We start from the raw sequence: 72089 nt of genomic DNA, 5'->3' as shown, positions 1-72089 counted from the left end.
ATCCTAATTGCATTGGAAATATGAGTAGCACTAATGGCTACCCCTCTTTTTTCATTCGTTTCAGTGCCTAACCAAAACAAAACCTTTGGTGCGGACTAATCGTCGCACACATGGTATTTCACCACACAAGGGTGAGTGCAATTTTATGCCATCCATGCTACATATTGAAACTTTGTCATGTTTAAAAGATACTTAGCCCCTTTTTCCGCTTGCTGTTACAGGTGCCCATTGACATTGGTTTTTAACCGACGTGCACTTGGAAACATTCCCTATCCCTCCCTGATCCCGTCCTGAGGAAGACCCTAAGTTGAGGAATCAAACCACCAGGTTTATATGTGGGTCGAAACGTCGACACTTCTCCCTTTGGAGCCTGCATCTATTCGTTTTTGCCCCCCTTCCTTCCCCCTCTCCCTCCGAATCCCCTTGCCAATAGTGCAAATTAAGGACAATGGAGGCTGTGTTTGACAATTAGAAGCGAGTAAAAAGAATCAATTTTTTACAAGCGTTAGTTAGGGCAGGCTCATTATTGTATATATAGTAAATCCTACACTTTGTTTTCCTGATCTCTTCGATCAATCACTTGAGCACGAATCTTTATCTTTCTCTGTGCACGTTCATCTTTTTATACTAAAAAAGATTTTTGTTGATTATAAATTTAAATATTGGTATTCTTTTTTCAAAATTATATATTAAATCAGAGAATCCAGCTGGATTCAATTGAATTCTTGAGTGTCGGGGTAACTTTTTATGTATAAGCTTGTCATTTTGGGCTAATGTATCTATTCTACCAACTATATAGATTTAATCTAGAGCTGACTAAAAAACTATTGAACTAGAATTTATAAATTTTGTTATATGTTGAATCTTTGTCAAGGACCACTTGTTCACTATAATACTTGCTACCCAGGTCCTTTGACTAAATTGGGTCACCCCCTGTTTTATAACAATTGCCTTGGGAACCCGTCCTGGTTTTTCCCGGTGAGATAGCCCCTACAGGGCATCCCCAAGGTGAAAGCCAGGCATCCCGCCACAGGGGGGGGGGGGGTGGGTGGCGTTGTGGAGATTAAACAAGCTTAATGCCCAGAGTTGCAGAGTGTGAACCCATGATTAGGACAGGCACCGAAGCGAGAATTATCGAGTCCATGGACATTTGAGCTCAAGACCCTGCCGCGTCGGGAATTGAACCCTGGTCCCGGGTCTGACCTCTGCTTCAGGGTCTGCCTGCTCTAACCAGTGAGCCACACTACTCCATTATTTATATGTCTCACACTCTATCTGTTTGAGTAGATTTGAAGCTCATCCAGCAGGTGGCCTCCCATAATAGTTGTTGATAACTACTTACTAAAGTCTATTGTTGGGTTTCAGTCATGGATGTTGTTTGGGCATGTTCTTCTGAATTTGACTTTCTCTACCCCAATTCTCGTTATGGACCTAGGAGAACACATCTTCAATGATCTTACTACCTGATAACTACATCAATGTTTTCTATTGATTAGTCTGTGAATGCGCCTTCTCAGACTACATGTGTTAGTCATTACCCTGACCTTTTTATCACTGGACTCTTGGACAATTGAAGGGGCTACATTGTGATCGTGAACTAAATTTGACATTTTATGACACCAAACTGTAGGTTCACAGCATTTATTGTGCAGCAGTGAGTGCATGTGGGACAGTAGTAGTGTCAGGATCCAGGTAGTAGGAGGCTCAAGTCCAACAACAGCCAAAGATAGGCACAGAAAGATATGAGAATGGAGGATTTGGAGGTCTAGTTAGTGGCGACTGGGGCACACATTTGTAAGGGTGTCCTTCCTGGCTAAGATCACTCAGAGAAGGCCCAAGGGAAGGTGAACGTTTGCAGAACTATCAAAAACAGTGGTCAGTTGTCTTCAAACTGCTAAGTTTTATGACGGTTCAACTCGGAGTCTAGCCCCACCATTACTTCGTCTGCGCTTTTGTCATTTTCCCCTTCTCTTCTTTGTTTCCTCGTTTGCAGTGTGCACTTTTTTAGGGTCACTCGCTACTGCATCAGCAGTCTTACTGAACTAGTGGTACTCTGAAACATACCTGGCTGTGTGTTCCTTAGGTGCCTTCTCCCTTAAAATTCTGTTTGCTGGTGTCATTGCTGTTGCTCCTCGATTCATCTGCTTTCAAGTCCTCGGGCTCGTTAGGTTGATGGAGATTTACTGATATCCATGGGCCCATTACTGGCTTTTCCTTAATAAGAACCTGCTAAGTCCTAGACTAGAGTGAGGATTGTGGCTAAGGGTTATTCCCCTTTGTATTAACTATCTCCCATGTCTTTACTTGGATGGTTGGATGCAAATACACAAGTGTCGGAAGACTTACAAATACATTTGAGGATGATATAGAACAGCAGATGATTTTGTCTAACTCTTACCCCATTTCCTCCTAACCAAGAGCATGTGTTCTTAGCTTCTGTCATTCGGAATCATGTAATTCTCCAAGGGGAGCATCAGAATCCAACAATGTAACCAATTAAGTCTAGAACCTCACAGATAGACCCAGAGGCAGGGTAGGTAAAACATGATGGGGATCAACATGCCTCTTGAACCCTCTAACCTCTGAACTCAACAGGGGACCTTAGTCCATAATAAGATTATGCTTCTCATATTGACCTTTAGTCCTTGAAAGAGTATAGGTGTATGCATCACATTACTTTGTTTCTCTTTATCATCCCAGAAAGACGTATCTGTTACCCTCTGTAGGAGTGAGAGATTTGTGATATCATCTTTGCCAGTGACTCTCAACCATCAAGGAATATGACAATATAGCAGAAAACTAGAGAGGTTGCTGAGGTTACAAACTGAGTCTCTCATTAAATGCTGCCAAAAAGAGGTAAAGCCGGACTTAATACTGCAGACGTGAAGGGACACACAGCAAGACAGAGCAAACTGTGAGCTTGAGTTTACCTCCAGAGTGTCTCTGTCACTCAGTCTCAAACTTGCAGCATTGGTGTAGCCAAAGCGACAACTTGGAAGCTAGAACACAAATGTAGTGACCCACTACACACGTATCATAGTGCAATACTTACAGCAAACAGCCAACCAGGGCCATGGATACTTCTACTTTCAGTTGAATTATCAGAAGGTTGGGCATACAAACAATGTACTAAGAAAGAATGAAAAGGGGGGGCTCTTGGCCCCCCGCCCGCATGGCGGCGCGGCGACCGCCTCCCCCTTCGTGCCTCTCGGTGGTGGGGCGTGCCCTCCTGGGCGCGCCCCACCACCGATTGGTTGGTGCCCTCCCTGACCCGGATACCCTGGTAGGATGTCCGGGTCAGGGGGGGCGTGCCAGGAGGGGCTGGGGGGGGGGGCGTAGCCACCCCCACCCAGTCTCTTGTGAATAAAGTAGCGGGGAGCGCCCGGGAGACCCTCTTGTTCCCTGGACGCTCCCCCACAGCGTGTTGTGCCCCGCGCTCGGGGCTTCTTGTTTCTATTCATCATTTTGCTTTATTTTGCAGTGTTCACAAGCGGGCGAGGAACAAGGCGGTGTGCGGTGGTGGTATCCTGGGCCTTCTTGACGACGTTTCCCGTAGTCGACATCGTCCACGTGGAGGGAATTGGCAGTGGATGACCAAACATCGTCAATTTACCTCTGCCGTAGGAGAAAGGAGTCTTTTTACAGATAGCGCAGCCGGTGTGCGATTCCCGACGGCTGGCGGAGCTTGGAGGTATTTATCGGGGCGGGTGCGGGCGGTGAGGAGCTGCATCTAAGCCGTCTTTACTGCTACGGCCGCTTTAGTGGAAGCCGGTCGGCGGCCCGCGAAGTACCGGTTAGTGTGCAGGAATACTCCTTTGGGCAGAAGGCTAACAATAGGTGCAGGATATCCTGAAACCGCAAAAGTTCAGCTTTAGGCCAGTTCGAACTGCAGCAATTACCGCCGGAAGGTTATTATAAAAAGGCCGTAGGTGGATTCCACGCATAGTCCCCGCCTCCCCCGCTTCATACTCGAGCGGGCTGATCGGTTTAGTCGGCGCTTGGGAGCAGTGATCTGGTGGGGAGGCGAAGCAGGGTCATCTGAGGCAGAGCCTGGAGGGGAGACCAGATTGAGGTTGATTGTTTTTGCAATTGTTTTTTTTTTTAATTTTGCAGGTTTTTGGCAAATTCAGCTGTGGGGTTTCTTCGGGGCTTTAAAGGGGGGAAGTACATTACTGTCCAATCCTTTACTTGGGTGCTACACTGTGCCTGGGTTTCTGGGGGCCAGTAGGGGGGGCGAAATTTAAGTAGCAGTCAATTAATTTTGTTTTGCTTATTACAACTCTCTCCTGCCTCTGGGGACGGTTTTTTCCTTCCCGGAAAAGGGGGCGAGCACATTATCAAAGGCAATTTGTAAGTTTCAGGTGTTTGTGGAGCTGCGTAAGTGTGCCACCCCCCAGATATTAATACTTTTTCTATTACAGGCAATTCAACACAGTGTCTTGGCATCTGGTGCACAGTGAGCCCACAGTGGTGAACGGCGGCGTGGTCACGGACTAAGACCGGCTGTGGAGACGCGCGGATTTGATCGGTAAGAGGAGAGCGGGGGGCTAGCATTTCATTGCTTCTGGTAGCCGCCGGGTGGGTCTACGCTAGAGTTTACTCATCCCTGACAAACCGGATAAGCCGGGGCGTTGCGGTTGCCGTTGCATGGTGTTTACAGCCCCCTGTACATCCTCCATCTGGTTAAGGTACAAAGCACACGTACTCCTGAATTGTAACACTAGGAGTGAAGGGCAGTGGTTTTTTGGACATGCCAGGGCCAAGGGGTGGTAAAGGAGGGTCCAGGATGGAGGTTATGATGCAGGCCTTGATGCGTGAAATGAGCGGCATTAACAAACGATTGGGGAAAATTGATGAATTAGAGGCCCGCATCAATGAGAGGTTTGATGATCCTGAAGAACAATAAAAAACTTGAAGGTCTGGAGTTAAGCTAATTCCTCTAGGTTCTCACTGAAAAAACTACAAACTGACCATGCACTGAACCAGCCCCCAAGTGGTCGAAAGACACTAAGGATTTGATGAAAGTCCTATCAGCCCACCCTCATGGCGGAGCCTCGTCATTTAGGACGTCTAGAACCAGGCCAGTGTGTCCGTGCCCAGATGTATCGGCTAGATATCACACGGCTAAGGTTCAGAGAATGAAAGTGTCCTCGCCACTGGCGGTGCTGATACAGTGCAGTGCAGTGAAAATTAAGTAGGTGGTGTTAAAATGACGGTCAAGGCAAAAGAAAAATCCTTTTATTGGTATTCACCTGGACGTCACGTTAAAAAGGGTGGAAAACAGTGTGACAAAATCACTGTCTACTTCGCTAGGTGGTCAATAAGGCCAACATGTTTCTGCCATTGGGTGAAAGTACACCGGCATTCTTCAGGGCCACGATTATATAAGTGCTACTGCAAAGATACACTCTGATCTGTGGTGCGTAAAAAGTGAACTATAAGACTAAAACAAGTCTATCAACAGTGAATATGGTCAATTGGACCATCCTACCGTATCCTCTTGAGCTGTGTGATAATAGAGGATGCAATCCCTGCAAAAAAGAACAGAGAAACACAACAACCTGTTGATATATCAATGTACATGGTAGATTCCAGGAGGCGATCAGCCCTGGACACAACTATTGTACAGTAAAGTGAGAATCTAAAAGACTCAGCCAAGCCAGTCATACCTCTGACGGCCATTACAATGATAACGGTTGCCATGAGTATAAACCACAAAAAATCTGTTAGTAAATTAAACAAACAAATGGACTTACCCAACTATGTGTGGGAACATAGCCTCACCTCACCCGGCAACAGCTTGGAGAATGAGGCCCCGCTCTATGCAAAAAAAAAAAAAAAAAAAAATTAAATATAAAAGACACATTCAGAAACCTGATAGGTGTCCTAAACCATTGGTGTGTGTTCAAATGTGCATGAAACTTGGTTGTAAATTGCCCACAGTGATCACTCTGCCATGGAGAAGAAGGTAGGTGTAGCATCAAGTGCTAAGTAGAAGGAAATTCTTTACTGACAATCAGGATGAGTTGATGTTAAGAAAGCTCAATCCTGCATGGTGTCGCTGAGATGTCAACAAGATGGCTGCCTTATTATTCATACTGGGAGTGTTGTGTGAAGTTATCTGAAACTGAGAGAAACGAATATCTAAGTTCCCTTAGTGCTTCAGCCTATGCTGGTAACATGCTTGTACCTGCAGTAAACTTCAGGGTTGTCCCTAAGTATAACTTAAGGGGTAGCATTAACAGATAGTATTTCAAGGTGAAAAACCATATCTCGGCGTGTAAATATATAAACGCCAGCTAACCCGACTATTAGGGGCCCAAAAGCAAAACAAACAAGCGTGCAAGGCAGCCATGTAGCGCGAACACTCACCTCTCCGTCGGTACCTCTCGGCGTAGTCCTGAGCCGAAGGGGAGGCAACGAGGAGAGGCGAGAGTCGCGTTTAAATACCCACGTTCATTGGTGGGAAATGACATTAATTCGGCTCAGCTGGCGTGCTGGTGCACATCATGCCGTTCTTGATCCGAAAGCTGTAGCCAATGCGCGTGCGCGCCGGTGGGCCACTCATCGATGATTGTGGTCTCAATCCGGAGCATGCGCTGAAAAAGCGTCTCGGTTTCAGACGCTCTCAGTGTGAATGGAGGAGTGTCCCGTTAAAGAACAAATGGATATGCGCGCATCCGATACTATCACTAGTCTTAGTATAGAGCATGCGCTGAAGACACATCTCCGTTTATAGAAACTCCCCATCGCAATAGAGCTGTGGCTCTACAGTACCTGCTAGTATATGCATGCTCGCATTAGCCTGGGGTACTACAAAACTCAATCAACACGTGGTCAAATGGTTGACACACGTGTAATTACTAAGGAAACACCCGGGGAACCAAGTTTTTAAAATAGTCCATGTTTCATTAACTCTGGAAACTATGATGGTCAATACCCGATGGTAAGTGTGCTGGTCATATAGACACCCATGGAATGTTGTCATTTAACCCTGTCACATCAGTTTTTAATTTGAAAATCCAACGTTGTTCTTTAACAAAAAGAAAACGTGAAACATCAGTGATGTGTGCAGGGATAAAAGGCTGGTCAAGGACCACCCACCTTAGATCATCCGCCTTGTGTTTTTTAGCTAGAAAGTGATTAGTTAGGCAGGTAGACTGTTTATTGCAACGTATTGTGCTCTTGTGTTCACTGATGCGTAGTTTAACTTTTCTGGTGGTGTGTCCGATGTATGACCGATTACAAGGGCACGTGATCATATAGATCAATTTCTCGGAGTTGCAATTGGTATGGTTGTTCAATCTCCATGGTCTCGCTGTTCTGATATCAATTGATAAGGTCTTCTGAGTCTGGGGACATACGGTGCATCCGACGCAGGGGTAATGGCCCCGAACTGGAGAAGTGTTCCAGATGGTGTCGAGAGTAGCAGAGGTTTCTCTTCTCTGGGTCCTGGGCCTGGTGTGTACCAGACTGTCCCTGATACTTAGCCCTCTTTTATAGGCAAACAAAGGCCTAGGTATTTCTCCAGATGCTGTATTGAGGATCTTCCAGTGTTTCAGCACTGTTTTTTAACCCCATTGGATAGGGTGCTGAAAGTGTGCACCATCGTCACCCGATCTGTAGGTGTCTTACTGCGTCGGTGGTCTATGAGTGCCTCTCGATTGTTATTGAACACTCTCTTGTGCGCTCGGCGTACCAGATGATTTGGGTAGTGACGTTCTTTCAGGTGCACGGATAGCTCCTTAGCGTGTTGTTCATACAGAGTGTTGGATGGAACAGTTTCTTCGCACCCTCAGAAATTGCCCAACAGGTAGGTTGTCACGGAGTGACTGCGGGTGAAAACTCCGGTATGACAGAAGTGAATTGCGTGCCATGGGCTTCTTATAGAGTTGACTGTGTAAGCCTCCCTCTCCAGGGAAGATTAGAAGATCTAGAAATGGCAACTGCTCTTTACTATATTCCATCGTGAATTTGAGGTATTGATTCCTGGAGTTCAACCAGGTATGGAAATCAGTGACCTCGATGCACGAACCTCTCCAGATGACGATGATGTCATCAATGTATCTGCGCCACAGCAACACCTGCCCAAAGAAAGGGTTGCTGTGGTTCAGAACATGGTCTTGCTCAAACTGGTGCATGTACAAATTAGCAAGACTTGGGGCAAAAACGCTCCCCATTGATGTTCCTGAGACTTGAAGGTAGAGGTCATCTTGATATTGAAAGTAATTTTCCATCATGGCCAATCTGGCACACTCCATGATAAAAGATAATGGTGTAATTGTATCTAATTACTTTCAATATCAATATGACCTCTACCTTCAAGTCTCTGGAACATCAATGGGGAGCGTTTTTGCCCCAAGTCTTGCTAATTTGTACATGCACCAGTTTGAGCAAGACCATGTTCTGAACCACAGCAACCCTTTCTTTGGGCAGGTGTTGCTGTGGCGCAGATACATTGATGACATCATCGTCATCTGGAGAGGTTCGTGCATCGAGGTCACTGATTTCCATACCTGGTTGAACTCCAGGAATCAATACCTCAATTTCACGATGGAATATAGTAAAGAGCAGTTGCCATTTCTAGATCTTCTAATCTTCTCTGGAGAGGGAGGCTTACACAGTCAACTCTATAAGAAGCCCATGACACGCAATTCACTTGTATCATACCGGAGTTTTCACCCGCAGTCACTCCGTGACAACCTACCTGTAGGGCAATTTCTGAGGGTGCGAAGAAACTGTTCCTCCAACACTCTCTATGAACAACACGCTAAGGAGCTATCCGTGCACCTGAAAGAACGTCACTACCCAAATCATCTGGTACGCCGAGCGCACAAGAGAGCGTTCAATAACAATCGAGAGGCACTCATAGAACACCGACGCAGTAAGACACCTACAGATCGGATGACGATGGTGCACACTTTCAGCACCCTATCCAATGGGGTTAAAAAAACAGTGCTGAAACACTGGAAGATCCTCAATACAGCATCTGGAGAAATACCTAGGCCTTTGTTTGCCTATAAAAAGGGCCAAGTATCAGGGACAGTCTGGTACACACCAGGCCCAGGACCCAGAGAAGAGAAACCTCCGCTACTCTCGACACCATCTGGAACACTTCTCCAGTTTGGGGCCATTACCCCTGTGGCGGATGCACCGTATGTCCCCAGACTCAGAAGACCTTATCAATTGATATCGGAACAGCGAGACCATGGAGATTGAACAACCATACCAATTGCAACTCCGAGAAATTGATCTATATGATCACGTGCCCTTGTAATCTGTCATACATCGGACACACCACCAGAAAAGTTAAACTACGCATCAGTGAACAGAAGAGCACAATACGTTGCAATAAACAGTCTACCTGCCTCACTAATCACTTTCTAGCTAAAAAACACAAGGCGGATGATCTAAGGTGGGTGGTCCTTGACCAGCCTTTTATCCCTGCACACATCACTGATGTTTCACGTTTTCTTTTTGTTAAAGAACAACGTTGGATTTTCAAATTAAAAACTGATGTGACAGGGTTAAATGACAACATTCCATGGGTGTCTATATGACCAGCACACTTACCATCGGGTATTGACCATCATAATTTCCAGAGTTAATGAAACATGGACTATTTTAAAAACTTGGTTCCCCAGGTGTTTCCTTAGTAATTACACGTGTGTCAACCATTTCACCACGTGTTGATTGAGCTTTGTAGTACCCCAGGCTAATGCGAGCATGCATATACTAGCAGGTACTGTAGAGCCACAGCTCTATTGCGATGGGGAGTGTCTATAAACGGAGATGTGTCTTCAGCGCATGCTCTATACTAAGACTAGTGATGGTATCGGATGCGCATGCGCGCATATCCATTTGTTCTTTAACGGGACACTCCTCCATTCACACTGAGAGCGTCTGAAACCGAGACGCTTTTTCAGCGCATGCTCCGGATTGAGACCACAATCATCGATGAGTGGTCCACCGGCGCGCACGCGCATTGGCTACAGCTTTCGGATCAAGATCGGCATGACGTGCACCAGCACGCCAGCTGAGCCGAATTAATGTCATTTCCCACCAATGAACGTGGGTATTTAAACGCGACTCTCGCCTCTCCTCGTTGCCTCCCCTTCGGCTCAGGACTACGCCGAGAGGTACCAACGGAGAGGTGAGTGTTCGCGCTACACGTCTGCCTTGCACGCTTGTTTGTTTTGCTTTTGGGCCCCTACTAGTCGGGTTAGCTGGCGTTTATATATTTACACGCCGAGAATAGATATGGTTTTTCACCTTGAAATACTATCTGTTAATGCTACCCCTTATGCTATACTTAGGGACAACCCTGAAGTTTACTGCAGGTACAAGCATGTTACCAGCATAGGCTGAAGCACTAAGGGAACTTAGATATTCGTTTCTCTCAGTTTCAGATAACTTCACACAACACCCCCAGTATGAATAATAAGACAGCCATCTTGTTGACATCTCAACGACACCGTGCAGGATTGAGCTTTCTTAACATCAACTCATCCTGATTGTCAGTAAAGAATTTCCTTCTACTTAGCACTTGATGCTACACGTACCTTCTTCTCCATGGCAGAGTGATCACTGTGGGCAATTTACAACCAAGTTTCATGCACATTTGAACACACACCAATGGTTTAGGACACCTATCAGGTTTCTGAATGTGTCTTTTATATTTAATTTTTTTTTGTGCATAGAGTGGGGCCTCATTCTCCGAGCTGTTGCCGGGTGAGGTGAGGCTATATTCCCACACATAGTTGGGTAAGTCTATTTGTTTGTTTAATTTACTAACAGATTTTTTGTGGTTTACCCTCATGGCAACCGTTTTCATTGTAATGGCCGTCAGAGGTATTACTGGCTTGGCTGAGTCTTTTAGATTCTCACTTTACTGTACAATAGTTGTGTCCAGGGCTGATCGCCTCCTGGAATCTATCATGTACATTGATATATCAACAAGTTGTTGTGTTTCTCTGTTCTTTTTTGCAGGGATTGCATCCTCTATTATCACACAGCTCAAGGGGATACGGTAGGATGGTCCAATTGACCATATTCACAGTTGATAGACTTGTTTTAGTCTTATAGTTCACTTTTTATGCACCACAGATCAGAGTGTATCTTTGCAGTAGCACTTATATAATCGTGGCCCTGAAGAATGCCGGTGTACTTTCACCCAATGGCAGAAACATGTTGGCCTTATTGACCACCTAGCAAAGTAGACAGTGATTTTGTCACACTGTTTTCCACCCTTTTTAACGTGACGTCCAGGTGAATACCAATAAAAGGATTTTTCTTTTGCCTTGACCGTCATTTTAACACCACCTACTTAATTTTCACTGCACTGCACTGTATCAGCACCGCCAGTAGCGAGGACACTTTCATTCTCTGAACCTTAGCCGTGTGATATCTAGCCGATACATCTGGGCACGGATACACTAGCCTGGTTCTAGACGTTCTAAATGATGAGGCTCCGCCATGAGGTTGGGCTGATAGGACTTTCATCAAATCCTTAGTGTCTTTCGACCACTTGGGGGCTGGTTCAGTGCATGGTCAGTTTGTAGTTTTTTCAGTGAGAACCTAGAGGATTTGGCTTAACTCCAGACCTTCACGTTTTTTATTGTTCTTCATAGTCTCAGCAGGGGTTCTAACTTGGATGGTCTATAAACACACTCCCTTTGACCCTCCTCTGAAAGTTGTTTTTCAGGTTTGATGATCCCCCTGGCCCATCTGGTAGGCCCGTTCGCCAGAGGTCGGCCCCCTTGCCAAGGGGGGATTTTGCTACCCTGCCTAAGAGGACTAAGGCCAAGAAGCCCAGGTACATTGCCCCCGCCCCTGAGCCGGTAGTTCCGGTACCTATTACACCTGTACCTGCGGTTCCGGCCCCTCTTACACCTATGCCTCTAGTCCCAGCTCCCGCGGCACCGGCTCCTGCCATTACGTCGGGGCTCCCTCATGCGGGGCCTGCCCCCTCACCTGTGTTACCGATCCCAGTCACGGGCCTGCCGCCACCGGCTGCCCCTTGCCTCCTACACCTGTGCCACTGGGTATGCCCCCAGTGGCGCCTGCAGTCCCAGCAGGTAACCTAGACTCAGTCCCTCCTGAACTGGTATCTCAGATAACGGCCTTGATGCCGTGGCTGCAGAAGGGGGGGGGGTGTTATCGGCTTCTTCAGATCATGCAGCAGAGGCGGCAAAGTTGGTGGAAAGGATTAAATCGGCAGCAGTGGCCGACAGTGCTGCAGTGCCCTCATCTTCTTCCCTCGCAGGTTGCAGTCCCGCCCAACCGAACAGAGATAGTGGGAAGCCGGCCCAGGTGCCCGGAAATGGTAAGGAGGTGGCGCTGCCTCTCTTGGGAGATGGTTCTATACCCTACAGGAGTGAGAATTTAGCACAACATGTGTCGCAGACTGTGAAGGAGATGATTTGGGCTGATAAATATTTGTACATTTTTTCATTGTTGCTAGATAATAGGGAAATGGAGCATGCAAAGACACTAAAGGAGTGGGTGCATCCAAGTGAATGGAGGGCACAGTGTTCTAGATTTAGGGTGGAGGAAACTCTGCTTAACTGGATCAGGGCTTTTGCGGTATTCACGGCTATCAAGGCCGAACGACCCCCTAATGTGCAGGCGCCATTGGCGTGCTACCAGAGCAGGATTGTGGGGTGGAGTGAACAGTACTCTGGGGATGCGTGGAAAGGGTATGATGTCAATTTCAGGAAAGCCTTGGAATTTAACCCATCACTGACATGGGACAGAGTTGACTCTATGTCATGGCATCAGCAGTTCTCAGAGAGCTCGCCCCCCCCCCCCCCCCCTCAGTCCACCAGTGCGGTCAGGGTGTTCTCCGCCAGACCTCAACAGCCCTTTCGGTCACCCCAAGCAAGTGAGGTCCCGGGTAAGAATAGGGGCGGCGGGTCAGAGAAAAAAGGGGTGTGCTGGGACTTTAATGAGCGCACCTGCACAAGGGCGCCGGGCACCTGTAGATTTAGACATGCATGCGGGGTCTGTGGTCACCCCTCACACCCAGAATCATCTTGCAGGTCCAAGCACGGCAACCATGGTCAGAGGGTAAGAGGGAAGCCAGTGTAGTACAAACAAGTTGGGTACCCCCACGCCTGTAGATGTCTTAGCAATGATCCCATGGTTAAATAGATATCCGGACCACACAGCAGCCACTCTACTTCAGGAAGGTTTCTCCCAAGGCTTTAGGATCCCGGCGGGGGGTACACAGGTAGCGCCCATTGCAAGAATCAACTGTCAGTAAAACACAACCCTACAGTGGTGGCGGCTAAAATTAGCAAAGTACTGTCTCTGGGCAGGATATCTGGCCCTTTTTCGTGAGGGTGCCTGTCCCCAATTTTGTGTGTTCACCACTAGGAGTAGTTCCCAAAAAAGAGAAGGGCCAGTTTAGACTGATCCACAACCTGTTGGCGCCCAGAGGAGCATCTTTGAATGATGCCATTGATGAGGGGATTTGTAGTGTAAAGTATGCCTCATTTGACCAGGCGGTGGACTTGTTGCGTGCCCTGGGGCCAGGGGCACTGATGGCAAAGTCAGACATAGAATCTGCTTTCCGTCTCCTCCCAGTCCATCCGGCTGATCATCATCTCCCAGGTTTCACTTTTGAGGACAAGTTTTACATGGATAAATGCATGCCCATGGGCTGTTCCATATCATGTGCATACTTCGAGACGTTTAGTTCATTTCTAGAATGGGTCATGAGACAGGCGACGGGCCACCAGCAGGTCATGCATTACCTGGACTATTTTCTCTTCTTTGGTGCGGCGGGCTTTCAGGAGTGTGCCTGGGCATTGCAGGAATTTTGCGTGCTCATGCGGGCTTTTGGGGTCCCGCTAGCGCCAGGGAAGACGTTTGGCCCATCCACCTGCTTGGAATTTCTTGGTATCGAAATTGACTCAGTGGAGGGATGCTTCAGGTTGCCCAGGGACAAAGTGTCTAGGTTTAGAGCAGCGCTACGTCAATGCCTACGCAAAGACAAGGTTTCCTTGCAACAACTACAGGAGGTGGTGGGGCAACTAAACTTCGCACTGCGGGTCATCCCTATGGCACGCCCTTTCTCACGCTCCATTGCCCAAGCGAGGAAAGGACTACGGGAGAAACATCACCACACGAGGTTGTCGTCTGAGGTTCGCCAGGATATGCTTATATGGATGGCGTTCCTGGAGGATTTCAATGGCAGGGTAGTGTGGCCCGGTCCTCCCGCCACATCAGCAGAGTTGGGTTTATGGACAGACGCTGCTGGTAGTGTGGGCTTTGGCGCTATCCTGGGGAACAAGTGGGTCGCCCAGCGATGGCCGGAAGAATGGAGAACATGGGGTCTGACCACCAATATTGGCTTCCTGGAACTCTTCCCAATCTGGGTGGCATTGGAGGTCTGGCCCGAACAATTATGTAATCAATCAGTGGTGTTCTGGTCGGACAACATGACAGTTGTGGAATGTATAAACCAACAGGGGGCACGCTGTCCTTTCATACTGCGCCTGATAAAGGAGATTGTGTTGCAGTGCTTAAAATGGAATGTGGTTTTCAAAGCCAAGCATGTCCCTGGCATTCTCAATAATGCAGCTGACTCCCTCTCTTGCTTTAAAATGCAGGTTTTCAGGGAACATCTTCCTGCAGCAGACCCCTCTCCAGCGCACTTCCCGGCAGTACTTTGGCAGATTCGTGCCCCAGATTACAGGACCTCGTGGTTGCTAGCTTAGCCCCCAGGACCAAGACAGCTTACGAAGGGGCGTTTTTGTCTTACCGTACTTTCTTGGGGCAGGAATGGGAGGTTAGGTGGGCACAGGAGGACAGCTTTGCGGCCTACTTAGAATGGATGCACAGGGAAGGGCGCTCCATAGCGGCTGCGAGCAGGCATAGGGCGGCGGTCTCCTTCTTTGCGCAGGCTAAGGGCATGCGAGACCCCACTAACACCTTTATGGTGCGCAAGGCCTTGAGGGGTTGGCGCCGTTTACAGGGTCACCCTGCAGATAAAAGAAGGCCCATCGTGCTAGCACGGCTGACAGCTTTATTGGTGGCACTTCACAGTGTCTGTAGCTCGGAGTGGGAGGTACTTCTGTTCAAAGCTGCATTTTCCCTGGCTTTCTATGGGGCTCTGAGAATTGGCGAGTTGGTGGCAGCGTCCAAAAATGATCAGCAGGGCGGCCTACAAGGGGCCTGTGTAAAGATCAGGGAGGATACCATGTGTGTGACGATTCAGAAATCCAAAACTGACCAGGAGTCACGGGGTCACACCATAGTGCTCCACCGGGCCCGTGCCAATCCTTGCTGCCCGGTTGCGCATGTGGAAATCTTCCATAAGCAGCGAGGGGGCACGGCGGGAGGTGCACTGTTGTGTCACGCCGACGGTACGCCTTTGACCAGGTACCAGTTTAGAAGAGTCTTGGAGCTGACGGTCAAACAGGCAGGTCTTGATCCCAAGGAATTTGGCACTCACTCATTTAGGATTGGGGCAGCAACTGAGGCAGTGGCAAGGGGCCTCCCGGTTGAGAATGTGAAGGAAATTGGGAGATGGTCCTCTGAATGTTACAAACGATATGTGCGAATTGACATGTTGTGACAGGATGGTGCTCACGCCTGGTTTGTTTCTGTTTTTTTGCAGTTTCTCAAACCTGTGACGCAGGGGAGGAACTCGCCACCGGGCGTCAACGATCTACACCATCATGGAACAAGCGTCGGGATCAACACAAGAAAATGGTTTGGATTGTGGGTCACTCTTATGTGAGGCGTGCTGAATGTGTTTTTCTTTCAGGAGACCGTAGAAAAAGGGCCGCGCAAAAGGGGTTTGAAATCTCGTTCTTCGAGAGAACGGGTTTATGTCTCAACCAGTTTAGGGACTTCTTCCAGGGACTCTTAACTCAGCAGCCCGCCTCCCCGTCAGTGGTGATACTTCACCTGGGGGAGAATGATTTGGCCAAGTTGGGGAGACGCATCCTTATTGAGGAGATCATCTCCACTGCGGGGTGGGTGGCCAGGACTTGCCCGGGTTGCACGGTAGTATGGTCGCAACTTATCCCTCGGTGGCAGTGGCGAGGGGGGACTCGGTTAGGGCGTTGAATCACTCGGTAAAGAGGATCAACACACAGTTGGACAAACTATTTCGAGCCCCCCGGTTGCAGACGATTCCACATGGGTGTATCTGGGGCGAACAGGACTACCTGGAGGATGGAGTACACTTGACTGAGGCGGGGAATGTTTTGTGGTCTAACAATCTCCGGGCCTGGTTAGAGGGATTTGCTAAGCAAGCTCGCCCCTGATTTGGGTCTAGGTAGGGGGAGGTCAGATCGTCGGTTAACAATGCTGGCCTGTGGCGGTAAGGTCATGACCGGTGAGCAGCTATTTTAAGGTCTGAGGGGGCGGGCATCATCCTATGGAGGTTCCCGCCCAGGGGGAGGGGCAATTGGCCACTCCTAGAACTTCAGGGGCAAGGTAACTGGTGCTTCAAAGGGGCGCGAGTTGGAGTAGTCACGCTTTCCTTAGGCTAGTAGCCAACCCGCGCGCGCATACTTATGACGTCACCGGATGGCGCAGAGTAAGGGCCCTCCTTTAGTGGGTAAATGGAGTTCACGGCGTGGACCGGGTAATTACCAGGCCCGGCTGCGCATGCGCACATCTCTAGGTGAGGCGCAGCTAGTAGGACCTGACACGGGTTAGCGACCTTGCCATATGGCCAGAAATGTAGTATACAAAAATCAAGATGAGGATGTTAGATTCGGTTAGGAAACAATCTGTATTAGAGTTTCTGTTAAGGTTAGTCTCTCAAACTTGTTGACAATATTGTATCTAATGTCCTGCTGATTTTTGTATAAATTGCTGACCATGCAATTAAAACCTTTTTTAATTTCATATCTTAATAAATACGGCCGGGGGGTCTTGCGACCTCCCGCCTTCCAAAGATAACCAGGTCTCATGTTCATGTGTCAGGGGGTTGGTGTGGTCAGATGGGGGGGGGGCAGCAGCCAGTCGCTGACCATGTGAAAAGAGGGGGCTCTTGGCCCCCCCGCCCGCATGGCGGCGCGGCGACCGCCTCCCCCTTCGTGCCTCTCGGTGGTGGGGCGTGCCCTCCTGGGCGCGCCCCACCACCGATTGGTTGGTGCCCTCCCTGACCTGGATACCATGGTAGGATGTCCGGGTCAGGGGGGGGCGTGCCAGGAGGGGCTGGGTGGGGGGCGTAGCCACCCCCACCCAGTCCCTTGTGAATAAAGAAGCGGGGAGCGCCCGGGAGACCCTCTTGTTCCCTGGACGCTCCCCCACAGCGTGTTGTGCCCCGCGCTCGGGCCTTCTTGTTTCCCCACCCACCATCCCTGGAACTAAATGGTTGATGCTGTATTAGTCTGGTTTTGGTGTAATTTGTTAGGTGATTGTTGCCATCCTTGCCATGCATAAGTGATCTGTGTCTGGTTTGTATATTATGCTGATGATGCTTTCTTTAGGAATTTTTTCCCCCTGTAGTGAACTGTGCTGAAATATGTTATGATGTTGCAATTGTGTTTAGGACTTTTTTTCCCTTTGTAGCTTTACATTGATGTTTTGATGTGTTAGCTAGAGTAGTTGGTCATTAGAATTTTTTCCCATAGGTCATCGTATTTATTAGGTATGGGGCATGCGGTAAGGTCATGACCGGTGAGCAGCTATTTTAAGGTCTGAGGGGGCGGGCATCATCCTATGGAGGTTCCCGCCCAGGGGTCGGGGCCATTGGCCACTCCTAGAACTTCAGGGGCAAGGTAACTGGTGCTTCAAAGGGGCGCGGGTTGGAGTAGTCACGCTTTCCTTAGGCTGGTAGCCACCCCGCGCGCGCATACTTATGACGTCACCGGATGGCGCAGAGTAAGGGCCCTCCTTTAGTGGGTAAATGGAGTTCACGGCGTGGACCGGGTAATTACCAGGCCCGGCTGCGCATGCGCACATCTCTAGGTGAGGCGCAGCTAGTAGGACCTGACACCGGTTAGCGACCTTCCCATATGGCCAGAAATGTAGTATACAAAAATCAAGATGAGGATGTTAGATTCGGTTAGGAAACAATCTGTATTAGAGTTTCTGTTAAGGTTAGTCTCTCAAACTTGTTGACAATATTGTATCTAATGTCTTGCTGATTTTTGTATAAATTGTTGACCATGCAATTAAAACCTTTTTTAATTTCATATCTTAATAAATATGGCCGGGGGGGTCTTGCGACCTCCCGCCTTCCAAAGATAACCAGGTGTCATGTTCATGTGTCAGGGGGTTGGTGTGGTCAGATGAGGGGGGGGGGGGCGGCAGCCAGTCGCTGACCATGCAACATAACACAAAGTAGCCACAATGAATTAACCAAGTAAAAAAAATCAGCAAAACAAGCTAAGTTTTTATCATTGAAACAAAGTGAAATGAATTTATGCAAAAAAACGACCAGTTTTTTTGGGGGGTGGCAGGGTTCTTTGCATAACAGTAGGGTTGGAAAGGTCGATTGTTTAATTTCATATTTGGAATGTATTTGGCTGGTGTTGGGAATGACTCACCTGGCTAGTTTGTACATTTATAGACGGGCTCTCTGTGGTCTAGCTTTGGACGAGTAGCAATACATTTCCAGCTTTCAGCATTCAGCATTCAGGAGGCAGCTACACCGACTTGCAACAGAGAAACTTATTTTGTACAGAGCTGTTTGTCTCACTCATTGGGTCTTTTAACAGCTTGCTGGAAGCCATTTTCAGGCTAAATGTCAACATTACACTCTTCACAGTCTACTAAAACCAACATCCACTGATAGATACTGCTAGACTAATCACCTTCATTATAAGAGAGAAAGAGCCGGAGGTCCGTAATTTCGTGTGCAAGAAGCTAGCCACTGAAATGCACTTCCCTTTTGCCTCAGACAAAACGATAATCATCTCAGTTTGGGAAATCGTAGGGAACTTTGCTTTATAAAGAAAAAAATAGGCTGGGACACAGTAACAATCCCTGTTATCTCTGATTGCCAATGAAAGGACTCCCACTGTGTGTGGTTTTCTTGTTGCATTATACTATTTATTAGTGTGTTTTATTGTTATTGCTATGTATTTTATTGGGTGCTGTAAGTAGTTGTGCTGTTTGTGTTTTGTTATTAGCTCCATTCTCTTGTTGGTGTTGGATTGTGTTGTTCTGTGTATTGGTTTGCCATTGTCATTTTGTTGTTTTTGCTTTGTGTTGTATGATGTTAAGTAGTTGTGTGTTGTCTGGTGTTGTCATGTTTAGAAGTCTTGTTGGTATGTTGTTCCTGTTAAGAGTTGTTGAACCTTTTTTCTGCTCTATTGTTCTTGTGCTGTGTTGCATATGTTTTACATTACTATGCTCAGCTGAGCTGTATTTTTATTTTAATGTTGTATGATAGGTAAGTACCTCAATGTACTCCAAGTGGGAGGAGCTGGGGTTAGGTTCCCAGCATTCCCCTGGTCTTTTTCTCTGTCCGGGGATGATTATCTCCACTTTGTAATGAATAGGAGGAAGGCAGGAGAGACCTGGGAATAAGGAGGCACACCTGCACACGTGACTCATGGTCTGGTCCCAGTCAGTCTTAAAAAAGAACTCTCATCCTGACTTTCCCTCTAGGCATGCATGGGGACTCTTGAGCCAATCTAAATACTGCTCACTTGCTGTAAACGGCATGAGAGCAGCGCAAGGATTGGCTGGTTCAGGGGCTGCCAATGGTCCTATGGAGAGCTGGGGGCTGTGGATTTGAAATTTCTGTTCATTGCTTGCCATTTTATGACATTTAAATAGACAAAATGTTCCAAAACAAGTTTGGTCGGCTTTAGTATAAATGTTGCAGTTCCGGAGAAATCTATTTACTTGAATAGTTGGTCACTCGCTGTTTTAAAGAATTTGGAAATGTATCGCCATAAAAAATCACGGGAAATCCAGCAGCGGTGAAGGTTGCCCTCTAAATGCCACTGGCAATTAGAACAAGCATTTGCAATGCAATAGGTCTCGCCCTTGTGAGAGTTTGAGCTATTGGCGTTGTAAATGACAATGCCTTTTATTTGTGTTTTAAAATCCAAAACGTAAATGACAATGCCTTTTATTTGTGTTTTAAAATCCAAAACGTAAATAAAAGGTATTGTTATTTACAATGTCAATAGCTTAAAGTCACGTAAATGAGAGACCAATTGCATTTCAAATGCTTGTTATCGTTCCAGCATTTTCTGAACCCCAAACCTTTTTTTTGAGATGCTGCAGCTTCCCTACTTCCTTTGCCCATACCTAGTGTACGTAGCTTAAGCCTGCTCTGGAGGTGCCCCCTTCACAGTTACACGCAGCAGGCACCTCTCTTTGCTGTCACGTTAGAGTGTTACAAGGGTCCTCTGCTCTCTCTTCCTTAAGGCTAATTCACTCCGTCTCCTGCTCTGATACATAATTACTTTGCTTTCCTGCCTCAGTGCCGTGACGGTCACTGTCTGAAAACCATTTAGCTCGGCGGCATGCTCTACTGTGTTCTTCAGCACTCACAGGCACGCACACTGCTCTCGTCTCGTTGGTGCAGCACTCGCATTCTATTCCATGAGCCTCACTTTCCTGGCCCTTGGCTGTTGCGCCAGCTCCTCTCTGTGACTGGGACCCCACGGGGAGCTTCTGCTGATGCGCTAATCGCATGCCGCAAAGATGCTGCTTGAAATGTTCCAACCATTGAAAAGTAAAGAGTGGTAGATTGAAGAGTCAATAGTGTTAAATGTGCAATATAGAAAGGTGGTCAATATATCAAATTGCAAAATTCAAAGCAAATTAATGAAAAATAACTGATTAGATTGAACGTCCACCCTATTTTCTTCTTCCCGCCACCTCTCCTGCCCCCAAACCATGGCCTGTGCACCCGTGCCTGTACTGCAAACTTCTCTTTTGCAAGCTCAGCTTTTTATTTTATAGATCATAACGTGCCACTTTCCCCACAGCTGCATCACTAGCGATTGCTACTGAAACAACCTAAGTAAACGTCATTGTTTGCGGCCAAAACACTTTTCACATTGTGGGCCGAGCCGAGTTCCAGCCGAAAAATCTGGGTGCCCTTACAAGACACACTCGCAGAGGATGGATTGGCCATTTATATCAGCAGGCATTTCCCGGCTGGTGGGGTGTGAGTGGGGTGGAGTCTGGGTCACTGTAGGCCAGTTTTTGGAGGCCGACGACCGGTGCCTCTGTCCACAGCTCCCCGGGGTATAGGGCAGCCGGCAAAAAAAGAAGGCGCAGTAAAGAAACAGGAAGAGAGAAAAAGACAGGAACAGAGAGAGTAAAAGACAGGAACAGAGAGAGTAAAAGACAGGAACAGAGAGAGTAAAAGACAGGAACAGAGAGAGAAAAAGACGGTAACAGAGAAAGACGGTAACAGAGAAAGACGGTAACAGAGAAAGACGGTAACAGAGAGAGAAAAAGACGGTAACGGAGAGAGAAAAAGACGGGAACAGAGAGAGAAAGATGGTAACAGAGAGAGAAAAAGACGGTAACAGAGAGAAAAAGACGGTAACAGAGAGAAAAAGACGGTAACAGAGAGAAAAAGACGGTAACAGAGAGAAAAAGACGGGAATAGTGAGGGAGAAAGGCAGGAGCGGAGGGAGAAAGGCAGGAGCGGAGAGAGAGAGAAAGGCAGGAGCGGAGAGAGAGAGAAAGGCAGGAGCGGAGGGAGACAGAGAAAGGCAGGAGCGGCGAGAGAGAGAGAAAGGCAGGAGCGGAGAGAGAGAGAAAAAGGCAGGAGCGGAGAGAGAGAGAGAAAGGCAGGAGCGGAGAGAGAGAGAAAGGCAGGAGCGGAGGGAGAGAGAGAAAGGCAGGAGCGGAGAGAGGGAGAGAAAGGCAGGAGCGGAGAGAGAGAGAGAAAGGCAGGAACGGAGAGAGGGAGAGAAAGGCAGGAACGGAGAGAGAAATGCAGGGAAAGAGACAGGAAGGCAGCGTCGCAGAGCTGTAGTGCCAAGTGTTTGAAATTCGGAAGACACTGTTGGAAAACAGACTCTTATTGTGAGTGTCCACACACGAGCGTGGCACTACAGAGCTGTAACAGGAGCAGAGAGTGAGGGCCCACGGAAATGAATTCCCACATATTTAAAAGACATGCTTGTGATCACTGCAGGAGCGCGCACCACAGAAACAAACAATACCTGATTCTGAAAATGTCTAAGGAGGAAGAGCAACGCTCTGAAAAAACACATTCCCGCATTGGACCCCAAAACTCCTGAATGTTCTAACGGAGGAAATAACACTCAACAATAACTCACTGCCATGCAGGACACACTTGAAGGCAAGGCACTCATCTTAGGCAGATATTGCCAAGACAGGTGAATAAATATGACGAATACACGGTAACCCTTCTCCCCAATGCTGAGAATATCAGACACTAACCAAACAGTCACAGTGTAATGCACTGTGCTCGTTATCCCACCTTACCAGGCTGTAACCCGCCCGAAGCCCATGTGGTGCGGCCTGAGGAACAGCAATGCATTTAATATATGAATACATTTAAAAAAAAGATTGTGTGCGGGGACTCATCACAACTCAGATGGGCAAGCGTGGCATCATTATCGGCGCTCTCTTGGGAGCACCATCTGGGCTCGCTCGGTGCAACATGGGGAATAAAAATATATAAAGCTATAATCAAAGGTTCAGAAACTTTGCTGATTGTAAATGACTGCTAAATCATATACAATGCTACAGTGACACTCACTTGGTCTGACCTCCGCTGGGAAATCTCTTTTCTGGTTTTCATCCTTGTTTTTCAGTGTCGAATGTGCAAGTGGTTCGGAGATGAAGAGATATAGAACAGAGCAACAAAGCTCCTTAAAACTGCACAGAATGGAAAAAAGCCCCTCACCAAGACCTTGCATTTAACGATCCTTAGAGCGAATCATTTTTTGGTATCGGACTCTAATCTTTGTAGAAAATCAGATTTAGCTGAACAGGAATCGCTCATGCTCGGCGGAAAGACGTTAGTGTTAAGAGCGAACTCGCAACTCTCCTTCTTAGACTCCGAGGCGAGACACTGGTCTTTGTGGCATGCTTGCACTTCCAATCTTCTGCGCAGGAGCTAGCTCAGAGACTCCTTTTACTGCAGTATCTTTCTAAGAAGAGTTTCTTCGTCTTCTCTGCTTTATCGTACACATTCAATCTGTATTGAAATCAGTGTTGTGATCAAAGCAAGGTCGAAGCAAAAAAAAGATAAACAAGTTCCCGCTGGGCCGCCGCGCTGCCTGCGACGACCCGGAAGCGGTTGGGCAGCCGGCCAATCGCAGCGCGGCCCCAACCGGAAGTCCCGCCCCCATCGCGGTGCAAAGAGAAGAGACTGTTCGAGGAGCCCCGAGGGCTCCTGATCGAGTCCCGGTCCCGAGATGGGGGACCGGGTGAAGAGCGGCCGGGCGCATGAAGAAGGCGGGTCTCTCATGTGGTGAGAGTGCCCCGCAAAGCGCAACCGTCGCCCGAGAGGCACGCCGAGCACCGCCAGAACAGGTGAGTGTGTTGCGGAGGAGGAGAGGTGAGTGGGGGTGGGGTGTGCGCGTGTGTCTGTTGTAGTGTGTCTGTGCGTGCGTGTGTCTGTCTGCGCGTGTGTCTGTTAAAGGGGGGTGCGTGTGTGTGTATGCAGTGTGTGTATGTGCGCATGCGTGCGGGAGCCTTTGTGTGAATGCGAATAGCAGGCAGGGCGACGCGACGTGCGCGCTCACGAGCTGCAATCTCCAGGAGGACAGGCTCGTCACAGTCTGGGGGGTGCGTGTGTGTGTATGCAGTGTGTGTATGTGCGCATGCGTGCGGGAGCCTTTGTGTGAATGCGAATAGCAGGCAGGGCGACGCGACGTGCGCGCTCACGAGCTGCAATCTCCAGGAGGACAGGCTCGTCACAGTCTGATGTCCACAATATTCCCAGAAAAGCGGCAACATAAGTTGTCTCGCATAGACAGCAAAAGCTTCGCTTTTGCTTTCGTCTAGGCGAGACCTAAAAAGTGTCTGTAGTCGTGTCAATGAGGCTTTTAAAACAATGATTATCGTTTTTATATCCTTTATTTTCGAAATGAATTAGCAGAAAATTAATGCATTTTCCAAGATAAAGAAATGTTAGGGGGAAGATAGTTACTTTATTCAGAAATGTTTTTTTTTTAATTTGTTGGTTTTCTGTTTACGATTTTATGTGATGCTCATGCAAATCGCCACATATAAACGAAAGCCTCGTTTTGTATGCAAATGTTTATGAGGAATCGTTAAAATGCTCAATTTAAGTTGATATTTATTTCACATAATGACAAAATGAATGGCATTTTGTTGTAAAGATATTCGAAGTAAAATGTGGAAGTTTATGCTCCTTGAGAAAGATGCACTCTCTTGGAATGCTTACAACAAAAGAGAATGAGCGTTGGCGAAGACAAAAGGAACTGGCTTTTTGTTAGTATGGATACCAAACACATAGGCCCAGATTACGAGTTAGGCAGTAGTAGGATAAAAGCATATTCACAAACAAATTTACGGTTATTGTATGTAAATAACCCCCCCGTACCGTTCAATTCTGAGTTAAGCCTAATAGAATGCACAATTTTTCTGTAAATCTGGCTTTTCTAGTTGCTTAACCACACGAAATTCCCAATTTGTCGGGGTGCAGTCATACATTTCGCACATGCTTCAAGCAGGTGGTACTTGTAGGGAGTAGCGTAGGTAATGGCACTACAGTTCTTACAGGAGGAGGCATTGTCTGCTCCCCCGCCAAAAACACAAATCAGAGCAAGAGGTTTGGCCACTGCTGCAGCCAGAGCCTTCCAGTTCTCCAATACCAGGAAAAAACAGGTGTGGGAAAATCATACCACTCTGAGTCAGGTGGAGCAGAATTCGATTATTTATTCTGCTTCTGTTAATTCAGAATCAAGACAATAGTGTCTCCCACACTTCCTTTGTTTTACACATAACACTGCCAAACACACAATGGTCTAGCGCCCACAAAAATACAAGAATGTTGTGGTGATGGTATTACTGGTGGTAATGGGTCTGATAGCAGGAGTGGTAATAATGGAGGTAGCAGTGGGTGATATGATTGTAGTAGTAGTGAAGTTGTTGGTGATGGAGGTGATAGTGCTTGTTGGTGCGATAGTGTTAGTAGGTAAGCTACTAGCAGGACTGCTTATGAGATGATGACTGGTGAAAATAGTGGTAGCAGTGGTGGTGTTGAGAGTGGTGATTGTGGTTATTTTGCTGATTGTGGTGGTGATGGTTGTGCTGATTGTGGTAGTGGTGGGGGAAATCGTAGTATCAGTGTTATTGAGGGTGATGACTGAAGTTATTATTCAATTGATAGTTTGCCTGTGATCGCTGTGATGCTGGAGGCTGAAGTGGTGATGATGGTGCTGATAATGATGGCACTGTCAAAATCAGTAATGGTGGTGTTACTAGGGGTAGCGGTATTTATAGTGACAGTGAATTTGATAGTGGCAATGAGGACTGTGGTAGTGACAGTGTTGATAATTGTGATAGCGGTGATAGTGGTAAAGGTGATGGTAATTTTAATAGTTGTAAATTGTAATGGTAGTGTTGGCACAGTTTGTAATGTTGATGGTGGTGCTGGAAATGTTGATGGTAAAGTGGCATTGGCGGGAGTGATGGTAAAGGAGATAATGGTATTAGTAACAGAGGTGATGTTTATAGTACTGCTTGTGGTAATGGTGGTGGTGCCTGTTGTAATGATGAGGGTAGTTTTAGTACGCGCCTAAAGATCCGCAAGTGGGGCTGTCCCAAATGTCATTTGTATCCATGCTCCTTCTCATGCAACTAATCGAAGACAGAGGCAATACTTGTAGTAAGCTAATGATACCCCTTAAATAGTAAACCGGAGAGGTGAGCTGTTAGAAACGGAGATTCCCGGCAGGCTAGTTGCACCAGAGCCAGGTAGAAACCCCCGGTCTAGTCAGGGCGAGGGAAGTACACCCTGAGGATAACCCCTGCTCACCTCCTTGGTAGCTTGGAACGAGCAGTCAGGCCTATCCCAGAGGCAATGTGTAAAGCGTTTGCGCAACACACACACAGCGGCGACACACTAGGCACTCTACAAAAGAGACTCCACACAAGGTTATATAAACATCGCTCTGGTATTATAAAAACACATTAGAATCACAGACATATATACTGTGCCTACAGGCACCAGGACATCATTTACAGGGGATTATGTACAGGGCAGCGCCAATCGGGTCTGTGCCAGAACCATCACACAAGTACATGTAGTAAGTATAACACAACCAGTAATAACTACCCATAGCTACTGGCCAAATAATGAATGTAGCATCCTTGTATTGAGCATAAACCACATTAGATCACACATGACCCTAATGACCTGAGGTCAGGCATCCCTCTAGCATAAATGCAACATTGTCAGGCATAAGCAAATACATCATGCAATAACCATAGGGCCTAAATCACATTCACCTGAGGCATCATCCTAAAACATCCTAGCATGACATTAGGCATAGAAACATTATGCACCTCCTTAGCCGTAAAAGCATTAGGCATAAACCTTAGGCCTAGAAACACGTTGTACATCATATCAGCATACTTCACCTAGGGTATAAACACATGAAAATGAAGACATCAGTCACAAAATCAACCATGCAAACCATAGGTTAAAGCTGAATAAATGTTATGTGTTCCCAATGTTGCAGATTAGCTTTTGGGTGCCACTGTGCCTGGGGAGCCCCACTCTTGGACTCTCTAAAAAGTAATGCCCACGAGGCAGCTGCCTGCTCCTGCGGTGCAGCTGAGGCAATAAAAACAATACGGTTCGAGTTGGAGCTCTCGTTTAATAAGTAAACGGTGCCCACAAAGGTAAAAGCATCTCTGGCGCCACTGTCTGCACTGGAACCCCACTCCGGGGCTCTGAAGTGAAAGAAGGCCCAACATTGCAGCTGCCTGCTCATGCGGTACAGCTGTGACCCAGTTGAGCCCACCATCTGGGACTCAAAAAGTATGTAGCACTCACAGGGTGAAGTTGGAGCCCCTCTCTGGGACTCTGATACGAAGATGATGCCCACCAGAAGAGAAAACGTTGCAGTGGCCCGCAACTGCTGCGCCACTGAATAGTCCACCAGGTCAGAGCACTCTCTGTGCGCTCAGGGCAGCTCCCACGCCTGGCTCCTTCATCCAAGTACTGACCCCAATGTTGGAGCGGCTTGCCGTCCTGCGGGGCTGCTCCAGCAACCAGGCACCGGCAGTGTGCCTTACTCTCGCTCCACCGGTCAGCCCCACTCACCGGCAGTACTTGGATCCCCTCCGGCCTCCAGCACACACAGGGGAAGCGTGGTGGCATCTCTCTCTGCTTCCTCACAATTTCAGTGCCGCTTCAGCTCGTGTGGATCACCCCAGGCACCCGGGAGCCCTGCAACACAACAGGCCGCCTCCAGTCCTCTCTACTTCACCCGGGTCCCTCCGGGGACCCAGGACTTCGGTGGGGAACCCGCGAGACTCCAGACGGCTTCCCCCAAGGCAGGGGGAGGCAGAAATGGACCCCATGAGGTTCTGTCCCAGCAGGCCCCACCCACAACCAGGCGCAGGCACCCACTTCTGTCCCCGGTGTTCTCGGGCCGCGGGGTGATTCTGGAGGCATCGGCGGTGCAAGGCGGGGTGGGCTCCCGCTTAAAGTGAATTAGTTGAAAAGGGTGTGACACAAATGTGGGGTGGGCACCCGCGAGAGGCTGCCAAATGCAGGGTGGGTACCCGTTCCCAAAAATAGCATAAAGCGGGGTGGGCACCCACGTCAGGCACCAAATATGCGGGGTAGGCTCCTGCAGTGTTTAAAAAGGCAAAAGTGTGCATAAATGTGGGGTGGGCACCCACTGGCCTCAGGAGCGCAGGGGGGAATACCACGCGTCGGGGTCCCCTCCCAGCATGGCGGCAGTACAGCGCTGCCGGGTCAATGCTCATTTTTGTCCTGGTTAAAATATAGCGCTCACGAGGCACTAGGGAAACAAGCAGGGTTGGGCAAAGTTCACCAGCCTACATGGCAGCTCTTCCCCAGCAGAGTAGCAATCCCTTGGGACAGTCAAGCGCAGCGAGGATGGCAATCCTGAAGGGCAGCAGCCCTGGCTCCAGGGCAGCTCCTTCCCTGTCCAGTAGAAGGTAGAGGGGCAAAGTGGGGCACAGGGGCCAGCATGCAGTGTCCCACGGCGGTTCCTCCTGGCATAGTGTCCCCTCCAAGTAAGCACAAGCACAATACCCACTTGGGCTCACATCCCCTGTATTTATACACCTCGCTGCCTTGCGTCAGGAAGAGGGTAGAAGTTTCTGGAAGGGTACGGGGGTAGGGGATTCTGGAAGGGTCTTGGAAGTTCCAGTCCCAACTGGCACTGGGAGGGATGTTACTAGGGGGCGGAGCTAGCCTGGTACAGGGCAGGCACTGACCTAGTCAGGGACAGGGGATTCCTCCACCCACTACTTTAGTTACAGACCTCCCACTCAGCCTGACCCTGCCTCCAGGGAGCCACCCACTCCTCACCAGGTCGGGTCACGTCTAGAAACAGACATGCAGGCAGGCACACAGCACACAGAAATACCAACTTCTAAAAGTGGCATTCCTAAAATAGTAAAAGAAAATCTGTGCACACCATTGCACAGCATTTATCATTTCCATTCCACACATACCAAACATGCCATACTTATTTTGTTTTATTTAAGAATTATCCCATAAGGGGGGAGTTCCCAATATTAGCCTATGGAGGGCAGAGAACGCACACACTCTGCACTGCTAACCAGTGCTAAAGTGCCCAGAGTCCTAAAACCACCAACACTATGTCAGCAAAAAGGGTAGGATGAAGGCAAAAAGTTTAGGGATGGCCCTGCAAAAAGGGTCAAGTCCAACATGAGCCTAGTGACAAATGCCAGCCTAGCTTACTACCTAAGAATAACAAAATGCTGGATTCACACACAAATGTCTTCTATTTTTAGCAGCTGCCAGAAGGATTTATTTTCTTCTAACCTATGTTCAACTGTTATAAATTGGGTTATTAGTTGCACAGAATGTTAAGGCTGTGCAAGTAGTAGGTCCACAACTTCCCCAACTGGGAACCAAGTGCCCAATTTTAGCAACTTGACTCTCTCATGGTAGCAAAGCAGAGCAGTCCAATGCCTACTCAGAGGAGGTGGTGGTGGTGTGGGCTAATAATCACAATTTACTGGCTCACAATAACACTCAATAAAGGAAAGGGAAAGGATAATTTATTACACATATGTTAGATTTGGGGGTCTCCAATTGGCACAGGTAGGCACTTGTGACAAATAGGGACCCTTGCCTCTAGTCAGGGTAAGGGGGTACACTCCTAAAATAACCCCTGCTCACCCCCTTGGTACCTTGGCACGAGCAGACAGGCTTATCTCAAAGGCAGTGTGTAAAGCATTTGTGACCACATACAGTAACCCAGTGACAACGCTACAAATGGACACCACACAAGGTTTATATAAAAAATAAGTATTCTTTATCTAGACTTAACACAAGTCCATTTATCGACAAAAATCCACAATACTATACTTAAGATGGTAGTTTTAGCTTAGTTCAGTTCAGTTTTAAGAAGCAACACTTTGCGTCAATGTACCTTACGATGCGTTGCGCTTCCACAACAAGCAATGTTGCAGCGATGGAAATGCAGCAAAGTTCCGGTGCACAGAAATAAAGATGTGAAGATCTTCCAGATGCGGCACGCTTCTCCGAGGATGCGAGAAGTCTCGGTTCGATGCGTCAGCTGCAGCGGTGACCCCCTTGCTCAGCGTTACAACAGCAACAACTTCAGCTGCGACACTCATCTCCGAAGTTAGCGAGAAGTTTCCGCACAACGCGACAACTACAGTGGGAAAATCCTTGTTCAGAAATGCGACGGCAGCAACTTCGATGGTAGCACGCTTCTCCGGGGATGCAAGGCGATTTCCTCAATGTGGTGCAATGCGGCAGCTACAGCGGCGACACCCTTGTTCAGAAATGCGATGGCAGCAGCAGCGACGGCGACAGGCTACTTCCTCATTGCGAGGCACTTCTCTCGATGCAGTGCAAAACGACAGCTCTCGCGGCGAAACCGTTGTTCACAAGTGCTACGGTAGCAGCAGCGACGGCGACACGCTTCTGCTTTGTTGCGAGATGCTTTTCTCGATGCAGCACAATACGACCGCTCCAGCGGCGACACCCTTGTTCAGAGATACGACAGCAGCAGCAGTGATGGCGACACGCTTCTTCCTCGTTGAGTCGCGCTTCCAGCTCCTTGCGACACGCAGTCCCTCAGAAGGCCCAAAACAGCAGCAGGCACTTCCAAAGAACTCCGGGGAGCTGGGGGGTGAAGTCTGTTGTCCCTGAGACCTCAGCAGGAGGCAAGCTCTTTTCCAAGCCCTTGGAGATCCTTCACAAGTTGAAAGTTACGCACACAAAGTTCTTTCTCCTCTCTTTGGCAGTCAGGCAACCACTGCATGCCATTCCCCTAAGGAGTACTTCAGCTAAGGAATAGTCTTTCCTCAGTTTCTTCAGGTTCCTCTCCTCAGCAGAGGTTTCTTCTTGTAGTCCAAAAGTGATTGAATTTCTTGGAATCAGGATCCCAATATTTATACCTCGAAACCTTGTTTCTCTGAGGGAAGAGGGTCCATTGCTCAGTCCAAAGCAGGTCTGAAGCACTCTGTTTACAGGACTCCTTCTTTCCTTTCACAGAGCAGGGCAGAAACTTCAGGTGCCCCACAGGAGGTGGAGCCAGCATTGTGAAGGGAAAGCACAGCCCTGGAGCACTTTTGTGTGTTAAATACAATATTTCTTCTTTTGTGTATTTGATGTTTACTTGTTTCTGTTTTTTTTTGAAGATCAAATCGTGGAAATTGCATAAGGGGTGTCCTGTGTTTCCTGCAGTGTCTCATTCAGGGTCCATAGAAGTCAAAATGCAGAGAAAAACTGATGTTGATGTTAATTTACAAAGTAAAAACTGACAATAGTGGCTACTAAGAACTGTTTTTAATACTGCAATTTAAGCTCCCAGGACTACACTAAAAACGAAAGATGTGATATCTAGAAATGAAATCCAAGGTAAAGCAATTGGATTAGGTACATTTATGTAATCCTGTCTACTGCTTTTAGAGTAATCAGTTATCGAATGCTGAATAAATCAAGAAGAGTACTCTTTCTGTAACTGCAGCTGGGTAAAATAATCCAAATAATCTTCTGTAATCCACTAAAAAGAGTAAATGTGTTTTTATGTATTTGACCTTATGTATAAAATGCAAACCTAACTAAGAAGCAATGGAATGCTGAACAGGGCAAAGTCCTTGAAACGAAAAAATAAATGTGTTTTAGAATCTGAAGCAGAGTAACCTAATCTGCAAACCATTAATGTAAAATAAGACTGTTCTGTTCTTTTGACTCGTAGTCAAAGTAATCGATAATCTAATGCAAGGTACAGTAACTCAATTAATCATCTTCAATGTGGTGTAAACCAATCCATTAAAAGGGTAAAAGTATTAGATTCATTTTCAGCAGTCCTTATGTGGTAACTGCAGAGTAAAATAAGGAGAGTAACCTACAATTACTGGGGCAAGTAATCAAAGTAATTTTCAGCAATCCATCATGGGGCAAATTAATACTAGAAACCTCAAATTCAATACAGGATAAAATCACCTCTGATGTAGTGAAGGAAAAGAGAGCATTATTTTGTTATCTAATGCAGGGGAAAATAATGGTTTTCAAGGTTAAAGTATTCATGTCAAATATTAAAGTATATAAGAACTCGGTAACAATGAAGGGTAACATTATTGTAACTTTTAGAAAACACAGTCATGGTGTAATCTCTAATGCAATGCAAGTTATGTAATAAGTAATTCTCTGCTATCTGAAGCAGTTTAAAGGAACAATTTGTATCACAATCCTTTGCCTTGGTTCCTTCGTAGTTATCATCTGGTTGGCGTTCGACCTGAGTAATTCACCTTTGTCAAAACCATCACCAACTCCTGTACCATGATGTACTCTAAACTGCTTGGGGGACCCTTAACGCTTGAATTTTTTTTTCTTTTAGAATTTTATTTGGAGAGCAATATAGTTAGTAGGTATTGTTTTGTTGGGCTCCCCGGAACCTATAAGGCATCTCTTTTGATACTGTTGATGCCTAGGCATCACTTGGGGAATTTGACTATCCGAGGCTCTAATTCTCCACTAATGCTCTTGTAATTATGAATAGGTGTGTCCTTTTTTGTTTTACAGGCCTGTTTGGTGCCCCGTTGCTTTACATACTCAAAGGGTTAGCAGTTCAGAAACTGTTGCTCCAACATTAACATGATTGCCATGTGTCTATGTGTGTGGGATTCAGAGTATGACCTCAAGTCACAAAATGGAGACAATGCTAAAGATTGTAGAAAACACATCATCATCACAGTCATCTTGCCTCACCCCTTAATCATCATCTTTAATCAAATGCTGGCCAAGTAATTAGCGCAAACATTTCCTGTAATATAATGCAAAGTCAATTCTTGTAATCCTCTAAAGGCAAAGTAATGTTATTCAGGGTCATCTATGAACTTTCTGTTAAACTAATGCAGAGTAATGTAATCTTAAGCGATCTTTGTTTTCACTAGACAGATCCGTAGAGTATTGTAGAGTCATTTGCAGAGACTGCTTCTGTTGAAATACCAATGAGATCTGGAGAAAAAAAAATTGAAACAAGACTCCTGGTTATGAGGCACTTCAGAAAATAAAAGAAATTAACAATTTCCTAGGGTACATGCAGAATTGTTATTTCTAAACAAGATAGGCTTTGTGGATTTACTGTTTTCTGACCTTTCTTAGCATTTTTGTCCAGGCCGATAACTGCACATTTGCTGTAGAAATCCAAATATGATAGATCGGCATGCTTACTGGATTCCACTTATCTATAACACTTAGAGAGTGGCAAGTCAAACTATCTGCAGGGTTAATGATTTCACTGGACTAAAGTGCCAAGAACATTACTGTCCTCCTCATTATCATCTGCGGTTTCTGCCATGGTCGAGGGAAATGGTTTAGGCCTTGGCTTTGATTTGTAGATCACATATCCACACTTACTGTTTCACTGCCAATTGCTGCTTCGATCTATATTCTCAAAAACAACTTTTGCCTCTCATCCTACACACAGAGAACTTTGGTGATGGCAGTTGTCAACTCCAGCATCGACTACTATATACATGCCGGCTTCCCGCCTATTGAATTAATCACTTCCAGACACTACTGACCTGTGTTGCTAAAATAATTTTCAGAATAGGTGTGCTGCCATCTTCCTTATATCAAAGTCACAAAGCATACTGTCTCAGATTGACAGACAACCATTTCCACTGAAATGGCCACTAAATTTGCACAATCATGTAGTGTCTTGATGTTTTGATCCTATCAAAAATTGTTGTTTCCATTGCACTTCCTAATTACAAAAGAGGGTTTCAGTTCTGTATTCCTAACGGAAATATTTGTACAGTTCATTTACAGATACTTACATTTTGTTGTGTAAAAGAAAAAGTTGACGCACTGCAGCCTATCTTTTCACTGTAACCCAGCAAGATTGTCACATTGTTGGGTTTAGAAAAACCTCTTCTCTTACCTGCATCTTTTTTGCTCATTTACCTTGAGAACCTTAGCATGGATTTTTGGAGGTCGGTACAGCATTCCTGCACGCCTGCCTCCAGCGCCTATACTGCTCATGGTCAGGTCTCAAACCAAAGCAGGACAAATCACCCAGGCTCAATTCACTTTGCACTGGGTGTGTCGGATCACATTCTCTTTAAATTAGGCAAACGCATCTTCAAGTGTATTCATGGATTTGAGGCCAAGTATGTGTCTTAGAAAATGTTTACCTCTCATTCAAAACATTATCTAAGGAGGCAAGGCCAAAAATCACGTTCCCGTGATTGCCTAATTGATCACCTGTTTTGTGTTTAAACGTAGGTTTTTACTTGCCCCTGTTTTCATTTATCCTGTTGAAGTGTGGGATTTGCAGTCCAAAATCTGTAGTTTTTTTCCTTCTCATTCCCTGTGACAGTTTGTCCCTCCTAATTTCTTCCTGGCTCTATGGTCAGACCTGTATGTGAAGCAGACCACTCCCAGCTACCATTTTGTGTTAGTGAGTGAAAACAGACCCCCACCCTTTGTCCCTGGTAAGGAGGTAGACTAGTGTTGTCTCTTCCCCAAAACAAGTTTTTAAAAAACGATTTTCCCTTTCTGTGATTTCTGTCTTTGCCTGTGGATGTTACAGTTTAAAAATTTTAGTTTTAACCTGCGTGTGATTGGATATTTTATCACCTGTTTTGTGTTTTAAACTTGTGTTTTTCCCTGCCCATGATTGCTTCCATTTAACGTGTTGAATTGTGGGATTTGCAGTCCCAACTCTGTACTTTTTCCCTGTCATTGCTGATGACTTTCAGTTTTCCCTCCAAATTTCTCCTTTGCTCTGTGCTAAGACCTGTATGTTAAAACAATTCACCCCCCTGCCACCATTTTGTGTTCACAAGCCAGTGAAACCAGACCCCCCTGCCCCCCCCCACCCCCGCCCCAGCAACAGGGATATTCTACATCAGAGGGTGCTTCAGTGGGCTGTCTAAACTGTGCTTACTAGGGATTGTGCACTTCGTTTTTTGGCCAGTAGAGGGAGTAAAAATGTATTCAAACAGTATTGTTAGATTTCAGGTTAGTGAGGCCTTTACCTGCAAAAGTCCAAAGTGTGGATTGAGCCTGTCTGTCTCCTAGGAGATTCTGAACAGGAAAAGCAGCTTCCAACTCCCTGGCCAGCAAACCTTGTCTGAGGTCGCTGGGACCTTATATGGTCTGATATTGTTTGTTACATGTGTACAACGATTGGTGGTTGTATCTGATGTTTCTAATGGATTAGGGTTAGTGTCCTCATTGGTTCGGTATTTGAGTGTGATGATTGGTTTCTGGGTTTGTGATTCAATCAATGTAGGATTGGGACTAGGGCTAGGGTTAGGATTTCTATTGGAAGTAGGGACTAGGGTTTCCTGTGTTATTGGTTGTTGGGACTAGGGTGGGACTAGGGCTAGGGTTAGACTTTTATTTGGAAGTAGCAATTAAGGCTTCTAGTGTGATTGGTTGCTGGACTGGTTGTGGCACTAAGAGTAGGGTTAGGCTTTCTATTGAAAGTAGGGACAAGGGCTTCCTGAGCCATTGGTTGCTTGGACTTGAGGTGGAACTACTGGCAGGGTTTGGGCCTCTATTGTACGTAGAGATTAGGGTTTTTGAACTGATAGGGTTCTTGGACTAGGGCTAAGATTGGCTGTAAGGTCCTGGTCTCCTATTGGTTCTTGATTTTTAGAGCTAGTGTTGTGATTGGATAGTGTTAGGGCTGCGGTTCCCATTGGCTGAAGGGGTCACCTGATTACTAGGGCTATAAAAGGCCAGGCTTAGGGCTGCCAAGGGCAGAGTACAAGGGCGGATAGGACAAGGGTGGAGAGGACAAGGACAGTTGCCTGTTTGAGCCTGTTAAGGGCGGAGAGGACAAGGGCAGTTGCCTGTTTGAGCCTGTTCGAGACTGGTCGGGTCCAGGGCCAGAAATGCTGCCCAACATACATACCTCCATTATGCATCTATATACTTTCAATGTACTTATGGATCTATATATGTATCACTTTTTTCTAATTTAGCATTTCCAATGTACTTCCCTATTTCTCAGCCCATACATCGTCCAATATATCCTCTACATCCACTCTCTCATTTAACCCCAAACCCAATACCAATACTATGATCCCCAAAATAACCCTTTCTAAACGCTTCTCTCTTTTCTATCCCTCCCCAACCCTTCTCAATCCAAATAACTGACTAACATATCCACCACTAAAATTCCTTTCATGTTTCACCATACTAATTCAATACTAATCCTGATGAGTTCCAGAGTAGCATGCTACTTGCGGTTCAAAACCCCACCAGAAGTAGCAAGCGCTATATAAATACAAACCTCTTTACCTTCACTATCCCGCCACCTACCCTCCCTACCCAAATAACTGAATGACATATCCACTACTCAAATTACTTCATATTTTACTATACTAATTCTCAACACTAATCCTTTATGAGTTCCGGAGTAGCTTACTACTCGCCAGAAAAGCGCTTTAACATCCATCAGGGGTAACAAGTGCCATATAAATGCAAACTTTTCTTCCCCTTTTATCCCTCCGCTATCCTTCTCACTCCAAATAACTGACTAATATCAACCACTGAAATTACTTTCATATTTCACCATATTAATTCATCACTAATTCTTTATGGGCTTCCTGAATAGCATGTTTTAACACCCCATGAGGGGTAACAAGCGCTATATAAATACAAACCTTTTTTCCTCTTCTATCCTTCTGCTATCATTCTAAATCCAAATAACTGACTAACCTATCCACCACTTAAAAAGTACTTGCATGTTTCACTATACTAATTCAACACTAATCCTCTATGGATCCCGGAGTAGCGTGCTACCCGCCGAAAAAGTGCTTTGACGCCTCGTCAGGGGTAGCAAAAGCTATATAAATGCAATTACAATATAATACAATAAAATAATCTAACTGCCCATTTTGGCCTATGGAGGACAGGTAACCTTGCAATAGTGAAAAACAAAAATGACTGTAATTCACTATTAGGACAGACCACACACATCAGGGCTTGTCCTACTTTATACTTACAATGCACCCTGCCCTTGGGCCTGCCATAGGGATGTTTGATATGAAGCAAAGGAAAGGTTTAGGGATTGGCAAGTGGGTGCACTTGCCCAGTCAGCATGACAGTCCCAGACTGCACACAGGCTCTGCAATGGCAGGCCTTAGACACATTTTACAGGCCTGCTTCTGTGGGCAGCACAATCAGTGCTGCAAGCCCACGGACAGTATTTGGATTTACAAGCCCTGGGAACTCTCAGTGCACTGTACTAGGGTCTGACAAGTAAAGCAAACCAGCCAATCATAGAATCATTAATCCATACATCAATTTACAGTTGGGAGCACTTGGACTGTGGCACTGGACAGCAGTGGCACAGTGCTCAAAGCATCTAACACCAGCCAATACACATGAGGCAACAGCAAAAATGGAAGGGAGACTCACGCCAATGGTGCCAGGTCTAACAACATACATTACTAAACACTATTACATAGAGATACAATATACACATCAGGCAGAAATACCTTAGTGACACTCTGACGTCTTATTTAACCCCTAAAGAGCCATGTCCCCTAAACTCACAGTACCCTGCCACCTACCCCAGATACAACATCACAATATAAGGAGGAATAACTTTGAGTAGGGCAGGCCTCTTGGTTTTGTCAAAGGTTCCACATCAAAATACAAGTCAAGCCTATTGGTTTTATCAGGATTCGCCACATTAAAAAGACCAATAATACACATTAAAAATCCCTTCATTGTAACAAAATAATAAAATAACAATGGTTAAATGCAATCATTATTATCAATAAAGCATTTCAATATTTTTCAATAATCACAGTCAGCCATATATATTGTTAATAAAACATTGGAAAAAAAGATACCAGGTGCCTTTGTCTTTCATATAAACCTTTAGGCCAAATAACACATAGCCATAAAAACAACCACTAGAGGTTGCTACACTCCCTGGCTACAGGAAGTGCTGTAGGAAGTGCTCAAAATAGGGAAGGAAAAGTCAGGGTCAGTTTTCAAAAAGGTAAGCAAGGGGGGCTGCTGCCCTCCTGCAGCCCCCAATCACCTTTGGATATATGTTGGTGGTGCCTCCGCTAATTTTGGGGCATCCACAATGCAAGAAAAGTGTGTGCAAAATATGGGATGCTCCCAGTGAGGCCCCCTCATATTTTATAAGTGGCTCCAGTCACTGCTTTCCTTTGTATGTGTGGCTTTCGCCCAGCATCATTTTCCATTATGTTGGAGATGACAGGTCCCACTTGGTTACTCTGTCATGTGTTCTTGTTGGGGCAGTGCAGGGAGAGCACACTGCCCAGCTGGATTCTCTGCCCAAGTGACTTACTTCACTGACTGCACAGGAGCCGGCAACTTAATTCTTCCCCGCCCACTCCATGCAGGCAGGATGCTGAGATGGCAGTGGGCGTCCAGCTACCTCCTAGACATGGGCACAGGGAGCAGAGGTGCGCCCACCATTGTTGGGGGGGGGGTGACAGCACTCCCCTTGTTGGCATTCCCTCATTGGTGATGCCAGGTCTCTTAGAGCTCTCAGGAGGGTGACCTATGCACACCCTATCCCAAGCTCATTAGTATTGAATGATTCTTGTGCTACACCCCAGGCACTGGCTGACTTTGGCAATAATTGTTGAAAACTGTAGCAGAGATCCGTGCTCTCTTTTTCTCATAGAAATGTTTAAATGAGCAGATACTTCAAAAGCCTACAACTCTGTCCACTTTGGGCCACTTCTGATGATTCTGAGCTCAACTACCCCTGGTGGCAAACCCTAGCCACCAGGAGTTTCTGTTTCAGGTGTACTGGCCTCAGATGCGACCGATAGAATAATAGAACCGGCTCCCTGGTTTTTTCCCCCCCTGTGTTCCTTCATATATCCCTGTAGGAAAGCGTGAGTCTATCCCCGTGAGGCAAGAAGTTGTGTATATCCCTCAGGGTGGTGCCTTGGCACTCCCTGCCTGGGGGGGTCCCAGTTACCAACTCCTTCACAGGTATTTGGAACCTCGTGGCAGTTGCCACAGTCCTGTTTGAATGGTGCCTCTCCTTATCATGCTTATTATTATTTTTAGTTTGGTCACTGTTAGGAGTTTCATTCATTTTGATAATGCATGTCAGTTGACATTCACTTATTTGTAGACACAGGGTGGTATAAAAGATTGTGATTTGGTGATTGGGTCTTCACAACGTGTGTACTCTTTAGCACTTGGTACATTTGGAGCTTGGTAACCTTTACTTGTGAATAAGATGTGGTTTTGACCCTCTTTCTGCACTTTTTTCATTTTTGGTTGGTCATTGCTACGGTGTATATGGGTGAGTTTTTCCTTGCGGCATAGTGTGTTTTTAGGAATTTTATTGCTTATGTATATATTTTTCAGTACCCTTGTCCTGACGAAGCCAGAAGATACAACTGGCGGAAACGCGACCGCGACTGCGTCGACAGATAATTAACAGACAGACAATTAATAGTGTTTTGTTTCACCCTCTCCTACTTTCTGTGTTTAGGGTACAGAATTGTATATTTGTATATATTGTAATTACTTCTCCTTTGATTACTGTATATAGTCTGGTTTTTCCCCCCCGGTTTTTTGACCCAATATTTTGTCCTATGTTAAAATTATAATCATTTATTGGCAGAAAAGAGCATTTTAAAAAAAACAGGTTAATAAAGTGTTTCCTGTTATGAAGTAGTGTTGTTCAATTTATCCCTTTATACCTTTTTGTTCTACTTATTCATCTAATTGATGTTCCTTGCCCAGGTATGGGAGGGTAATATGGGCAGAACCCCTGTTCATTTCACAGGCCTCAAAAGTGGCATATTTTCTGGAAGCTCGTTCCAATGGCTCCCTGCACCAGTCTTTCTCCTTTTCTTCGACTCTGGTGCTTCTCCCCTCCTTCTGGGGCACCTCTCCTAAGGACCAACTGGTCCTTAGGAGAGGTAACGGAACCAGCCTCACTGGTTCTGGAGAGACCCACTAGTCCTGGGGTTAGCTGTCAGCAGAGTCATTAGTCCATTAGAGCACAAGGACACATGTCCGTTCAGATGTCTATTGCTGTTGCTATCCAATTCCAGTGTCCAATATTTTGCGACCACGCCAACGCTGACGGCCTGTCCCGCTTCTTTCGCCTCGGCGAGGAGAACCCCCAAGAAGATGGGTGACTCTCCCTGCCTTCAGCTGGGGGGGACGTGTGTTGGACCCGGCCTCGTGGCGTGGTCCCCCTCCTCCCGCATGGCGGGCCCTGGACGACATCGACCCCTGTCCTCCGGCCTGAAGCTACCCCCTCCAACCTTCACTAGATCCACCACTCATGCCGACCCCTACTCGCCCCACGCTACTGGTCCGACCCCTATCCTGGGCCACCCTCTCAGGCCCGACTCCATCTTGGGCCTTCCACGTCCAGGCCCCGTGACCTCGGCCCGACCTCGGCCACGGCCCCAGCTAAGCCCGACATCGAGGCACCAAGATCCGACCAGGTGGTAAAACGGCCACTTGACGGATCAAGGAGGAGGAGAGTTTCAATGGCCCCCCAGCCGTCGCTGGACGCCTGCTTTCGAACGCCTCCGGCCTCCCTGGGCGCTGGCTCCACCCCCTGCTGGGTGTCTGGACACTCTCATCCCGGCCCCTCTGACCCCCAGGTGTGAGGGTCTGGACATCAAAGGACTTCAGACCTATATCTGGGGCAGCTCTGAAATGGGTCGGGAGTTGTATCCTGGAGTCGAGAGACCCTGAGAAGAACTCGCCTACTTCAAACCCTGTAACCATCTTTGGAGCCCTGCTGGCGCTGCTGCGGCCCGACCTCGCTGAAACCCTCTTTGGTGCCCTGCTGGCGCTGCCGCGGCCGGACCTCACTGAAACCATCTTCGGAGCCCTGCTGGTGCTGCCGCGGTCCGACCTCGCTGAAACCATCTTTGGAGCCCTGCTGGCGCTGCCGCGGCCCGACCTCGCTGAAACCATCTTCGGAGCCCTGCTGGCGCTGCCGCGGCCCGACCTCACTGAAACCATCTTTGGAGCCCTGCTGGCGCTGCCGCGGCCCGAAACAGAGGAACCCCCCAGCTCGAGGATTGAGAGCTGAGCGTAGGGTATCCCAGTATCAGGCTGGTACCAAGACTGTCCCGCTACCCCCTTCCCACAGTACTAAGACCTTAAAGATCCCTTGATCTATTTGTACATATATTGCTGAGATAACCTGCCTTGATTGATGATAAAGACGTTAAGAATCTACCCTTGTGTGGTGTCCTTCTGTAGTGGTGGGATTGCTCGCCTGTACGATTCTAGGAGAGGAACCTCGCCAGGAGGCCTCTCACTACGACCATGACTACCAAGGAAACCAGACCAACCGCGGAGTTCCAGAAGGGACGGTTGGAAGACTATAACCACAACGAATTGAAACATCGCTACCACTGGACTAAGCACCAAGGACGATTTCAAGCAGGCCCTGCAAACATGGGTAGAGACAGGAGTAACTCCGCCCTAGAACGAGGATATCACGATCCCAGATAGGCACCTGGAAACCATCACAACCACAGCAGAGGAAAGAAATACCAACGTAAACACGGGCCTCTCCCACGAAGACGCCCGAGAGTGAGAAAAGAGCCGTCTCCACGAATTGGAGCTGGCCCGACTCCGTCTGGATGGAGAACTACAGCTGGCCGAGAAAAAGATAGCCCTTGAGCAACTACGGCTGCAAGGGGACCTGGAGGAGAAACGAAGGCAGAGGGACTTAGAGGAGAAGAACCTCACGTACAAGCACAAGCGGGGTTTAAAAGAACTTAAGATCAAGGCCAAAAATGGGGAGGCCGGCGCCTCCGGGAACCGGAGCCCACATCCTTGCAGACACGAAGGTCCACATCCCCAAATATGTCGTCAGAGAATACTATAAAAATTACGACATCCAACAATGGTTTAAGGCCTACGAGGTAGCCATGACCTCGCAACGGGTGCCGCAAAAAGACTGGGGTGCCGGCTTGTGGGGAAAGTTCATCAACGAGGGGAGAGACGCCCTGCTACAGCTCCCAGACGCCGAGATGACCTCTTACGAACACATGAAAGCCGCCCTCCTTACCCGCTATGGACTCACCCCGAGATGTGAACTTCTATAGTAGAGCCTTAGAGGGGTGGATCAAAGGAAGCCAAGTCACCACCTACAAGCAGCTGTTCAACCTCATTGTATGGGAGCATCTCTCCAACAACTGTTTTGTCAAACTCAGGCAGCATCTCCTCGACAGCAAACTGACCGAGCCACGGAAACTCGCCGCCGAGGCCGATCGTTGGGAGAGCACCCGGGTCCCCCGGTACTCAATGGGAGACCACGGCCGAGCTACCCAGGGGCCCCACCATCCACGAGGCAGCGGAGGAAGCCAGAACCGGAACCGGGACGCCCCCGCGGTGCCTCCCCCGACCAACACTTTGCCCTCCCTGGCCAGAAGAGGGGCCAAATGCCAGCGACCCAGTCACTATGCCAATGACCCCAACTGCCCAATGAACCAGCGATCCAGCACCACCGGTCCGCCAAACCGCCAGATCAAGACAGGTTATCTCAGCAATGTATGTACAAATAGATCGAGGGATCTTCAAGGTGTTAGTACTGTGGGAAGGGGGTAGCGGGACAGTCTTGGTACCAGCCTGGTACAGGGATACCCTACGCTCAGCTCTCAATCCTCGAGCTGGGGGGTTCCTCGGGGTCGGGCCGCGGCAGCGCCAGCAGGGCTCCGAAGATGGTTTCAGCGAGGTCGGGCCGCGGCAGCGCCAGCAGGGCTCCGAAGATGGTTTCAGCGAGGTCGGGCCGCGGCAGCGCCAGCAGGGCTCCAAAGATGGTTTCAGCGAGGTCGGGCCACGGCAGCGCCAGTAGGGCTCCAAAGAGGGTTTCAGCGAGGTCGGGCCGCTGCAGCGCCAGCAGGGCTCCAAAGATGGTTACAGGGTTCGAAGTAGGCGAGTTCTTCTCAGGGTCTCTCGACTCCAGGATACAACTCCCGACCCATTTCAGAGCTGCCCCAGATATCGGTCTAAAGTCCTTTGAAGTCTGGACCCTCGTACCTGGGGGTCAGAGGGGCCGGGATGAGAGTGTCCAGACACCGAGCAGGGGGGTGGAGCCAGCACCCAGGGAGGCCGGAGTCGATCGAAACCAGGCGTCTGGGGATGGCTGGAGGGCCATCGAAACTCTCCTCCTCCTTGATCCGTCAAGTGGCCGTTTTACCACCTGGTCGGATCTTGGTGCCTCGATGTCCGGCTTAGCTGGGGCCGCGGCCGCGGCCGAGGTCGGGCTGAGGCCACGGGGCCTGGACGTGAAAGGCCAAAGATGAAGTCGGGGCCTGAGAGGGTGGCCCGGGATAGGAGTCGGACCAGCAGCGGGGGGCGAGTAGGGGTCGCCATGAGTGGTGGCTCTCATGAAGGTTGGAGGGGGTAGCTTCAGGCCGGAGGACAGGGGTCGATGTCGTCCAGGGCCCGCCATGTGGGAGGAGGGGGACCACGCCACAAGGCTGCATCCAACAGGGGACCTATGCACACCCTATCCCAAGCTCATTAGTATTGAATGATTCTTGTGCTACACCCCAGGCACTGGCTGACTTTGGCAATAATTGTTGAAAACTGTAGCAGAGATCCGTGCTCTCTTTTTCTCATAGAAATGTTTAAATGAGCAGATACTTCGAAAGCCTACAACTCTGTCCACTTTGGGCCACTTCTGATGATTCTGAGCTCAACTACCCCTGGTGGCAAGCCCTAGCCAGCAGGAGTTTCTGTTTCAGGTGTACTGGCCTCAAAAGTGGCATATTTTCTGGAAGCTCGTTCCAATGGCTCCCTGCACCAGTCTTTCTCCTTTTCTTCGACTCTGGTGCTTCTCCCCTCCTTCTGGGGCACCTCTCCTAAGGATCAACTGGTCCTTAGGAGAGGTAACGGAACCAGCCTCACTGGTTCTGGGGAGACCCACTAGTCCTGGGGTTAGCTGTCAGCAGAGTCATTAGTCCATTAGAGCTCAAGGACACATGTCCGTTCAGATGTCTATTGCTGTTGCTATCCAATTCCAGTGTCCAATATTTTGCGACCACGCCAACGCTGACGGCCTGTCCCGCTTCTTTCGCCTCGGCGAGGAGAACCCCCAAGAAGATGGGTGACTCTCCCTGCCTTCAGCTGGGGGGGACGTGTGTTGGACCCGGCCTCGTGGCGTGGTCCCCCTCCTCCCGCATGGCAGGCCCTGGACGACATCGACCCCTGTCCTCCGGCCTGAAGCTACCCTCTCCAACCTTCACGAGATCCACCACTCATGCCGACCCCTCGCCCCATGCTACTGGTCCGACCCCTATCCTGGGCCACCCTCTCAGGCCCGACTCCATCTTGGGCCTTCCACGTCCAGGCCCCGTGGCCTCGGCCCGACCTCGGCCGCGGCCCCAGCTAAGCCCGACATTGAGGCACCAAGATCCGACCAGGTGGTAAAACGGCCACTTGACGGATCAAGGAGGAGGAGAGTTTCAATGGCCCCCCAGCCGTCCCTGGACGCCTGCTTTCAAACGCCTCCGGCCTCCCTGGGCGCTGGCTCCACCCCCCTGCTGGGTGTCTGGACACTCTCATCCCGGCCCCTCTGACCCCCAGGTGTGAGGGTCTGGACATCAAAGGACTTCGGACCTATATCTGGGGCAGCTCTGAAATGGGTCGGGAGTTGTATCCTGGAGTCGAGAGACCCTGAGAAGAACTCGCCTACTTCAAACCCTGTAACCATCTTTGGAGCCCTGCTGGCGCTGTCGCGGCCCGACCTCGCTGAAACCCTCTTCGGTGCCCTGCTGGCGCTGCCGCGGCTGGACCTCACTGAAACCATCTTCGGAGCCCTGCTGGTGCTGCCGCGGTCCGACCTCGCTGAAACCATCTTTGGAGCCCTGCTGGCGCTGCCGCAGCCCGACCTCGCTGAAACCATCTTCGGAGCCCTGCTGGCGCTGCCGTTGCCCGACCTCACTGAAACCATCTTTGGAGCCCTGCTGGCGCTGCCGCGGCCCGAAACAGAGGAACCCCCCAGCTCGAGGATTGAGAGCTGAGCGTAGGGTATCCCTGTATCAGGCTGGTACCAAGACTGTCCCGCTACCCCCTTCCCACAGTACTAAGACCTTAAAGATCCCTTGATCTATTTGTACATATATTGCTGAGATAACCTGCCTTGATTGATGATAAAGACGTTAAGAATCTACCCTTGTGTGGTGTCCTTCTGTAGTGGTGGGATTGCTCGCCTGTACGATTCTAGGAGAGGAACCTCGCCAGGAGGCCTCTCACTACGACCATGACTACCAAGGAAACCAGACCAACCACGGAGTTCCAGAAGGGACGGGTGGAAGACTATAACCACAAAGAATTGAAACATTGCTACCACTGGACTAAGCACCAAGGACGATTTCAAGCAGGCCCTGCAAACATGGGTAGAGACAGGAGCAACGCCGCCCCAGAACGAGGATATCACGATCCCAGATAGGCACCTGGAAACCATCACAACCACAGCAGAGGAAAGAAATACCAACGTAAACACGGGCCTCTCCCACGAAGACGCCCGAGAGCGAGAAAAGAGCCGGCTCCACGAATTGGAGCTGGCCCGACTCCGTCTGGATGGAGAACTACAGCTGGCCGAGAAAAAGATAGCCCTTGAGCAACTACGGCTGCAAGGGGACCTGGAGGAGAAACGAAGGCAGAGGGACTTAGACGAGAAGAAGCTCACGTACAAGCACAAGCGTGGTTTAAAAGAACTTGAGATCAAGGCCAAAAATGGGGAGGCCGGCGCCTCCGGGAACCGGAGCCCACATCCTTGCAGACACGAAGGTCCACATCCCCAAAGATGTCGTCAGAGAATACTATAAAAATGACGACATCCAACAATGGTTTAAGGTCTACGAGGTAGCCATGACCTCGCAACGGGTGCCGCAAAAAGACTGGGGTGCCGGCTTGTGGGGAAAGTTCATCAACGAGGGGAGAGCCGCCCTGCTACAGCTCCCAGACGCCGAGATGACCTCTTACGAACACATGAAAGCCGCCCTCCTTACCCGCTATGGACTCACCCCCGAGATGTGAACTTCTATAGTAGAGCCTTAGAGGGGTGGATCAAAGGAAGCCAAGTCACCACCTACAAGCAGCTGTTCAACCTCATTGTATGGGAGCATCTCTCCAACAACTGTTTTGTCAAACTCAGGCAGCATCTCCTCGACAGCAAACTGACCGAGCCACGGAAACTCGCCGCCAAGGCCGATCGTTGGGAGAGCACCCGGGTCCCCCGGTACTCAATGGGAGACCACGGCCGAGCTACCCAGGGGCCCCACCATCCACGAGGCAGCGGAGGAAGCCAGAACCGGAACCGGGACGCCCCTGCGGTGCCTCCCCCGACCAACACTTCGCCCTCCCTGGCCAGAAGAGGGGCCAAATGTCAGCGACCCAGTCACTATGCCAATGACCCCAACTGCCCAATGAACCAGCGATCCAGCACCACCGGTCCGCCAAACCGCCAGATCAAGACAGGTTATCTCAGCAATGTATGTACAAATAGATCGAGGGATCTTCAAGGTGTTAGTACTGTGGGAAGGGGGTAGCGGGACAGTCAGGGTACCAGCCTGGTACAGGGATACCCTACGCTCAGCTTTCAATCCTCGAGCTAGGGGGTTCCTCGGGGTCGGGCCGCGGCAGCGCCAGCAGGGCTCCGAAGATGGTTTCAGCGAGGTCGGGCCGCGGCAGCGCCAGCAGGGCTCCGAAGATGGTTTCAGCGAGGTCGGGCCGCGGCAGCGCCAGCAGGGCTCCAAAGATGGTTTCAGCGAGGTCGGGCCACGGCAGCGCCAGCAGGGCTCCAAAGAGGGTTTCAGCGAGGTCGGGCCGCTGCAGCGCCAGCAGGGCTCCAAAGATGGTTACAGGGTTCGAAGTAGGCGAGTTCTTCTCAGGGTCTCTCGACTCCAGGATACAACTCCTGACCCATTTCAGAGCTGCCCCAGATATCGGTCTGAAGTCCTTTGAAGTCCGGACCCTCGCACCTGGGGGTCAGAGGGGCCGGGATGAGAGTGCCCAGACACCGAGCAGGGTGGTGGAGCCAGCACCCAGGGAGGCCGGAGTAGATCGAAACCAGGCGTCTGGGGATGGCTGGAGGGCCATCGAAACTCTCCTCCTCCTTGATCCGTCAAGTGGCCGTTTTACCACCTGGTCGGATCTTGGTGCCTCGATGTCCGGCTTAGCTGGGGCCTCGGCCGAGGTCGGGCTGAGGCCACGGGGCCTGGACGTGAAAGGCCCAAGATGAAGTCGGGGCCTGAGAGGGTGGCCCGGGATAGGAGTCGGACCAGCAGCGTGGGGCGAGTAGGGGTCGCCATGAGTGGTGGCTCTCGTGAAGGTTGGAGGGGGTAGCTTCAGGCCGGAGGACAGGGGTCGATGTCGTCCAGGGCCCGCCATGTGGGAGGAGGGGGACCACGCCACGAGGCTGCATCCAACAGGAGACCTATGCACACCCTATCCCAAGCCCACTAGTCCTGGGGTTAGCTGTCAGCAGTCATTAGTCCGTTCAGATGTCTATTGCTGTTGCTATCCAATGCCAGTGTCCAATATTTTTCTCGCCCTTGTGCACAAAAATTATTAGTTGGCAGTGGAGAGTTCTAGAAGCCAGGTATCTCTGGTCAATCCTAAGGTGTCACATGACCCCTCAACGCCTGTCCTAATTCTCCTGCATATCATGCTGGAACAAATCAAGATGGCACCAGTAAGAGGTCTCTGTTCACATTTCCTCTGGGGGCATTAGCACTTCCCCTAGCTTACATCACTGCCAGGGACTTTCCCACCAAAATGTCAAAGGGGAGCCCCCTCATATTAGCTTCAGAGTTTGGGCTTTCTTCCTTGTTCAGTGGGCCTGGCCTGTCCCAACCCTGGTACAGTGTGACAGCTAATTCACAGACGCAGTATTTGCTTCTACACCTCTTCCTCCTCAGGATCCGAGTGAAGCACTGTTAATGACTCCTTTTTTGTGGGGTGGCCCATGTTTCCTCTACTGGGCAGCAAGGTAGTTAACTTGGCCCAGCAGCATGACAAATGAATTAGACTCTGATCCTCAGTTGATCCAAAGAAATATAATATTCTTGACGCCCCATAAGGTGTACATGTAGGTGTTTGGGATGAGTGTATTCAATATTGGTGCAAAATTCACCCCAGTTTAATACTTTAAAGAACTTTTTTGGTGTAAGGGAAGTGAAAATGGACTCTATAGGTGTGTAGTACAGTGACACAGTAGATAAAATAGTAAACCATACTGAGTTTACCTATGAGTGTCCACTAATATTATAAGGCCTCTCTAAAGTCAACATCTAACCTTGCAGAGTCCCCTCTTTGGCAGACTGCATGTGCACAGTTACCGGGCTGCACATAATGGTAGTCTCACATATGTAGCCTCCACACATGTTAACATGTACTGCCCCAAGTCCCCCTTACCCTTGCTGCATTGCAGCGTCCATTACATTAAAAAAAATGTTTATTGATTTTCATCAAGTTAAAAATAGCTGTCAACCATGTATGACATCGCATTAAACTCTATGTCATCAACAAAGCAAAGGTAAACGACCCCCCACCCCTACCATCCCACCTGACCCTAGACTGGTACCAATATATGTCCAAGTTGGCCATACCTACCCGTGGGAAAGTATCAGCAAAGATTTAGAATCTGGGACTGTAATGACCTGGAGGCAGTCATGTCGCAAAAGTAGAACAGACCATCATTAAATGTAGTATCACACTCTGCCGTTCCCACCATGGAATTATGTTAAGGAGCAATGCATGAGCCTGAGTAGGTAGCCATCTCAGTCCCACATACAGTCGATCACTCTAAATCAAAACAACTGAGCAGATATGCTGTCAGTGGGGCCCAGAAGTCCTTCGGACGCGAGGCCTCAGGAAGTTCTCCCTCGTACGTTTGTTGCTGGGCTTTACAATAAAGCAAATCTCTGAGCCATTGTTTCTTAGTCGGTGTCGCCTTCGCCCCCCAGCATTTTGCAAAAGCCCTCCTAGCAAACAGGGTAGATATAGCAATTTTCGCCTATTACAAGGCTTGAACCATTTGACATACCCTAGTAAGCAGAGATCGGGGGTGCAGTGTACCGGTTCCTATGTGACATCTGCTAGCATCTTTGCCACATCCTCCCAGAATGCCAGCACACGTCCACATTGCCATGCCATATGCACAAAGTCTACATCCGCACCCTCACACCGCACACAGGTAGCATTCTCCCGTAACCCATATTTAAAAAGTTGTTTCGGAGTATAATATAATTGGTGCAGGAATTTAAAGTGGATGATTCTCAAGTCAGACAGCCAGTGAGTGTACAGAATGCTATCCACATATCATGAGTGAATGCATCTCCGAGCACTGCCCGCCACTTTACAAAGGTGGGGCTCTCAGGCAGTTTATGCTCGCGCAGTGATGTATTATACAATTTTGTAATTAAGCCCTGCGATCTGCACCCACCAGCATCACCTGCAAGACACGAAGCGTGGTGGGCTCTGCATGGAAGTCCGGGTATGCATTCCTGATGGCTTACCTCACCCGTACAAACATGAAACCCACCATAAAACCCTTATCTGTCCCTTGTTGCACCTCCTGCAGAGTTTTAAAACGACCTTTTTCATAGAGATCACCTATCCGCTTAACTCCCACCTTGGCCAATTCGCAAAGAGCATGCTGCTAATGTGCAGGGACGCCTTTTTTAATGAGCACCAATACCCCCCTAGAATAAGAGGAGTAGGAAGATGACACCCGAATGCCCGCCCATCTTGAGCCCATATTTCTGACGCAGTCCGCAGTAAGATGAGTCTCCTGCAGCAGGGCCACCTGCACTCCCATACGATCTAAATAGGCAAAGACCGATCTAATCTTTTTTGGGGAGTTCAGCCCCTGCACGTTCCAGGTGAGAAAACGAACTGTATTATGCACAATTATCAGTGATCACCAAAATAGCCAGTTGCTCCACAGCGACATCGTACACTCCAGCACAAGCAAATATAACTAAACCATCGCAAGTATATGACCAAAGGACCAATCTCTCAGCGCATTTCTCTCTCAGGTGTTCCCCCACCCCTGCAGCACCTTCCAACCCCCCAAACCCACATCCCCCCTCCCACTTCAGCACCCCCAACTCGCCAAAGCCATCTCAACCCTGAACGTCCCCACCCCAACCCAACACACACAACAACTTGTAGATATGGGGTACACCCATTGGGGGGCGTTGAGAATTCTGTCCTCCTATAGTATAAGAGGTGGCTAAGCAAAGCACATTCGCATCCTTAATTCAATGTTACACAATAAAGCCTGCCGCCCCAGGAGGGGCCACTAATTTCTTGATAAACATATAGTGCCTAATATATGAGGTATTGCCTCCATACCATATCATGAACAGAGATATTATTCAAGGAATCCAGTGCCCGTCCCACATATGCAGAACAACCCAATCCAGAACTAGCTGATGGCGATGACAATCACGTCAGTCCTCAGTCTCGGAGGTTGCTTGAGATTCACGCCAGCGTTTTTTCAACTTCTTTGCATATTCCATGGCTGCTTTAGGGGTGGTAAAAATTTTTGATGCATTGTCAGACCCAATCCGCAAGTGGGCTGGGGACAGCATAGCATAAGGAACCCACTACGCCTGAAGAAATTTCTTGACTGCCCCAAACTCTCTGCGAGCCGACTGCACGGCCACAGTGAAGTCCGGAAAAAAAGTGAGCGTGTTTCCTTGGTGTTCAATAGTTTCCTTCTCCACGGCCAGTCTCAGGATGGAATCACGGTCCCTATAATTAAGCACCCTAGCAATCACTGGGCGCAGAGGCCCACGAGGGATTGGTGTAGGCGCTAGGGAGCGGTGAGCGCGTTCTATACCAAACATGGGTGGCAAATGGGTGGTCCCAAAGATCTCAGTGATCAGCCGTTCAATGAAGGTCTCGATATTACCCCCATTTGTGGACTCAGGCTTTCCCCGCAACTTCACTTAGACCATCTTCAGCGGCGGACGCCCGTTGTTCTACCTCTCCCATGCGGGCACTTTGCTTCTAAAGCTGGGAGGACATATGGTCTAGCCGATGGTTCGCCGCAGTCATCGCGCCTTCTATGGACTGGAGGCTCCGCTGCATAGCGTGGGCAGCCAAATGTCGCACTCCCGTGTGAGTTGTAATCCAGGGCAAATGGGAGGGGGCAAAGAACAGCACAGCAACACATTTAAACAGCCGTGCACTCCCTCGTAGTATGCAGTCCCTAAGATGCCCTATTCAGTGTCCCACCCCCAGATCCAGAGTTAGAAAGCACACAGTCCCAGTCCTCCGATGCCCAAGACCACAGCACAGTTCACATGGAGAGGAGTCCCCCACCGCAGCACACGGTGACGGCACTATCCAAGCAAGAATTCCAGGGGATCACTGTAGCACCGTTAGCATTCCAGGATGAATGGGGCAATAGAATCTGGTAGTAGAGGGGGCCGCTAAGATCAGACAGTTATGGGCGTAGTCTCCTGGTCTGCGTACCTCGCCCAGCATTCAGGGGCTTCACCATCCACACCGAGGCGTGGGCAGCCAGATGACGCACCTCCGTGTGAACTGTAGTCCATGGGCAGATGGTAGTGGGTAACCAACAGCACAGCAAATTAATTAAGCAATTAGGCACTCCCTCGTATTATGTGGTTCCCAACGTACCCCCACAAATGTTGTGGGTAAAAATTACAATAAAACAAGGACCCCCTGATTCCACATAGTATTCCTAGGACAGGGTAAATATAGATTATTCAAAATTTCCTAGGCAATACTTTACCTAATAATGACTAGGTTGAATAGAGAACTAAGGATATATTGAAGCCTCAATGCACTGACCACAAACAATTACAAATATATATACATATTTATTCAAAATTACAGCATGTTCATCATAACAAAAATTATTTTTAAAAAAAGGGAATAAAGCCTCTATTAAAACACATCAGTGAACTCTATCAATCATTCGAAGTTCAAAAACAATTGGAATATACACAATAACATAAAACATACAGTACAAATTACATTTGTTGAGCAATCTTCTTAAAGTTAAAAACAAAAATTTCTCAGTCTCTACGCGCGTTTCGGCGAGTAACCGCCGTCTTCGGAGAGTAGCTTGTTGTTCTAGAAGATAAAGAACAGTATATATTGCACATTTATAGAAACAGCAGTGCATTGAGGCTTAAGGCTTGGTACAAGATAGATTTAGGTACACATTTTGCTCTCCTACCTTAATCTAATCTTCGATAGATCAAGAAAGAAAGGGTGACACCCATGCTAAGAAAGGATACTCAACCAGTGATGTACCATAAATAGATCTAACACATTTATAGTCGAGAGAAAATAAGATTCATTGATAGAGAACCAGATAAGCGTGATCAGATATGAAAAAAGAAAATGGAACAGAGTGAATAAGAGATAGTTATTAGCAAGGCCAAACCCCGATTTACAAAGTTCATTGTTATGGATACTTGTGATAGGTTTGATACAAGTCCCTAAAATAAAGAAACCTTTAAATACCCATAATACTCTTACCGATCTGATCTGGGAAATAGATGAAGCCTTTCGCTTGAAGTAAATTATATCAACGATATGTAGGATATCTATTAATGATATTAAAACAAGAAAGCATGATATAGCATGACTTTTTTTGTAAAGCCTGTATGAGTAGAATAAACATAAGGTTAACTTAAGGCTACTATATACCTGTTAATGTATTATTGCTTGACCTAGATTGATCTGTAGGTCATAGATGAATGCAAAAACGAAGGTATTCCCTACTATGGTCGATTTTAGATAGAATGCTTGAACTTTCATAAGTAGGATGCGGACCTATCCCCTAGATGCATCAACGTTGTCATTTGCGATTCCTTATTTGCGAAAAATAAGGAATCGCAAATAAGGAATCGCAAATGGCAATGCATCATTAATTTCGCTATTTTATTGAGATTCGGTAAAAATCGCAATTTTTACCGAATTCCAATAAAATTGCGAGTTCCAAATAGCGAATCCGCAATACCCATTCATACCTATGGGCTGAAATGCCCATAGGAATGAATGGGAATTGCGAATTCGCAATTTCAAATCGGAATGCATCAAAGCCTTTCAAGGGTGGAGAGGGGGGTCCAAAGGACCCCCCCCTGCACCCATGAAATGCACTTTTACATGTGAGTTACATACACACATGTCCTAAGGACATGTGTGCCTGTAACGTACACGTTTAAAAAATGCATTTTTATGCGTTTTTAAACATTTTTGCAAATTACCACGAAGTTCAACTTTGTGGTAATTTGCATTTGCAATTGGTAAAATCGCAAATGTTTTGAGGATGATGCATTGCTTTTAAGGAATCGCAAATTTGCGATTCCTTAAAAGCAATCGCATTTTTGGAACTCGCAAAAAATAGCGATTTTCAAAAAATGCTTCATGCATCCCAGTAACCAATTTAGGAAGTGCAAAAGGCCGATTTTTGCGAATCGCACCGTTTGCACTTCCTAAAAAGGTTGATGCATCTGGGCATATGTCTTTTAATGTCCGGTGAAGTGTTGAATCTTCCAACCTTGAAATAAACAAATCTGTTTGAAAACAGAATATTCTGTAAATATTTATTTAATTATAGCGGCAACCTGTGCAAGAAAATTAACAGAAGTAATAGATACCTATAACTGTCGTGTCTCCAATCTTTATATAATTATGTTATGTTATGTTATGTTATATGCAATTTTTAAAGCGCTCATACGCCCGTGGGCTTCATGGCGCTGTCGGGAGGAAGAGATGATACATGTTGCTGTAAAAACTACTATAAATAGGCTTGCTCAAACAGCCAGGTCTTCAAGGCATGTCTAAACGTGAGCAGATCTTTACTATGTCTGAGTGGTAGAGGTAACGAATTCCAAAGGGTGGCAGCGAGGTGATGAAAGCAGCTGCCCCCTTGTCGTTTCCTTTTGAATCGAGACACCACCACTAGTGTTTTCTGGGCAGATCGGAGGTGTCGTGTGGGGACATATTTTGTCACTAGGTTTTTAATAAAAATTGGTCCACAGTTGTTTGAGGCTCTGAAGGTTATACAGCAGGTTTTAAAAGCTATTCTCTGGGCCACAGGTAACCAGTGTAGCTCCTTCATGCCTGATTTAATTGAGTGCCTCTTGGGTTGTTTAGTTATGAGTCTGGCTGCTTGTTTCTGGACCAATTGGAGTCTTCTCAAGAGTCCCAATGGTAAGCCTAAATAAATGCTGTTTGAAAAATCTAGACGGGACAGCACCAGGGCTATAGTGACTTAAATGAGGACAGAATGTGTGAGAAACTGAGCAATTATTTTTATTTTACGGAGCTGAAAAAAACTTGCTGACACCACTGCGCCTACCTGAGAGTGCAGCGACAGATCTGATCTTAAAGTGACCCCCAAGCTTTTTACTGACGCGGAGCTGACAGGAGGAGTTCCCATATCGGTGGGCCAGAAATGGGGGCCCCAGCTGGGTACGCTTTTCCCGGGCAAGAGTAGTTCCGTCTTGCCCGGGTTCAGCTTAAGGTGGTTATCATTCATCCAGCCTTGGATATGCCTCATGGTCTTCTGAAATTCAGTCACTGCATCGGGTGTATTGAGAGTGAATATCAGTTGTAAGTCATCAGCGTAATTGTACGCTGTGACTTTGAATTTTTTTGAGAGAAAAAGGGGACGGAGATACAAGTTAAATAGCAGGGGGGAGAGTGATGAGCCCTTACTTACTTCAAATGAAGAAAGTTCTGAGTTGATTATACTAGGTGACATCAGAAAAAACGAACGAATGATATGATTAAATGATTGTACTATTGAAAATCATCTCAATGTTAAAAGACTGTCTATAGAATAGATACCTTTCTATTCAATAGCAGAGTATAATGCAGATAAATATAGCTTCTGGCTGCCGTTAATTATGTCTAGTTGATAGTGTCCTGTGTAAAAGAGAAGGCAAAAGAGAAAAAGGAGAGAAAGACAGCTAAGCATTGGTAATAGCTGCATCTGATACATACACTACCTAAATTATGTTAACTATCTCAATTGATATATACCTTTAAATCAAGAACTTGGAGAGGTACGGTAGGGATATATGTTGCCTCTGTCTTAATCTGGAAATATGGTGATTTTGGAACGGCATACAGGGCGAGGATACACTAAGTGCAAACGCATGAAGCCATGAATAGCAGTTACTATTATGATTACGAAAACTCCATTATTGAAGAGCACCATGTTGATTATAACCACACGTGGCAACTTTATTTGTAATTAATGCGCCTCTAGCGCCTATAGATGATATGGCCGAGGCATAGATATATGTGGTCTCTATCCCGAGTCAGGAAAATCAGTGGTAGCAAAAACAATATATACGGCAAGATTACGCTAAGCACAAAAACCTCAAACAGTGTGTTGCAGTTACTGTTGTGCTTGCGAATTTAAAATTGTAAATAGTGAAATCTTAAAAGATAACCAGTGTGACAGCTATACTTACAATGGATGTATTTGTAAATAATGTTTTCCTGTAATGGTGAACCCGGACATGGCCACCGTGAAGATTATATGGACCTACGTCCTACGTATATCAACGTCATGACGTCATAAGTCATGTGATGCGTATTAAGGTGGTGTCGGATAGTAGAGCGCTAACCGTTTTCTATGTGGAAGAAGCTCTAAATTTCATCATGGCAATAGACGATAGACTATCTCCCATTAACTGTGAAATGTGAAATAATGAATAAATTGATTTCAGAAATTAAATGCGGGCTGCCATCAAATTATTCCAAAAAGATCGAAACATTCGAACGCCAAGAAAATGATTGAACATATTTTTTATCCTAAGGTTTTAGAAGCTTCAAAATTACCAAATGTAAATGGATAATTGATGACTACAAAAACACGATCATGAATAGTCTCTGTATATATTGATATAATGTTCCTTGTGTGTGATATCTAGATAATCTTAAGCCTCAAGTAGGAAGAGTGTTTAACCAATGAATAGCGAGGTGTATAAACTATCGTTTATATGTAACCCAATATAGTTTATATGGGCAAACCTAAATCAATGATCAAAGGACCATAAGTGTAATCAACATTTGCAATAATATAAAGTTTGTGATATGCGTATGGAAGAGGACCGTCACTTGATAAGATGGTTAATAGATAATACTACTGATCATTTAGGGCCAGATGTAGGTAAATCCGATTTACCGACTTTTAAATACCGAGTCATACCGATTCGGTATTTAAAAGTCGGAAAATTGGAAGGAAGCAGATGTAGGTAAAAAATTACTGAATCTGTAAGAGTCGGTATTTACAGATTCTGTAAATACCGATTCTGTATTTCCCATTGATTCCTATGGGCCTTGAAGCCCATAGGAATCAATGTGAAATACAGATTCGGTATTTACAGAATCGGTAAATACCGAATCCTGCAAGGGTGCAGGGGGTGTCACTTTGACACCCTCTAGCACCCCAATTCTGGACTTGTGTGCAATGTGGCACACAGACATGCCCTAAGGGCATGTCTGTGTGTCACAGTGCACAGGTGTGCATGCACAGATGTGCATGCACACCTGAATTCGGTATTTTACCACCCAATAGGATTGGGTGGTAAAATACTGATTTTTAAGGGCCTGTGGCACTCTTAGGAGTGCCACCTACATATGGTTTTCCGAATCGGTAAATATACCGATTCGGTATTTTACCGATTCTGTAAATTTACAGATTCGGTAACTTTACAGAATCAGTAAAATATAGGCCCCCTACATCTGGAAACCCTAATACCGGTCGGTAACGGCCGAATTCGGCCGTTACCGACTGGTATTAGGGCTCCTACATCTGGCCCTTAGTGTTGTACTTGATCGCATTTTCCCATGGTATCTCACTGTTGAGCCCTTGGGTGTGTGATGACAGTGTAAAAATCCAGAAGACTTCTCGTTTTTTCCTGTACTCTTCTGTGTTAGTATGGAGATGGCTTTCAATATTTTCTATAATATACCATCTAAAATCATTAGGTTTATGTTTCAAATCAATGTAGTGTCTGTCCAATGGAGCATTGATTTTAGAGGTGTGTATTGCTGACCTATGTTCAGTAAACCGAGTGTTGAAGGCTCTTGCGGTTTCTCCTACATATCCTCGGTTACAGGGACAGATTGAAAGATAAATAACATTTTTGGACTTACTTTCGGGGACAGATGTTAAATCCTTGATAATTAAAAGTCTTTCCAGTGATGGCCATATCACATGCTTTACAGTGTGGGAGCGCAGATTTGATAAACAGGCGTGGAGGCTGCAATAAGGGTTTAGAAAGGGGTTTATTGGTAATAGAATGAGTTGAAACGGTTTGTTTAAGAGTTGGTTCGTCTTCTTCTTCAGATGACTCTTGGGATGAACCGGAATCCAGGGGTGGTAGACATGTTTGTGGTCTTGCTTGTTCTTCCGGACTGGAGTGGTCTCTTCGGAGGTTCATAGAAGAACGAAAGAAATAACGGAACCGTCAGAATGATGTTTTACTATGTTAGGGTGTTCTTTCCCATCACCAAACCATTTGTGATTTCCTTATTTGTCCTATAGGGATAGGGTTGTCATGATTCTAATACTATTGTCAGGAATATGCCGTTCTTTAAGTGACTAGGGTGGATACGGATCGTGTACTTTGAAGTAGGAACTTATCAATCTCAGTACTCCAGGCAAAAACGTGCAGAAACGTCAAAATATTCTTGTATTGAAACATGCAGGGAACTCGGTGTGATTATCGTGCAGGGAACTCTAAGGGTACTTGGTGTAAATCGTGCAGGGAACAGTTTATTGCCCTCCCTTTACTTTACACTCCAACCCTCCTCCCTTTCTACATTAAAGTCCCCAAGCCAGTTACACTCACCAGCTCCCGCCGTAACTCTCCTGAGTCACGGCCGCCTTCCAGCCTCCTCCGGACACCACCAGTCCTCCTACCAGCTTTCCTCGTCCTCCTCAGGTCTGGGGTCCTCCGAACCGGGTCCTGCGTCTTCTCTTGAACCGGGTCCCGCGTCTTCTCTTGAACCAGGTCCCGCATCTTCACTCCTACCGGGTCCCGCGTCTTCAGGCCAATCGGGTCCCGCGTCTTCTCTTCCTTCGTCTTCGGTCCTCCGGCGTCCTCCTCCGTCTTCCGTGCTCACTCTCCTCAAACGCTGACCCTGCGTCTCTTTAATTGGTCCTTGTTCAACTCTTCCGGTGCACAGGGGCGGAACTTCCAAGTCACGTACAGCGTTTTCTCGTCCTACCTCTGTATCGGGTCCGTTCTGCGAAGACAAATGCAATCGTGATGGCGGTATTCTCCGGGTAAGTGCTAGTCCTTTCTCACATCCCCTTTCCCTTGCTGTCCTTCTACTAGGGATTTTCTCTTGAGGATGTCTAGACAAGTAGTCTGCATTACTTGGTCTTTTCCTTTTCTATGTTTGGTGAGAAACCTATAGGGCTGTAAGGATAGGAACCATCTTAGGACTCTTTCATTGTGTCCTTTATTCCTTGCTAACCACTCTAAAGGAGCCTGATCTGTAAATAGGATAAACTCCCTTCCCTCTAGATAATACCTGAGTGTTTCTATAGCCCATTTGATGGCAAGGGCCTCTTTCTCAATCGTAGCATAATTTTTCTCTCTTGGGAAGAGTTTGCGACTTATGTAAAAGATTGGTTTCTCGCCTTGTGGAGTATCTTGGGATAACACGGCTCCTAAGCCTAGGTCTGATGCGTCTGTTTGGAATATAAAAGCCGAGAATAGTCTGGACTGATCAGAACCGACTCAGAGGTTAAAGAGTTTTTTAAAGACTCAAAGGAGTGTACCACTTCAACAGGGGGACATCTCAATATCTCTTCAGTTTGTACATTTTTCTGCAAGAGATCGGTCAGGGGAGCAGCTGTTTGTGAAAACCCTGGGATAAACCTACGGTAATAACCCAACAATCCTAGGAAAGATCTCAAATCTTTTTTGTTCGGGGTAAGGGTATCTGAGAGATAGCTGATATTTTGGATGTCTGGGGTCTTATGACTCCTTCACCTAGAAGGTATCCTAAGTATTTCACAGTTTGTGCAGCTAAATGACGCTTCGAGGGATTGATTTCCAATCCATGCACTCCTAAAGTGTTTACCACTTGTGAAAGGTGAGTCAAGTGTTGTTCCCAAGTGTCACTGTATATCACGATGTCATCAATGTAAGCCCCAGCATAAGCCTCATGAGGTCTCAGTATCATATTCATGGCCCGTTGAAATGTTGCTGGTGCTCCATGTAAGCCAAAAGGCAACATTTTGAAGTGAAACAACCCATCTGGGGTAGAAAAGGCTGTCTTTTCTCTATCTTCTGTTTTTAAAGGGATCTGCCAGTACCCTTTACATAAATCAAGAGTACTAATATACTTGGCTCTTCCTATCCTTTCCACCATTTCGTCCACTCTAGGAAGAGGGTAAGTATCAAACTCTGAGATTTTGTTTACTTCTCTAAAGTCAATGCAAAATCTTACCGACCCATCTGGTTTTAGTACTAACACAATGGGCGAATTCCATTCGCTTTTAGATGTTTCTATGATATCCATCTGTAACATCTTTTGCACCTCTTCCTTGATAATCTGGCGGCGAGATTCAGGTATACGATATGGTCTTAGTCTAACTCGTTTACCTGGAGGGGTTCTGATTGAGTGTTCATTTAGATCAGTTTTCCCTGGAGAGGTGGAAAAGACTGTGGATAGAGGCTGTAGGATCCTTGTCAGATCGCCCACCTGATCTTCAGGTAATTCTGGGTCAAAACACTGTCGAAACAATGGAATCTGTGGTTCAGCACTATTCACCGATACAGGAACAGGACCCTCCCATTTTTTTAGTAAATTCACATGATATATTTGTGAGATTTGTTTCTGGGAGTCTGTCTCTATTCGATAAGTTACCGGGGTTACCTGTTGCATTACTTTATATGGTCCCTGCCACTGTCCCAATACCTTCTGATCTCCTACCTGAAAGGACCTAGGTTTAGTCCCTTTGTCATATTGTTTTTTCTGAGCAATCTGGGCATTCTCCAGGTTGTTCCTAACAATATTTCGGATCTGTCGCAAATGAGTCTTTGGTTAGAGACATACTCATGAAGTGGTTTTGTATTATCAGGTTCTGTTTCCCATTGTTCTTTGGCCATATCCAAAAGGGTACGGGGTTTATGACCATATAACAATTCAAAAGGGGAATATCCAGTGCTTTTCTGCTCTTTGCATCTAATGGCAAATAGAGCCAAGGGAAGGATATCTTCCCATTTGCGAGCCTCCAGATCTAACAGTTTCTTTAGAGTGGACTTGATGGTAGCGTTATATCTTTCCACTAAACCATCCGTTTGTGGATGATAGGCCGAGGTTCGGATTTGTTTCACTCCCAGTTGGCTACAAATGTCTTTCATCATTTTAGACATGAAAGGGGTTCCCTGGTCTGTTAGAATTTCTTTTGGGAAACCTACTCTGGAGAAAACATTAACCATGGCTTTTGCAATGTTGGTGGTGTCAGGTTTACGTAAAGGTATGGCTTCTGGATATCGAGTAGCATAATCTACCAGAACCAACACGTATCTACACCCACTTCTGGAGGGTAATAAGGGGCCAATGAGATCCATACCAACCTGACAAAATGGTTCCTCTATGATGGGGAGTGGAAGCAATGGTACTTTCGGGGGTTGATATCGACTATGTTTTTGACAAATCGGACATTCTCTACAGTATCTTTTGACCTGTTTATATATGCCTGGCCAATAGAAGTTTTCCAAAATAGTTTTTTCTGTTTTGTCAGCCCCAAAATGGCCCCCTAACAAGTGACTATGGGCAAGATACAATACTTTTTCTCTGAATGAAGAGGGAACTAACAACTGGGCTGTCTGATTTGGGTTATGTTTTCTATACAACAATCCATTATTAACAAAAAAATAAGGACCTACATGTAATGGGTCCTCTTCATCCAGTGCCTTGTTCCATGCTTCCTGAAGAACAGGGTCATCACGCTGAGCCACATGGAAATTACTGTCTGTTTCCCAAGGGTTGTCTATAGAAATGATAGGTGCCACTAGGGGTGTTCTACCTTTCTCAGCCCTCCTCTGACTACGGCTTTTCCTGGGCTTGGATGCTGGCCATTCTTTGTCAATGTCTGAAGAAAACGGGGCAGAAGCTAACCATTCATTCTCGGCTAGAGAGGAGTCTTGTAGCAACTGGGGTAGTTTAACATAATCATTCCCTAGGATAGCTTGTTCAGGTAACCGAGGTATTAGCCCTACCGTTAAAGAGGTTCCTGAGTCCTTGGGGTGTTGAACCAACACACGAGCAGCGGGTAAGGTTTTGTGTCACCATGTACACACTTAATGGCCACCATTCCTTCTATTGGACCAAGGTGACTACCAAGATCTTGGGGTCTGACTACACTGTGTAAACAACCAGTATCGGCTAATGCAGTAACCGCTTGTCCATTCAGGGGCACATTACACCTATAGGGAGGTGGTTTTTTCTCTAAGGGTGAGCAGAAATAATTACGGGCCATTCCTATTTCCATAGGTTCCTCTTTTTGAGGACAGAATCAAGCTATATGTCCTATACCCCCACATTGGAAACATTGGGGTCCTGGCATAGGGGGTCAAACAAACAGTACACTAGGAGAAGGACCACTAGGAACAAGTGCTAATGGTTTGGGTTTCTTGACTATTGTAGGTCTTGGAGGTCTATTATGTACATGTCCCCCTGTCTTCCCTGAGACTTCCTCTCTCCCTTTTTGGAAGTCTTGAGCCCTGTTATAGGCGCTGGCTATCTCCACTGCAGTTTCCAAGGTGAGATTGGCTTGTTGTCGGACCCAACGTTGAATAGGGGGATGTAGGGACGTAAGATATTGTTCTAAATACATTTTAGCCATAATCCCGTCTTTATCGGTGGTAGCAGGCTTCAGCCAACGATCTGCCGTGTCTTTTACTCTAAAGTATAAGGCAAGCAGAGTTTCCTGGGGACCTTCCTTCATTTGTCTCAATTTGAGTCTATAAGTCTCATCGTCCACTCCGAGTCTTTCTAGAATACATTTCTTTATGTCTGCATAAGGAACAGTCCCTTGTAGAGTAGCTGCCTGATATGCTGCTTGTAAGTCACCTGACAAGAGAGGCCCTAAATACTGTCCCCATTTTTCTGCAGGCCAGGAAGCAGCATTGGCCATTCTCTCAAAGTTACTAAAGAAAAAATCTGGGTCTTCTCCAGGGACGTTACGTTGTAACACCACGGATGGCAGGGTAGTGGGACCTCGTTGATGTCCCAGGGCCTCAGTCAGTTTACCCATGGCAGCTTCCTGGGTTTGACCCTGACCAGTAATGACTTGTTGTAGTTTTCCGCGGAATTCTTCTACAACGGTCAAAAAACATTCCATAACTTTACTAAGATGTTCCTGATTTTCGGCCATTTTTGCTAAAGCAGCCTCCATTTTGCCTTTCAATCCCACTTCTGACACCACTTGTGGGAGCGCAGGTTTGATAAACAGGCGTGGAGGCTGCAATAAGGGTTTAGAAAGGGGTTTATTGGTAATAGAATGAGTTGAAACGGTTTGTTTAAGAGATGGTTCGTCTTCTTCTTCAGATGACTCTTGGGATGAACCGGAATCCAGGGGTGGTAGAGATGTTTGTGGTCTTGCTTGTTCTTCCGGACTGGAGTGGTCTCTCCGGAGGTTCATAGAAGAACGAAAGAAATATTGGAACCGTCAGAATGATGTTTTACTATGTTAAGGTGTTCTTTCCCATCAGCACACCATTTGTGATTTCCTTATTTGTCCTATAGGGATAGGGTTGTCGTGATTCTAATACTATTGTCAGGAATATGCCGTTCTTTAAGTGACTAGGGTGGATAAGGATCGTGTACTTTGAAGTAGGAACTTATCAATCTCAGTCCTCCAGGCAAAAACGTACAGAAACGTCAAAATATTCTTGTATAGAAACATGCAGGGAACTTTATGGCACTCAGTGTGATTATCGTGCAGGGAACTCTAAGGGTACTTGGTGTAAACCGTGCAGGGAACAGTTTATTGCCCTCCCTTTAGTTTACATTCCAACCCTCCTCCCTTTCTACATTAAAGTCCCCGAGCCAGTTACACTCACCAGCTCCCGCCGTAACTCTCCTGATTCACGGCCGCCTTCCAGCCTCCTCCGGACACCACCAGTCCTCCGACCAGCTTTCCTCGTCCTCCTCAGGTCTGGGGTCCTCCAAACCGGGTCCCGCGTCTTCTCTTGAACCAGGTCCTGCGTCTTCTCTTGAACCGGGTCCCGCGTCTTTACTCCTTCCGGGTCCCGCGTCTTCAGGCCAATCGGGTCCCGCGTCTTCTCTTCCTTCGTCCTCGGTCCTCTGGCGTCCTCCTCCGTCTTCCGCGCTCGCTCTCCTCAAACGCTGACCCTGCGTCTCTTTAATTGGTCCTTGTTCAACTCTTCCGGAGCACAGGGGCGGAACTTCCGGGTCACGTACAGCGTTTTCTCGTCCTACCTCAGTATCGGGTCCGTTCTGCGAAGACAAATGGAATCGTGATGGCGGTATTCTCCGGGTAAGTGCTAGTCCTTTTTCACATACAGGTGTTACATTTATATGTGCCTGTGATAAGTATTTTTTTTTTATTTATTAATGCGACTTGTAGAGCGCGAACAATTGCCAGAGGGCGTCTCAGCGCTGTGGATGAAGCAGAATGAGGAAGGGAGGAGAAAAGAGTTATTGGTGGAAGAGCCATGTCTTTATTTTTCTTCTGAAAATGGTCAGAGTGGGGGCCGACCTAACGTCGGGTTCAAGGGAGTTCCAAAGTTTGGCTGTTGATACATGGAAACTGCGGTCGCCCCAGGCCACAGTTCTAGTCCGTGGGACTGTCATGATAGACGCATTTATTGAGCGAAGTGGTCGTATGGGGACATGGAATGTGAAAGGGTTGAGAAGAAATCGCGGGCCCTGTTTGTGAGAGGCTTTGTAGGCGATACAGAGAGCTTTAAACGTTATTCTGTTTTTCACTGCTAGCCAGTGATAGTTTTTGATGGTATGGGCGATTGGTTGGAATTTAGGGGTACCTGAAAGCAGTCTGGCCGTGGCGTTTTGTATGGACTGCAACCTTTTGATGACCTTGCTTTGGGCATTAACCAGGAGTCCATTACAGTAGTCCACTGAGGACATGACAAATGAGGTAACCAGAGTTTTGCCAGAGTTAGGGGGAAGAAAAGGGAGTATCTTTTTTATGGCTTTGAGTTTGAAGAAAGATGACGAGACAATTGAGTTGACATGGGCAGAGTAAGTAAGTTTATCATCTATGAGTATTCCTAGGTTTTTAACCTTGGTAACTGGGAGGGGGGAGGGCCTAGGTTAGTGGGCCACCATGCATCTGGCCAGATAGGGGTGAGCTTACCGAATATCATGACCTCGGTTTTGTTTGAGTTCAATTTGAGGCCATTAACTGACATCCAATTTCTGATGGCCAGCATGCCTTGCTGAAAATTGGCCGCTATTTTGTCTCCGTTCTCTTTGATAGTAAGGAGCAGTTGGGTGTCGTCCGCGTATGATGTTAGGCCCATCCCCCAGTCCTTAATGACCCTAGCCAGGTCAGTGACATAGATGTTAAATAGGGTTGGACTGAGGGATGAGCCTTGAGGGACACCACAAGGTAAGGCCATTTTTTCAGATAGAAAAGTTCCTAGCTGGACCGTCTGGGTGTGGTGGGCCAGGAAAGATGTCAGGAGGTCTTTAGCCTTGGCTTGGATGCCTATGGCATTGACACGGTCAATCAGGATGTTATGATCGACCGTGTCAAAGGCCGCGGTGAGGTCCAGCAGGATGAGCACTGCCTCTCCTCCTTGATCAAGGGCCATTCTTATCTCATCGGTGGATTTGATGAGTGCGGTCACAGTGCTATGATGTTTGTGGAAGCTGAATTGGCTGTCATCTAGGAGGGAGTGTTCTTCTATGTATTGGGAGATTTGGAGGTTCATCAATTTTTCGGTGATTTTGGCTGGGAATGGCAGGCTGGCTATCGGTCGATAGTTGTTGGAATCATCTGCATCAAGGTGAGGCTTTTTCAGCAGTGGTTTAAGGAGAGTGTCCTTCTAGATTGCCGGGTATATTCCAGTGTTAAACATGGTGTTGAGGATATTGGCAAGTTGGGGTGCAATGACATCTGAGATAGGGAGGAGAATAGATGCGGGACAAGGATCTTCGGCTGATCCTGATTTAATGGTGTTCATGGTTTTGGCAACTAGGGTGGGGTTGGTGTTATGAAATTGTAGAAAAGTGGGGTGGTCAATGGAGGCTGCAGTAAGGTGAGAGTCGATGTAGGTTTTTTTCTGAGAAATTGGTGTATATGTTGTTTACCTTATCAAGGAAAAAAGTAGCCAGGTTGTTACAGAACGATTGGGTCAGTTTGGGGGTTGATTGGGGGGGCAAGTGTGACAGTTTGGCTACCACTTGGTAGAGTTCCTATTTAGAGTTTTTGGCTTGCTCAATTTGGGATGAAATAAAGCTGCTTTTAGCATGTAAAATTAAAGATTTGTATTGGGTCAATTCTCTCTTGTAGTTTTCCTTCTCTTCGCTAGAATATTCCTTTCTCCAATGTCTTTCTTTGTTTCGACATAGCTGTCTCTGCTATCTCAGAGCCTCGGTGAACCAAGGTGCCGATGGGTACTGCCATTTTTAGAGGTGGTTTTAATGGAAGCTAGTTTGTTTAGGGACAAAGTGAGCCATTTTGAGTATTCTTCGGCTGCATTTTTAGACTTGTGGGAGAGGTCAATCGTTGAAGCAGACAAAAATTCTCGAAGTTGTTGATGATCAATATTTTACCACGATCTAAAAGTCTTTACGGTGCGGATGTTGTGTTCCGTGTGTGGTAGTGAGTTAGATGGAATAGTGAATGTTACTGCATGGTGGTCTGTCCATCCTAAGGGGAGGATCTCCGTGGTGTGCAAGTTATTATTATTGGTAAATAGGCCATCAGAGTGTGCCCTGCTTTGTGCGTACTGCCTATGACCGGTTGAATAAGGCCCAGGGATTCTAGGTCAGCTATGAGAGTTTTGGTGTTGTAATTCATGATATTTTCTAAAGGAAAATTGAAATCACCTAAGATGGTAGACGAGTTGTCGATGGCAAGAGATTCCATTGTCTCAGCAAAGGTGGCTAGAAATTGACTTTTACTGCTTTGTGGTCCGTATAAGAGGACACCTTCGAAGTGTTGTGAAGGGCCCAAGGCAACGGAGAACTGCAGTGCCTCACATGCATAGAGTGGTACAGGGCTAATCGTAGTCTTAAGCTGGCTACGATTAATTATAGCAATTCCTCCTCCGGTTTTTAATTGTCTATCTTGCCTAAGGATATTATAGCCTTCAGTAGTGGCTATCAGGAGATCAGGTTCAGACGAAGGGTTAGTCCAGGTTTCTGTTTGAAACAATAGGCCTAATTTGTGGGTGCAGATGAATTCAGCGATTTCATCTTTGTATTTACTTACGGATCTGGCATTTATTAATGTGGCTTTGATTAGTTTGGGACTAGTTGTAAGGGAAGGTAGGGTGTATGCTTGCGTCAGTTGAGGGGCCTCCATTCTGTAGCAGCAGTGTGTGCAGGGATTGAGATGATAAAGAGGGTCATTGAGGTTGTATGTGAAGTCAGGGCAGTTAGCCGGGGGATGTAGGTTGAGAAGGGCCTGTCGATGGTAGGTGAGTAGTGGGGCTGATGTAGACGAACCAGGGTTTGTGGCCTTGAGCCCAGTCAAAGCGTGGACGGGCGCAGACGGGCTTGCCTTTGGCGCGCCCTCTGCGATTGCGCTTGCTCTCCGCCCTAAGAAGTCTGGGGCCATCGAGAGACTGGCGCACTACTTGCGGCATCTGCCGGAAGTGGGGATCTATCTGCTCCCGGTGTAGCCCTCCAATCAAACGGCACAGGCCGGGTTGGAACGGGGCCTCGGGGCACAGCGAGGAACAAAGAATAGCAATTGCAGGTGTTTGGCAGATAATGCAGAATTTAAAAATTACAGTGCAAGTGAGTGACTTTTTAAAATATCGTAAGTTTTAGCAAAGTGGCACCTCGTGCATCAGGCTGCTCGCATCCACTGGTCTACTCCGGTCTCTCCGCCGTAAGTAGTCTGGGGCCGTCAAGAGACTGGAGTGCTACTTGCAGCATCTGCCGGAAGTGGGGATCTATCTGCTCCCGGTGTAGCCCTCCAATCAAATGGCACAGGCCGCGTTGGAACGGGGCCTCGGGGCACAGCGAGGAACAAAGAATAAAAATTGCAGGTGTTTGGCAGATAATGCAGAATTTAAAAATTACAGTGCAAGTGAGTGACTTTTTAAAATATCGTAAGTTTTAGCAAAGCAGCACCTCGTGCATCAGGCTGCTCGCATCCACCTTCCCTTCAATGTTTTTTTGCAGGAAAGGGGCACTTTCTGTAAATCTGGAACGAGTGACATGGTCTTTAATATTTGTATTTCTCCGATGTGCGAAGATGGGTTTGGGAAGTTTGTCTTCATCTTCTAAATTACTGTTTAGAATGTGCCAGTTAGAGTTGATGATCTGACGTTTTTGATTGTTCATAGTTGAATGTTTAGTAATACAGACTAAATGGTTCTCTTTCTCTTTCTTTTTTGATTGTAACAGAGAGTCAGGGTCATAAAAACGAGCCCGTTTTAATGACATGCGTAACAATCGGTGAGGGTAGCCACGTGCCAAGAATTTAGTTTTTAAAATGTCAGCTTGTCTATCAAAATCGCGTATGTTCGAACAATTCCGACGCAATCTGAGAAATTGGCTAAAAGAGATACTTTCTTTTTGTGATCTTGGGTGTTAGCTATCAAAATGAAGCAATGTATTGCGTGCTGTGGATTTTGTAAATAAGTCCAATTCTAGTACACTGGCATTATGTTGGATGATGATATCTAAAAATTCAACTTGATCACTGCTGGTATGGGATGTAAATCGAAGATTAGTGTCACAAGTGTTGAGCCACAATAAGAACTCCTGTAGCATATCATCCGTGTTTCAGCAATAGTTCGTCCACTATTCCACGCAGCAATAAAGAGGTAACAGAAATTCTTTTTTCTTAAAAAGAAATTAGCAAGAATGGAAGCACATGGAGACTTCATGCTTTCATATCTGAAGGCTGGAGTAATCCCCCAAGGTTTAAGAATACGCAATATACCCGGGTTATTTGTGCATGTCAAATCATTTCTAGAAAAATGGAGTCTCATTGCGAACAGATGTTCGCGCGATTTCATGATACTTACAGTAGAGACTGCTAAAGAACTCATCACATCTCTCACAAAATAACTATTTTAATTGAAGAAAAAATTAGGAAAAATAATGATTTAGAAGAAGCAAAAAAGAAGTTAGACCAAGCAGATAAAGAGCTAGAGTCTTTCAAAGACTAGATTAGATATCATCATCCGACATAATGCGAGTGTACTAGAAGTGGATTTATTTACAAAATCCACAGCACGCAATACATTACTTCATTTTGATAGGTACCACCCAAGATCACAAAAAGAAAGTATCCCTTTTAGTCAATTTCTCAGATTGCGTCGGAATTGTTCAAACTTACGAGATTTTGATAGACAAGCTGACATTTTAAAAACTAAATTCTTGGCACATGGCTACCCTCACCGATTGGTACGCATGTCATTAAAACGGGCTCGTTTTTATGACTGTGACTCTCTGTTACAATCAAGAAAGAAAGAGAAAGAGAACCATTTAGTCTGTATTACTAAACATTCAACTATGAACAATCAAATACGTCAGATCATCAACTCCAACTGGCACATTCTAAACAGCAATTTAGAAGATGAAGACTAACTTCCAAAACTCATCTTCGCACATCGGAGAAATAAAAATATTAAAGACCATGTCACTCACTCCAGATTTACAGAAAGTACCCCTTTCCTGCAAAAAAACATTGATGGGAAGGTACCTATCACAGGTACATATAAATGTAACACCTGTAAAGCATGTGATATGGCCATCACTGGAAAGACTTTTAATTATCAAGGATTTCACATTTGTCCCCGAAAATTCTCTAACTGTAAGTTCAAAAATGTTATTTATCTTTTAATCTGTCCCTGTAACCAAGGATATGTAGGAGAGGCCGCAAGAACCTTTAACACTCGGTTTACTGAACATCGGTCAGCAATACACACCTCTAAAATCAATGCTCCATTGGTCAGACACTACATTTATTTGAAACATAAACCTAATGATTTTAGATGGTATATTATAGAAAATCTTGACAGCCATCTCCATACTAACACAGAAGAGTACAGGAAAAAACGAGAAGTCTTATGGATTTTTACACTGTCATCACACACCCAAGGGCTCAACAGTGAGATACCATGGGAAAATGCGATCAAGTACAACACTAAATTATCAGTAGTATTATCTATTAACCATCTTATCAAGTGACGGTCATCTGCCATCTGTATACAATACTATGAAGTCTATACATATATATTAGATTCTCCTTCACTTGACTACTTGCGTGCCTTATCTCCTTCGATACTAAGGTTCCCCCATACGCATATCACAAACTTTATATTATTGCAAATGTTGCTTACCCTTATGGTCCTTTGATCATTGATTTAGGTTTGCCCATATAAACTATATTGGGTTACATATAAACAATAGTTTATACGCCTCGGTATTCATTGGTTAAACACTCTTCCTACTTGAGGCTTAAGATTATCTAGATATCACACACAAGGAACATTATATCGATATATACAGAGACTATTCATGATCGTGTTTTTGTAGTCATCAATTATACATTTACATTTGGTAATTTTGAAGCTTCTAAAACCTTATAATAAAAAATATATATAATAATTTTCTTGACGTTCGAATGTTTCAATATTTTTTGAATAATTCGATGGCAGCCCGCATTTTATTTCTGAAATCAATTTATTCATTATTTCACATTTCACAGTTAATGGGAGATAGTATATCGTCTATTGCCATGATGAAATTTAGAGCTTCTTCCACATAGAAAACGGTTAGCGCTCTACTATCCAACACCACCTTAATATGCATCACTTGACTTATGACGTCATGACGTTGATATACGTAGGACTTAGGTCCATATAATCTTCACGGTGGCCATGTCCGGGTTCACCATTACAGGAAAACAGCGCATTATTTACACGTACATCCATTGTAAGTATAGCTGTCACGCTGGTTATCTTTTAGGATTTCACTATTTACAATTTTAAATTCGCAAGCACAACAGTAACTGCAACACACTGTTTGAGGTTTTCGTGCTTGGCGTAATCTCGCCGTATATATTGTTTTTAATACCACCGATTTTCCTGAATCGGGATAGAGGCCACATATATCTATGCCTCAGACATATCATCTATAGGCGCTACAGGCGCATTAATTACAAATAAAGTTGCCACGTGTGGATATAGTCAACATAGTGCTCTACATTAATAGAGTTTTCGTTATCATAATAGTAACTGCTATTCATGGCTTCATGTGTTTGCACTTAGTTTATCCTCGCCTTGTATGCCATTCCGCCATCACCATATTTCCGGATTAAGACAGAGGCGACATATATCCCTGCTGTAGCTCTCCAAGTTCTTGATTTAAAGGTATATATCAATTGAGATAGTTAACATAATTTGGGTAGTGTATTTATCAGATGCAGCTATTACCAATGCTTAGCTGTCTTTCTCTCCTATTTCTCTTTTGACTTATCTTTTACACAGGACACTATCAACTAGACATAATTAACGGCAGCCAGAAGCTATATTTATCTGCATTATACTCTGCTATTGAATAGAAAGTCATCTATACTATAGACAGTATTTTAACATTGACATGATTTTTTAATAGTACAATCATTTAATCATATTATTCGTTCGGTTTTTCTGACGTCACCTAGTATAATCAACTCAGAACTTTTTTTCATTTGAAGTAATCAACGTGATAATTATATAAAGATTGGAGACACGATAGTTATAGGTATCTATTACTTCTGTTAATTTTCTTCCACAGGTTGCCGCTATAATTAAATAAATATTTACAGAATATTCTGTTTTCAAACAGATTTGTTTATTTCAAAGTTGGAAGATTCAACACTTCACCGGACATTAACAGACATAGGTCCACATCCTACTTATGAAAGTTCAAGAATTCTATCTAAAATCGACCATAGTAGGGGATCCCTTCGTTTTTGCATTCATCTATGACCTATAGATCAATCTAGGTCAAGCAATAATAAATGAACAGGTATAGAGTAGCCTTATGTTAACCTTATGCTTATTCTGCTCATACAGGCTTTACACACAAGTCATGTAATATCATGCTTTCTTGTTTTAATATCATTAATAAATATCCTACATATTGTTGATATAATTTACTTCAAGCGAAAGGCTTCACCTATTTCCCAGATCAGATCGGTAAGAACAATATGGGTATTTAAAGGTTTCTTTATTTTAGGGACTTGTATCAAGCCTATCACATGTATCCATAAAAATAAACTTAGTAAATCTGGGATTGTCCTTGCTAATAACTATCTCTTATTCACTCTGTTCTATTTTCTTTTTTCATATCTGATCACGCTTATCTGGTTTTCTATCAATTAATCTTATTTTCTCTAGACTATAAATGTGTTAGATCTATTTTTGGTACATCACTTGTTGAGTATCCTTTCTTAGCATGGGTGTCACCCTTTTCTTTCTTGATCTATCGAGGATAAGATTAAAGTATGAGAGCAACATGTGTACCTAAAACTATCTTGTACCAAGCCTTAAGCCTCAATGCACTGCTGTTTCTATAAATGTGCAATATACACTATTATTCATCTTCTAGAACAACAAGCTACTCTCCTGAAGAAGGCGGTTACTTGCCGAAACGCGCGTAGAGACTGAGACAGACTGATGACGAAATTAAATGGACTATATAGATAAGAACATTTTTGTTTTTAATTTTAAGAAGATTGCTCAACAAATATAATTTGCACTGTATGTTTTGTGTTATCGTGTATATTCCAATTGTTTTTGAACATCGAATGATTGATAGAGTTCACTGATGTATTTTAATAGAGGTTTTATTCCCTTTTTTTAAAAAGAATTTTTGATATAATGTACATGCTGTAATTTTGAATAAATATATAATTATTGTTTTCATTGTTTGTGGTCAGTGCATTGAGGCTTCAATATATCCTTAGTTCTTTATTCAACCTAGTCATTATTAGGTAAAGTATTACCTAGGAAATTTTGAATAATCCCAAAGCACCCCCTTCAGCGTCACAACACCAGGCCTAGAGTCAGAAAGCACATAGTCCCAGTCCTCCGAGGCCCAAAAACCACAGCACAGTCCAAATACAGTGGAGTCCCGCACCTAGACACGCAGCGACTGTACTGTCCAAGCCAGCACCTCAGGGGGTCACAGTGGCGCCGTCAGCATTCCAGGGTTAATGGAGCATTATATATCGGCAGTTCCCGCCACCCCAAGGGATCCCAAGGCCCAG

The sequence above is a fragment of the Lissotriton vulgaris genome, chromosome 6, assembly GCF_964263255.1.
Source record: "Lissotriton vulgaris chromosome 6, aLisVul1.2, whole genome shotgun sequence".
Taxonomy (NCBI): Eukaryota; Metazoa; Chordata; class Amphibia; order Caudata; family Salamandridae; genus Lissotriton; species Lissotriton vulgaris.
The sequence above is the reverse complement of the archived record's forward strand: the minus strand, read 5'-3'. Positions refer to the sequence as shown.